Raw genomic sequence first — 61,768 nt, 5'->3', positions numbered from 1 at the left:
TATTATATTTAAAATGTCGACGTTTAATTAGGTTATATAGCTATATAACTATGCATTAGTACTGGGTATAAACTCCTGTCTTATCCAATCCATCAAATCTTGATAAATTTAAATCTATTACTCCGTTTCTTTTATCTTAGTGAGAAGATCAGACAAATCCTCTATAGGAATTCAGCTTCATGTCTTTACAAAGTAGAGATAATTTATGGATAACAACTTGAATATTTTCTGTTAAGGCGACGTTTCGGTGTAGATCCTTATGCCGTTGTCAAGCAAGTTGTTATCCATAAATTGTCTCTAACTTGTCATCCGTCAACTTCTTAGTAATGCCTATCAAACAATTCATGTCTTTACCAACTCAATTCGAACATTTCCATCTTAACCAAAGAAAACCGACCCAGAACAGAACTATTCGCTTGTACACACTTTCGGTTACAAATGTAGTGGCGCTAAGAAAAGAGAAAGTATTTGTAAACATCCACAGCAACATGAAAGCCTGGCCTTTTATGTCTTCCTTTAAAAACTACCAGTTTGACGTAATTACGAGAAAATTAAACTGCAGAAACGCTGTAGTTAACAGATAGCTATGCAATTACAATGAGATACATATATTACTTTTTAATTATGCGATAGCAAAGTCGTAATTACGAAAACTGAAGTCGTATTTACGGGTGAGCTACTTTGACTTTAAAATAGATATTTACAAATGGAATTTCCCGGCTACGCTGCATCACATATGTTGCTGATATATATAGTATTACCCTATATTGATGGGATGTATACCTTATGACCATGGAATATTCTGGAGGGGGCGGCGGCGGGGCTGGGATTTTGTCTGGATATTAGATACGTTTTTCAGCTAGAGCTTTAAAACCAGATATTTTTTTAATTAAAACTGTGAACCTGAATATTTTTTAAAAGAAGAACACCTTGCAACAATGTAACTTTTGTTGCAGACAATTTCATTTTTTTTCCGATAAAATCCCCATCCCCCTGCACAGAATATTAAATGGTCGGTCCCTTAAAAAAACATCTTGCAATGAAGACATTTTATTTTTAGCTGATGCAAATTCATGACTGTAGTACTATTTCGAAGACAAATATACTCTTTGGTGAAACGACGCTCATGTCACGCTACGTTGATCAGTTCAATGAAATATGTTCTTAAATTTTCAACGGAATACAAAACCTCATTTCCGCTTTCTAGAAACTATTGTCGGCAAATGTAAACACGTTCAAACCTTGACCTGAAAACTGTCAAGGTATATAAGTAACACGTAGCTATGGGAGGTTAGTCATTTGCAGTTTCAATGCGTTCGAAGATGATAATGGTAGTGTACACAATGTCATGTGTATACAATACCCTGCATGGGTGTATTTGAGTCCACTATAGCTGTATCCAGCCACTAATCAATTACATACAATGCAAGCTTACAGGTGGACACTCCTGCTGCATTAATCGGCGTATATATTGTCGTATATTGATCATTTTATCACAACCAAATTGTAAAACACAATGGCCATGATATTGAGCTTAATAGATCCTTCCATGTTCCGGACATATGAAGGTTCTTATGGGAGGCGGAAAATGGCCATGATATTGAGCTTAATAGATCCTTCCATGTTCCGGACATATGAAGGTTCTTATGGGAGGCGGAAGTTTTAACAAGTACAAAAACATTATGTTTTATGCAAATGCTGATGAGTCAAACTAAATAATAAATCTATATACATCACCCATATATACAATCAGGACATTGCAGCAATGCATTAGTGTTGGATCGATGTAGGTGTGCTAGATGGGATGATTATTGTTTTATGAAGGGTTCGCAAGAATATTGGATTTGAACTCATGATCATTGGAGCCTAACACGACAAACCGAGGCAAGTCTGTACCACGATTGGAGCATATTAAACCGGAGGCCACCTTCGAGACCCAGCCCATGCAAACAATGTCCATTGAGTTTATTATAGTTATTGACATTGCTTTAACACATCGTTGCAGGTTGCCGAGGTAACTTAGTGGTGAGTGAGTGAGTGAGTTATTTTGTTTATGCCGCGTTGAACCTTATTTCACTGATATTACGGCGTGTCACTCCGGAATGATGCAGGTCTCGGGGGTTTTCAACTTGGATGAAACCCACGAAGATGAGAAACATAATCAGAGCGAACTGGGATTCGAGCACACATAACGGGTGCAACGCTACACATTGAATTGCGCCGCCTCAGACGATTGACGATTATTATGGAATAATATCACACCATACCTTTCTACAACAGAAAGACAGTTCTATTGACTCGAGGTGAAATGGGGTTTAACGTTGCGTTCAAGATTACTTACATATGCACATGTTTGTGTGCGTGCGTGCGTGCGTGCGTGCGTGCATGCGTGCGTGTGTGTGTGTGTGTGTGTGTGTGTGTGTGTGTGTGTGTGTGTGTGTGCGTGCGTCTCTTGGTGTCACACGGTCGGGGATGGTAATTACAACACCTGGGTAGTAATTCTTAGATATATCACACCTTTACATCAAATTAGCTAGGCCCCATACTAGTATGTAAAGTAATCAGCCAAGAGCATTATGATATTTGCTTGCGAGGCGGCAGTGCGGCTCACAAAATCAATATGGTTTAGAAACATGAACGTGGTCATGAACAGGGTTCGACAAATACGCCGGCCAACTAGACAAATGCTAGTGAAACTTGATCTGGGCCAGTAATTTTATATTTATACTGGACCAGCTGGCTATTGAAATAATATGGTGTACCATTCGCTTTAAGACAGGTTAAAACTCACTCGATCTTTTATTCAGTCAACAAAAGCCGTACATCAACTTGTCTCTGCCAACTACCAATCTTAGTTACCTCCCTTACCGAGACCGTAACCAAGCTCCTCTCAGCGATAGCCCGTTCGGAGAGCTCTCAATACTATTGCTGCCACCAGTCAAAACTCCCCACTGTAATAGGTTGCCACAACCATGCTTGGAGTTGGACTCGCAACCGAATAACCGTTATGTCTACAAACAAGTAGTGACAGTCGTAACGCCGAATACACTTACCGCTTCTAAATTACTTTCTTTGTTTGTCAATGTGAATTTCTGTTTCATTAAAACTATCATGTCATTGACATAGTAAGAATGTAAGGGAGAAGTTGGTTAATTTTTCGTTAGTCTCGAATCTCGAACCAATCTGATTATACAAACAACAAAGTAAATTCATCTGGAAAACATGGTCATGATCAGTCGTAAACCTTTTCAAAATTAACAATGGTGGCATTTCCAAAGACATAAGCAAAAGTTACTACATTTGGGGTTAGAGGGCAAATTTCAAGATTCTTGTAATGGCCGCGCCCACACTGGTGGCAGCGATGTTACCAAGAGTGTAACGAAGGTGTCACGCGCTGGGAAGGAGCTTGGACCGTAACACGATGTATAAAATATCTGTAAACTGGCTATTTATGATCGTGTGGCATGCGCATTCTATGATAACAACTCTACATAGGAAAGTGAGAGACCAGTTGTTAATAACCAATAAATGCCATCGTAGCAAACAGGAAGTGATTAATGTGACCAATCAAATTAATGCTACTTTCTACGCTTCACATACCGGTATTCTGTAGGCTGTGTCTATTCGCACGATATCGTGTACATAAGGATAACAGACAATTTCTCACAATATGCACGACATCGTGTAAATATCAGAACTTTAACACGATATATCGTGTAAATAATGAAACATTTACCATAATATGCACGATATCGTGGGAATAACAGCACACGATACTCACACGTTATGTTATCACGGGTTATATTATTTGATCTATCAGCAGCGATTACGAACATTATATACAAGTACATGTTATCATTGGGGGGTTTCAGATTGTGATGAAAATGATATTTTTGTGAGTTATTTTGCAAAATGACTAAGAATACTGCTGCATTATTTTTGTAAAGAAGTTTTGTTATTTCATGCTACTGTATATTTTATTTGTTTTGGATGTGCGTTTTATGTTCTTTTAGCAAAGAACATAATTCTTGATCATCTTTATCATAACAAAGAAATGTTTTCAGTATGGGATCTTAGTATGTCAAATTATTACGTCGAATACGGCAGGAGGAATATCGGATTCAAACCAACAACCATAAGATCCTGGTAGGGCTGGGACTAGTCAATCGGAGATCGTCCATGTTGGACAAATGATGGACGTAATGTCCGAGATAGAGATTTAAAATCAACTGTCTGAAGCAGGTGGCTACAAATCATCTCTTATACGTTAGGTCTACTTATGCCTACAGTGACAAATGTCTGCAAGAGTTGTTGTTTTAGTGTACACACTGTTTCACTCAAGTGGTCTACTCTACTTAGTGTTCACTAATGCCATTTTTAATATATATGAAAACAATTAATTAAAAAAACATAAAGAACACTTTTGCCATGTAATATTACGACGATACGTTCATTGTTTATCAATAGATTGTAAGTTACGAACACAGCAGAAGCTATCTACCTCAGCAAACCTTTATATCTTCACAGATGTTTAGAGAAGAAATTACAATTTTAACAACAAGTAAAGAATTTTTATTATCTTTGATATATTTCTTTAGAAACGATGTCCGCACTATAGTGTAGCTGTAATGAAGCGTAGCGCAACTGAGACCGGGAACCAGCTTGTTGTGTAGGAAATTAATAGACCAATCAGCGTTCGCGTCTCACGGCGGAAAAGGGAACTTTCCAGTCGTGTATATTGCACGGCATTGGTCCACTATTTGCACGATATCTTGTATAGAGATGGTCCGTATTCTGTAATGGCCGTCATGGCCGGAACCGCTTCGTGGAATTTTTTAAAGCCACTGCGGCAAATTGAAAAGCCCTGTGAACCAACACAAAGTGCAACACAGAGGGGAAGGACATTCCAACAGTCGTGGAAGCTCAAATTTCCATGGTTAAAAGTGCATGAAACAAACAAAGTCAGCAAGATTTATTGCTGTGTGTCGTAAGTACGAGAAAGCAGGAGCTTGTATTACAGGTTGCAACAATTTTAAACTAGATACAATCAGAAAGCATGACAAGTCAAAATCACATATTAAATGGTTTCTAAAGAATGCTGCTAGGAAACAGAAACCTGGCACTTCACCAGCAGAAAAACCACTTCAGTCGTTAAGCTGCAAGGACTTATTTTGAGTTTTGTTACACTGTTACAAGTGTTTGAATATGTTACTAGTGACACCTCTGATTGTGCTGCTTTATTTGTGCAGGAGAAGAAGGCACATATGTCCTCATTCTGAATGCATTTTATTGCCTGGTTGACTGGTTGACTTTCTAGTTTTACTGAGATTTACTGAGTTGTGTCAACTCGTGAAGACAAGTGTTAAAATTTGTTTTATGGTTGATATCATACATGAATAAACTGACTTTAACTTTATTGACAAGTGTTTGCTCTCTTAAATTTCTGAATTTCTGTTGGACTTGTAACTTAATATATGGGCCAGTAGTTTTTATTTGTCACTGGATCAGTGGGCTAGTGTGTAGATAAGACATTTGTCAAACCCTGATGAAGTTCTTACATTGTCTTTGTAATGAATTATTTAGAATCATATCGGACAATGAACAAAAGCTTCCCCATGTGTAGCCCAACTGTTCCCGCTGCGTGTTGATCCAGATGGTATTTGTATTTATAGTTTTTGTAAGACATAGGGCGCTAGCCAATAGGATATGTTTGCATCGATTCAAGGAAGGTATCCCAAATAGGACATCTACAACATTCGCCCTGTCCAATGACATTTGGTGTAAAAATTGTCATGAAAAGGTTTAGCACGGTTTTCACGCTATTAGCCATCAACTCTGTTAAATGTAATGTCATTGGTAAATGTAGTATCTTATTGTCTGCAGTCTTGGTCCTTCGCAAAACCTCTGAATAAACAGTTGATTGTACGACAGCATCACCGCAGGAGTTAAAATATATAGAATACCACTTCTTTCCATAATCAAATTGGCATTTTGAAATGTGATGTCTATGTGTATTAATATGTTATAAAATGCAGCGAAGCGGTTTCTACAATATTCAAAGAATGTGTTGCAATACACTACTTTCCAATACTCGACTGTGACGGCAATCTCATAACACGATACTTAGGCCAAGAACTTTACCTTGAGCTTCAGATACATCGATGACCTGACAAATAAAGGTCAAATACCCAAACTCCTTCTGCTGCGTTGTCACCTTATCTAGAAATAAACGAGACCAGTGAAACCGCCTAATCTGTTTTATATTTAGATCTATGCATTAAGACTGTACTATGACAAGAGGGAGTTCATGTCGAGCAATGTTCCAGCAGCTCCAGCCTTTGGTGTCTGCATTTCACAACAAACGAGATACAATCAAATGCAAGCGTGCTCTGTCTACGAAGATTTCAAAGAGGCGCCTCTCCTCCTCGCCTGTGTGCAGCGTTCCGTCTCTTGGACACGCAAGAAATCCATGACTGTGGGTTCGAATCTCGGTTCGCTCCGATTATGTTTCCAGGGTTGTCAGTACCATACCCATGCTTGTGTGTTTCACCAAAGTGATAAACGTCTGAGACCTGCATCACCTCGGGTTTTCCTCCAACAATAACTGACATGCCATGACTGGAATACTGTTCAAAACGGCGTTAAACCAAACTCACTCACTCTTATGATTGTGGAAATTGTATTTGTTCCATTACTTTCCTGTTGCGGTCGAACTGCTGTGACTTGCACGTACAGTCTGATTTCAAATGAACACCTCGCACGTGTATTAGTATGTTTTATATCGCCAGTGGGACCTGGAGGAGTAGTAATTTATTATTTACACATACTTTATAACATATTGTCATGTACCTACTTCACAAGTGTACCTATGGGACCAGTTGAGGAACAAAGTTCAATGAAACAGTTAAGTTATTTTAGTTGCAGAAATACTTCGGACCTATTGGACCAGTTGAGGAACAAAGTTCAGTGAAACAGATTAGTTATTTTAGTTGCAGAAATACTTCGGACCTATTGGGCCAGTTGAGGAACAAAGTTCAATGAAACAGTTAAGTTATTTTAGTTGCAGAAATACTTCCGATCTTATAAATTCTATTTGCGAAATCAACACTTTCTCATTGTTTCTCTATTACATCATAACAAAGAGTATCATTCATATAAATATAATATTCAGTGTGAAGTTCACGTGACGACAGCTTTTTTACACTGGCCGAGAGGCTTGTCACTTGGCAGGTACAAGCGAAACAGATAGAACAATGTAGTAACAATAATATGCCGCTTTTAAATATCAGGACGCCTCCGTTGTTTTGTGGGCAGAAATCTCCATGGAGAATCGAAGGTTGGTGGTTCGACCAACAGACGTTAAAGAGCAGTGCGTGTTGTTACCCTGCCTGGGCACTCAGGGGATGAAGCAACGAGTGTTCGGCTTAGAGTCAGAAAATATGTCCGAGTCTTAGGCTGTCCATGACAAAATGCTCTCTCAGTGGGCTAGCACTATAAAACGGACAGGAATCCGGAGAGGCACACACGCATCCACACAACCACACACACACACACACACACCACCACCACCACCACCACCACCACACCACACCACACCACACACACACACACACACACACACACACACACACACACACATGCATGTCGCTTAATAAGTGCAATAATGATGAAGGTGATGTCAAACCTTATTTCACCTCACCGTCGATATGGCTCAGCACATCAACACCTCGAACATATTAGGGTGCCACACTGTCCGTGTGATGATGCTACACGTCTTATCAAAAGAAGTTTACTCGGAATGATTGATCAAGATTTGAGATTTTACGTACGCTACAATTGGATGGTGGCATCACAACTGAGATGGGTTAAATCTTATGGTATATTCTATATGTAATACTTCCTTTACAACCTCTATTTGAAGCATATAACTTGCGCCTAATTTTCAAGAAGGTTTGTAACAAGTACCACCGGTCCGGCACGATACGTTCATGATCATGGGAAGTTCTTTTTCGCTTTTTCCAACTGGCGACACCTATTTTTTACTTCAGCCGACAAGACAGTCGCAGTTGCAGACAACAAGCTCCTTTCGGTACCATGGGACGAGACCGATGTTGATTGTTTAAAATAATATACTCAACAACAAAAGTCCCTATTACACCAATATTTTAGTGTATTTTAGAGTTTGGTTTTCAATATTGTAATACATGTATGGAATGAAGCCACAAAAACGCAACTGCTACAGAAAAGCATGCATTCCATGCAAAAATTGACTTTTATGCAAACCCCATGCATTTCACTACCCAAGAATGGGTATAAAATATGTATGTTAACGGGATTCCATATGCTTTGTTTAACATCGTGCTGACAACAACCACTCAGAAAAACAACAAAATTACGCAATTATTCAACATTACGAAATGCTACGCCTGTCCGAAAATGAGCGTCTGCGAGCCATTGGTGTGCTTGAAGCAGGATCGAGTCAACGTGATGTTGCAAGACAATTTAACGTCCACAGAAACACCATTTTGTGTTAATGGCAACGTTGGAAACAGACGAATACAGTCAGAGGCCATCCTCGGAGTGGCAGGCCACGCGTAACCAATAATCGACAAGACAACTGGATTCGAACAAGACACCTACGAAATCGATTCCAGCCAGCAACAGTGACTGCATGAAGCATCCCTGGCCTTCGACGAATATCTTCACAAACCGTACGTCGCCGCCTCAGATGTACAGGGATTGTCGCCAGAAGACCCGCCAGACGTCCCATTTTGACAGGAAACCACCGTCAAGCACGTCTACAGTGGTGCAGACAGCGTCTACGCTGGACGCCCATGCAGTGGGGACAAGTTCTATTCACTGACGAGTCTCGTTTTCACCTCAGCCACAGCGATGGACGGATTCGAGTGTACCGACGTAGAGGTGAACTTCACAATAATTCAGAATGTCGTATAATATTCGTGTGTCTTCACCAATAAAACGACAATTAGGGAGCCGGTTTGTGTCTTGCTAATTATTTCTGGGAGAACATGTTTATCATAAAGGCAACTGCTCCAGATACGATTTTATAGATAACGTTGAGTAAACTTACTGGACGCCATTTATTTCAAGGTAGGGTGTCATTCCTGAAATTTGTCCTCTTCAAAGAAAGTAGATTAATCTCTTTAAATCTTATTGATTTTGCCTATCATACAGTTTTGATTGACCTGATTTCATTTACTGTTTGTGTGCAAACAAGCGACGCGGCGTCTGCAATGTGTTGGGCGTTTATCGGCTATTGCCATGCCGGAAACTGGCAGAAGTCAGCGTGCAGTGGCCTCCATGTTCAATGTTTCACCGTCTGTGATGAGCAGACTATGGAATATGTACCAACAAACCCAAAATGTTGACTTTCGACCCTATTCGGGGCGTCCCATGCCAAACGGCACGAGTACAGGATCAATTGATCCCAAACCAGACTCTACGAAATCGAGCTCAAACGGCGAATCAAATTGCTGCACACTTTCATCCGACTACTGGAGTACGGAGTATGGGTCAGCTCATATCCATGCTCGACGGCCACGTGTTGTGTTACCACTTACAAATCGTCATATTGCCCACAGACATCCGTGGTGTACACAATGTCGAATTGGGGTAATCGTCGTTGGTCACGATTCACTCTGCACTTCCTTGATAGCAGTGGTCGTGTCTGGCAACGTCGAAATGAACGTCAGGCTAATGTCAACCTAAGACCTCATGACAGAATCGGCGGTGGATCGGTTATGGTGTGGGTGGCATCATTATGACTGACCGAACCCCACTATATATTGTGCATGGAATGGTCGACGGACAGTACTATCGGGACAACATACTGACATCCACCTTTTGCAAGGCGTGTGGGTTGACGTTTTGTCTTTCAGGACGTCAACGCCTGTGCTAACGTTGACTGTGTACGAATCGTCAATTCTTGGCTTAATTTTTTACATTCCTTGGGAAATGAATGCAATAACACGTGACCAATTCAGCTGATCAGAATGCAGGAATTTCAATGAACACAAAACAATTTCAATTATTACTAAATACTAATATCTCGTACAATTTTGGAAATATCCAAGTATCCCAAACATTTTTATAGATTATACATAAGAATACTAGGCTTATACGCGATTCTGGATTAGGGCCTAATTACATATTATATATCATTTAATATCATGTAAATTAGAAATTAACGTGTCCGATTTATGAAACACAAGTCAGAATACCTTGCCCGAAAGGGCTAGTCATAATTATACAAGTTTGACTAAAGGGTTACGAGTATTTAAAAATATAAAGTATTTATCTTATTTATTTCGTGATGCTATCCCAAACACACCACTCTGGCATTCCTCCGCGGTGTAGCCATCAACGTAAATGCAGGTGCAGAAGTTGACACCATCCACCTACCTGCCCTCATAATATTATGACAGGGAATTACAGAACACTCATCGATGTCTACAATGAAGAACCCCATACTCTTCACTGTTGGGTGGCAGTAGTTCATATGCGAATTTCGAAAAATACCATATTACATTAAAATTTGATGTGTGTTTATTGTGAGTGAGTGAGTGAGTGAGTATGGTTTTACGCCGCTTTTAGCAATATTCCAGCAATATCACGGCGGGGGACACCAGAAATGGGCTTCACACATTGTAGTGTTTATTGTGAAGTGAATAGTATTGGACCTTAAGTGCGCGTGACCTATCACCGTTTTTAACTATATTTAAGTTAAACTCTATATGACGATGTCTAATCAACTGAACTAATTATTTTACTCTCACATATAGTCTCCCAGAATGTGTGAGAAACCTGTCAGAAGCCTTCCTTTGTAAATGTTTCTTTGTAATTGTATAAAATGAGGACGGGAAATATCGTATTCATAGGTCAAGTCAATTGCAATCAATTATACATCTCTTTAAGTTACTATTGTTGTATACTTGGGATACACATGAGTAAATATCATGAAAATTGAATATAATTTCAGAGACAGAACCGTAATTCTATTTTATTAAGACCCGTGAAAATCCGGGGTAGAATATGTCTTCAGCAACCCATGCTTGCCGTAAAAGGTGACTATGCTTGTCGTAAGAGGCGACTCAAGAGATTGGGTGGTCAGGCTCGCTGACTTGGTTGATGCATGTCATTGATCCCAATTGCGTGGATCGATGCGCATGATTTCAATCACTGGATTGTCTGGTCCAGACTCGATTACCTACAGACCGCCGTCATATAGCTGTAACATTGCTAGATGCGGCGTTAAACAACAAACAAACAGATCTTGTCGTAAGAGGCGACTAACGGGGTCGGATGGTCAGGCTCGCTGACTTGGTTGATGCATGTCATCGTATCCAGATTGGATCGATGCTCATGATATCAAATTACTAGGATGTCTGGCCCCGACTCCATTATTAATAGCCGGAATATTGCTGAATGCGGCTTTAAACAAAACAAATATTTATTTAAAAACACAAACAACTGCGGCATTGAACGACAATTACTCACTCACTTCTTGAACTACTGCTATGGCTGTATATAAACACACACTCAAATCTATGTACTTACACAAACAATGGCTAGGGTAAAGTATTCAAATATTTATTAAATCACCACAAATTGATAGCGCTTACACAAACTATGGCTAGGGTAAAGTATTCAAATATTTATTAAATCACCACAAATTGATAGCGCTTACACAAACTATGGCTAGGGTAAAGTATTCAAATATTTATTAAATCACCACAAATTGATAGCGCTTACACAAACAATGGCTAGGGTAAAGTATTCAAATATTTATTAAATCACCACAAATTGATAGCGCTTACACAAACAATGGCTAGGGTAAAGTATTCAAATATTTATTAAATCACCACAAATTGATAGCGCTTACATAAACAATGGCTAGGGTAAAGTATTCAAATATTTATTAAATCACCACAAATTGGTAGAGCTTACACAAATAATGGCTAGGGTAAAGTATTCACATATTTATTTAATCACCACAAATTGATAGCGCTTACACAAACAATGGCTAGGGTAAAGTATTCAAATATTTATTTAATCACCACAAATTGATAGCGCTTACACAAACAATGGCTAGGGTAAAGTATTCAAATATTTATTAAATCACCACAAATTGATAGCGCTTACACAAACTATGGCTAGGGTAAAGTATTCAAATATTTATTTAATCACCACAAATTGATAGCACCTACACAAACAATGGCAAGGGTAAAGTAGTCAAATATTTATTAAATCACCACAAATTGATAGCACTTACACAAACAACGTTAAATAACAAAGAGTTACACATTATAAAGTAAAAAACAACATGACTTAAAAATGGTAATTTCAACGAAATTAAGAATAATGTACTTAGGAATACAATTTTAAAATCAAATATCAATATGGAATCTAAAATATGTGAAATCAAATACAGGGTGAATGATGGAACCAATCAGTACTGATTACAAAGAGACGTTTAACCTATATTTATCAAAGTCGTGAACGCACAAAACTAAGACGGGTATATTCTATGTGCACAACAAATATAGGATCATATAACATAAATGTGAATCTTGAAAGGTATTAAATGGACACAATCAAAGGTTGTACATTAAACATAAATATAAACAATAACAATAAAAACAAGTAATGTGTTGCACATTATCATGCAGATTAAAACTGTGTATATACAGCAAACACTATCGCATCCATATCTCAATATCATATCTCAGTCCCACTACCTCCCGCGCTTACGTTCACCTTAAAACTTCCTTCCTATAAAAAGGTGATGCAACAATGCACCACAAATATGAATAATCTGTTCAAACGTATATTGATTCATAAAACAGTTAGGGAGATGATGTTTGTCCAGAATACAGTACAACAATACAATATATACAACTTAATATTGAATAGTTACTCTTACAGGAATAACGGACGTGCAAGACAAACACTTAAATACACGTATAACAGTTCGGTTTTAAATTTAAAGCAATAGTTTCCTTTGTCAATAAGTATTTACTCGCTAATAGTTGGATTTGAGGTACTAGTATGTATGTCGATACTTTCCTCAGTGTATCAGCCAGTAAAGCGACAGTTTCTTTCATGAAACGGCTGATGTAATACTAGCCAAAATACATAAACAATGTGGGGAAAGCTTCTCATTAATTAGATGAGTGGCCTCGAAAAATAGAAAGCCTTTACAAAGATCGAAAGGTTAGAAATCAGTCTTTATCATGAACTGATTTGTGTGTAGGAGAGGATGACATGCAAAGTTATTTGGGTTTTTTTATTTTGTCCAATCGCACAAAAGTTTTTGTTTGGAAATGCTTGCACATTAGCCATACTGCTGAACAGTGCCATGCGTCTTGCATCCAGTTTCTCCATATTCACATGTACAGGTGTAATGAAATAAGAGTCAATGTTAAGACGATTTTCAATGTTATCAATGTACGTTCTGGTCCAACAAATCGGTTTGAAAGAAGACAGGAATTTATTATTTGTTTACACAGTCGTTTTAAATGACCTTTTTAACGTAGCTTTTACAGTCTACTTAAATAAACCAGAGTAAGTCACTGAAGTCGAACGCATTTCCCCGAACCGGACACTGTGTAGAGCACAGCCGAACAGAGAACGTCCTGTTTGCATAGGACAAGGCAGTCTTCCAGGTACTCAAGCTCATCGGTCATGTACCGAGCGGCCGAAACTGTCCCACGCCAAAACCGCGTCTCTCCATGAGCTGGAAACAAAATTAGTTGATGTTAAGTTATTAGTTAAGTTTAATGCTATCAACCGTTCATGCTCACACTCGTTTTTGTTTGGTGAATGCTTGTATGCATATCGGTATCTGTGACAAAGAGAACAAATTCAGAATAAACCTGCACAGTTGACATAGACATTAGCTATTTAAGCAAGTCAGCACTTGGCTGCCCACCATCCCGGAGGCCTATCTGGCGACAGAATATCAATCTGGACATCTCTAGTGGGGCAGGCAACACTTGCGTTGACCACCGTTGGTGGTTTTTCAGAGAAATAAAACTGAAACTGAAACTGAAACTGACAAAACGGTGGTCGGAAAAGCACTTCGTCACTGTTGAGGACTCGTGTCCACAGGCGTCTAGGTGAACGTTATGTCACTCCGTACGTTCTTGGTAGCTTTTGAGGTTATGGCATTAGGATCTGGGGTGCCATAACGGCTACAAGAAGAACTCAAATCATAGTGACCTCTCGAGCAGTTCTGACCCATTCCGTTAGTTATCCCTCGGGCACGCCAGAAACCTGTTTGTTGGTTCGAATCCCGGCCCTCTCCGATTATGTTTTGTCAGCACCATACTGGTGCTCGTGAATTTCACCATAGTGGTAACAGTATGATACCTGAATCACTTCGGGCTTTTTCCCACATTGAGCCCTAGTCACCATGATTAAACTGAAATACTTTTAAAAGCGGCGTGAAACCCAACTCACTCACAACTCGCATGCTCTATCCAACAGACCATGATCCCTAGTATGGCGGCCTAACTTTGGTTGGTGGTGGTCTCTAACCCATTTTTATTTGTATTGTTATGAATAGTTCAATGTTAATGGTGACATGCTAGTTTTAAACCTACGTCTGTAATGATCTAGTTCTTTGACTGTCCTTCTTCGACAGGTTTTATAGTTCATTTTTATGTATCATTAATACATAACCTTGATTTAGTCACGATATGGCTGAAATATTGCCGGTGTGACTATAAACCTTGACTCACTCACTCACTCACTCACTCACTCACTCTACCCAACAGAACGCCAAGAGAACTCACCCACCCACTCACCCACTCACCCACTCACCCACACACTCTTCACACAATAACATTTGCCTGTGGGTACACTTCAGAGCAGGAACAGTTTGTTCACATTTCATGGAACGACACGTTTTGCTTACAACTAATCTTTTCAATTTATGTTTCACCATCAAAGTAAAAAGCTTAGGACATTGAGAAGAATGTACTTAATACACGTCGCTTGTGCACATGCTGCACGATGCTTCGACCTTCACATGTAGTTTTCACGCATCCTTATTCGATGGCCCTGTATGTAATAAACATAATGTGGTTGGTGGATGCTACATGTAACGAACAATCGCCATTTTGACTTGTCCGTACGATATATTGACACGTTGCACTAAATAACACTGATCATGTTTACACTCCCAATGTTCGCATGTAAATTTATAAAACGTCAACGCCAGAAAAACAACAGTCTCGATTATGCCAAAACCGATTTCATTGAGCCTAAAAGGAAAAGAGTTATGAAAATTAAACTAAGCGGCAAAAGAAAGTATAGGTTGGCAATTTGTATTTTCCTAAAAAAAGCGATAACAAGTGGAAAATGGGTATTTGGAATATGACTGCCCAGGAACAGGTACCGAAAAACACCTCAACCGAACGCGCCACCTTTGACGGCGCTCGTGCGGTCAAAAGGCACAAAAGGCTGGAGCTGCTGCAATATTGCGCGACATGAAGGGCATGTTGACTGTTGGAAAGTTGAAGTCATCCCTCTTGCCCATACAGTCTCATGGAAAGATTTTCGTCACTTTGAATCTTTATGCATAGATCTAAAGGTGCAACAGACAAGGCGGTCTCACTGGTCTTCTATATTTCTGGTCCGGTTGGGTAAATCAGTGGAAGGGAATTGGCTATTTGGAGGTTTTTTAACAATATTAGATCCTCGATATACCTGAAGCTTAACTTAAACCTTATTACCTCTTTTCGCCTTGTTTTCACTTGACCAGTCGGATGAGTCCGATTCATAGGCATAAACGAACAGATCAGCAAGAAGGGGAGCACAATTGATGCCACGTGCCATATGTAAACCAGCAATTGTTATTGTAGGAAAGTCTGTTCTGTTCTCTTTTACATCAAATCATGTTTTTGTCAACAGCTACAAAATTTTGATTTTGTTACAATTCGAAATATTTTATATAACTTGGATATATGCAATCTCAGGTTGTAGTATGCTATTTATCATCATAATCCAGATTACTTACAAACGTTCTCCGCCTGTTTATAGAATGCCTCGATGTTTGCCGGAAGGACAGTGTCGGGGGTTGTTTGTCGGATGTAAGTATCTAAAAGAAATACGTCAATGATATTTCAAGAAAGTGCCACGCCACAGTATTGCCACAATGATCCATTATCTCTCTAGTAAACCATTGAATGGCCAACACACATCTCCCAAAGCATCATTCACCAGCTCTACACTTTCCACGTCATGGTTGCCATGGACACTCCTGATTGCTTCTTTACCAAACTACCTACCTACCTACCTACCTACCTGCCTACCCACCTACCTACCTACCTACCTACCTGCACCTGCATGTTCTGGAACCTGTATTCCACCTCAATAGATCTTGGCGATCCTTGGTACTCAAATATAGTCTGTGTCTGATATTCTATGACATCTAAAAACGGCATGTAAAGTGTTTCCACTGCGAGGAAATTGTTACAGAGGCCATCTTCTTGAAAGTATTAATCCCATGGACAGAATCACCTCAAAAAAGGATTATTATCATGTATTCTTTCTGGACTATGACAGTGTTTGGGACACTTTAGCCTTTCCTCTCACAATGATATGTCAGGCCCTTTGAAGACTGACATAATGGCATTAAGAAAACATATTAACTCAAACATTAACATCTTCACAAAAAGGGAACTAATTCTAACGGGACTGCACCTGTCTGACAGGTTTGACCCACAAAACCCAGCGGACAGGAGCAGTTGAAGCCAACAGACGTCTGTGTGCACGTGGCATTGTTCTGGCAGGGAATGGCAGCACATGGATCACCTCCTTAGAAACAGAGATTGTGAAACAATGAAAAAATATGGTTTATGTTGCCACCTAAGGAAATGTAGATACTGATCATATGCTACAAAAACGTAATATATGATTATTTAATTAAATACAATTTTATTACTCTGGTGACATGTTAATACCCAGTGATATACGTACTTTTCACACAAAAAGTAAACCTTTTTAATGGTTGTTCTATTATGTTATTGTTATTATTTTACCACGATCACATGTTGTACAGACATTATAATTACTGTTACTTCCACAACATGTAAAGATAATACTTCAATGACGGGACACTACAAACTTTAAATACAGTTATTTCAGACCAAACCCAGAATTAACTTATTCTATAAACATCTATAAAAAATAACATAATTATGTCCAATGTAATAGAAATCAATCTCAAATAATACATACCTGTCTGAAATATTACAAAGCTATCCACGTGTTACCATGCAATCGATATCTATTTTTAATTATCAATTTCACTTATGCATTCAGTTATCGAAATTATGACCTAGGATGATAATGAATTTACCTATTTCACAGATAGTTCCGCTGATACCAACGGGGCAACTGCAGATGAACCCATTTACCCCGTCTACACAGGTACCGCTGTTGACGCATGGATTGCTGGCACACTCGTCGATATCTTCAAAACAGTCAGTGGTAAATATAAACAGTTTACCAACCATATGAGACATAAAGTAATTTCGATTTTGACCTAGTTAAATATCCTTATTCAGTAAAAATGCATATACAGCAGCAAATAATATCGATATGAATTTGCCACCTAACTTTCAACCACACACACGTTAAGTGTAGCATCCAACTTGTGTCTCGACTAAACGAGTGAATGCTGTATCAGATTAATGTGGTGGGACTGTTGGTTACAAGCCAGGGATTATAAACGTAGCCATTCCGGGATTGGATCCAATCGGATTGTGGCAGCGATAACGGACACAACCGTGAGTCATACAAATCAAAACAATTCTAGAATATAAACAACATATATCATATAATGGGTACATTTTTCGGCAGGATAAAGCCAGCGGATACAAACGGTATCCGTGGGGGTCGTATACGGATAAAGATGCAAATATGAAAGGTCAGGAATGTATTTCTATTAACATTTTCAAATGGCGTCGACCTTGTCAATCGACGATCGAGTCAATTATCTGGAAAAACTACAGGGATAATTGTTATCACTATCATTATCATTATTAAAACAATAGTCAAAGATACTCGGTCAGTGTCTAACTTGGACGTAACTGAGGCATTTTAGAAGTTTTGGAAACTTTGGAGATATATTTGGTTGATTTTTATACATCTTACTGCACTTCGTAACGTTATGGCAGGGCAGGCAGACTCCACACAATCGTGACGTCTTATAGACTGAGGTAAAAGACTTTGATAAAGGGCAGTTACTCTAGCAGGCGGACCGATGGATTGCCGCGAAAGGCAAGGATGTTACGGGACCCGAATGTTACGGGACTCACCATACTGTCGAGAGTGCTTGGCCGACCTCTCTGGACCTTTCCCGATCCGTAGGACTCTGTTACAAACGTATGCGACTGCGTTCAGACAATGATATGCATAAATGAGGACAGTTATCCGACTTTTTCACTTTTTCGCTGCCTGATCTCAAAACGGGAGCCATAATCGGCACTGTGTGAACCTGGCCTTTATGCGCCGATCCCCGTGAACCTTGAATTCGAAGACAGAATTTAAGAATGACAATGTATGATAATGCTTGTCATTTTCGGGATAAACACTATGTGCCAAGGTAGCAATCGCGGCTCTACATCTCATCGGCACTGATTGGATAAGTGTACGAATTCTGTCCTGCGGAATTCTGCTTATAACGCGTTGGGATTGTGGGATTGTCTGCGGCGTGTTCTGAGGTTGACGTACACGTCGATCGAGTTCATCTCAGAGGTGTTCCATTGGGTTGAGATCTCAAGATCTCGTCGGCCAGGGTAAGTCAATGATGTTGACATTATGAAGGTAGTCTACCGTGACACGAGCTGTGTGCGGTGGAGTGTTGTCCTGTTGAAACAGCTCCCTCTGGCGGTCAATGATTGGAAGAAGGTGAGGTTGAAGAATTTGATTCATGTAGCGATTTGCTGTCAAATTTCCCTGAACCACAACCAAGTCAGATCTCATGGTGTAGGATATGGCCCCCCACACCGAAATTGTCGAAATCACGTACACAATGTGGGGCAAATCGCTCATTTCGACGACGATGTCTTCCATCCCGCCGGTGAAGAAGAAATCGTGATTCATCGCTTAACCACACTCAAATTCCAAGGCTGTAAAGTATGGCACCAAAGCAAGCGTCGCTGTCGATGGATCGATGATAACTGGTCTTCTGGGTCGGATTCCAGCCTCGCGAAGATGGTTCCTGACAGTCTGGTCCGATATCCTCCTCAAACCAGGGATGCGTCCTGCAGTCTCCGTAGCTGTGGCATTGCGATGACGTAGGTGGAACAGTCGAAAGTAGCGATCCTGTGCAGGGGTGGTAACTCTTGGTCGGCAGGTTCTTGGACGGTCTGCAGTGGAATTGAACTGTGTGTATCGGTCACAAAGGGGGCAGATGGTGCTGTGGAAGACGTTGAATTGACCGATTCCCCTCTTTGGATACGTCATATGGCGATGTTCCGATCGGCAGCGCTGAGTCTCGGCATTTGCAAACTTGAAAAATGTTGGCAATTGAATGACAAATTATTGGCTTATGCTTGCCTTTTTATAGTCACTATCACGAGTTACGAATGTCATAACTTGCACGTGCATTTTGCTTTACTGTTTTCCTCCATGACATTTTTTAACAAGTGTGAAAACAATGCCGTTTAAGACATTGCAAATCGGCAATGGCTGCGTTTTGACGCACCGTTTGTCGAATATCAGGCTACCAATATTTTCATCTAACATATATCCAATATATATACCGGATTTTCAGGTTCCAAGAACTATATACTACCTGTGCGTTTCTTTTTTTTGAAGAGCGTATGTATTTCCTAAAACAAGATTTTTTACCATCTCAAAACACACTCGCTTAATAACTACCCTAAAATGTACGTAAGTTACATAACTCTATCCCCATCATGAATATGAAAATCAATATGTTTATAAAAATTATGAAACACCCAATCCCCAGACGATTATGAACATGTGATCATTCAAGTTATTACAATTAGGTTCGGCACATGATATGACATTTTAAAAAACAATTACTTTATTTTTGTAGTGTTCATTGTCATTCCTGCATTCTGATCAGCTGAACTGGTCACACTCAAATAAGCCACGCCTCTGATTGGAAACAGATGCAGTTCTTTTCTCCTCTTGCCTTCATTGACAGATCGTATGAACTTTGTTTGACGTTACTCCTTGTTAAATTACACAATCACCTGATAGATGTCACGTCTAAGTATGAATTCCTACGCTTTGAAAATAAATCAATATCGTCATATTTGTCTGCTTTGATTTATATCACTCTTTTTTTTATTTATAAGTGGTGACTTCAACATTCCAATTGTCAACTTCCCGTGCAATATTCCAGCAGCTTCATGCTATTGTGTTTACATTTCACAACTTTTGAGATACAACCGAGCATGCTCTTTCTTCAAAGATTTCAAAGAGCGTCATACGACTCGTGCTCAGAAGTTGTTTGATCAAGGTTTCAACATTCAAGGCCTCAGTGAAGCTTTCAAAAAGAGTGAGTGAGTTTGGTTTTACGCCGCTTTAAGCAATATTCCAGCAATATCACGGCGGGGGACACCAGAAACTTTCAAAAAGATTTATGATAGACATGTGGAGGACATGTACATTTCCAAATTTGACGCATCAGTGACAAAATGATGTCCGATGCAATTCCCTATTTTGACTTGTACCATATTTTCCCGTGTGTTACTTTCAGGTGAACAATTGAATTTGTCTTTGCATGTGATTGTAACGGGTGTCACCGGTGGGGCAGGCTCATCGCGAACACCTGGTATCATCACTATTTGGAAGTGATTCATAAACACATGCTCATGATATAATCGGAATCGTACAATCGGCACTATGACGTCATGTTATATGTCATGTTGTATGGTCATATCAGCGCGTGGCTGCACACGGCACACGGCAACACACACCCCCACGCCCCCACACAAATAAGACTTCTATTAACACAACCCAGGTCGTAGAGGTTTACAACTTCTGTTAAGGCACCAAATTAAACATGGTATCGGCAGAAAGAATCATAAAGTCATGATGAATCGGAAATTATACTACTAACGACCATCGGACACTAGCACGGTTCAGTGACGCAATTCCACACGGAAAATGTATACGTATGTCGAAGGTGATATTTTAATCCCAAATACTCACTGAACAAGATATTTTATTGAAAGCATTTGAGATAAAAATCATTATTACTGGCAATTAAAAGCAACTTAAAGGGAGATACCTCTAAAACATTTGGATAGGTTATTCAGGTCATCGGCACGAGTTGTCCTTTCCTGTCTAACTTTTAAAGCGAGCTACACGTGGGTAACATTCTCCCACCCTCCCAATGTATGGTATTGTGCTGTAAATGCATATTTTAAGCAATTCATTATTACATTTTGCTCAATTTAATGTCATGTATGTTTAAGACCATATGTTCACATGTATGCTGATTTTCTCTTACTTTACTTTTCAGCACTACCAGCAATTGGCCATCCCCTACAAAGCATGAGACATCGACAAGTGGAGCAGGTCAATCAGTTTGGTCTTTTGCATCCACACGCTGGTAGGGCTGGATACAAGGTCAGATAGCCGCTAAATAACCTTTACGGACACATCAGGCAGCATTTTCAACTAACTTACATGCAACATTACATATAAGTGTATCCGGTTTTTTCCTTTAGTGCAGTGCTGTATTATATGTGGGGTCCTGGGGGATATCTTTCTTTGAATAACGCTAGGTAGCTGGGGGCAATGTTTGTTGATGAGTTACCCTAACAAGCATCCCTTTGCTATGTGTTTATGGCTATGGTTTGGGGTTGGTCCAGCGGCCTGCTGGAGGGGATGTTCCGAGTCGGTGTTCCTGTCTGCACTGTCCTGCGTTGCAGTTTGACAACTGTTGTTGCGTTGGGTACCGCAGTTTAGCTGTATTCTCCAAGTTAAATTTCAATAATAATTTCATTCTGTTAATTCATCCTTATGGTTGTAAGTACAGATGGGAGTTGTTTCTTTACATTTAGAATGTTTCTATGTACACATGTTCTGAAACATAGCATGTGATTGAAGTAAGTGCTAATTAATACAATTTGGATAGTTGTATACGTAACAAGGATTTGTTTCCATTTGCAGCTTTCTGAACCTCATCATCAGCGGCCGTCTTAATTAGTATCCAACGATACAGTGTTAATACTGCAATAATGCTCAACGCTACATCTTTTGTGCAAACGAAAAATTGAAATAAACTGTGTATGACGTGATTCTGGCAAAAACATTGGTTATATTTATATGTTAATAAGATTTTGTTTAGTTAGTCGACAAGACAAGGAGAGCAGATGACTGATGAATCAAGGGAGATAACGCTGCCTTTATGCTGTAATCATCATGTTGTGGGAAGATCCAGATTCTTAAGTCGATGTGTTCAGAACTGACATAAAATACTCGATATCAGGAGACCGTTCAAGGCATGTTCTAAGAGACTAAGTTATGCCAAATGATGGATGTGCCAATTTAAGGATGGTGCTCACAGATTGTTTCCCTTAATATGATTGTGCCATGGATTGCACTTATTCAGTTGAGGGACACTTTGGCATGTAGTTTTACATTGATTGTTTCATGTAAAGGTTGTAATTTTAGTATTAAGTATTAAGAACATTGTCATCTGTCTTGTCTTTTGTCCGGAGAATGACGAGATCTCGCGATTTCGCGAAAATTTAAAATACTAAGGGCTGGAGACTCCGCAAAGTGGATGAAAATAACCCTGTGGGTATCTGACAGACCAATAGTGGCATTGGACTCTCTCAAAGTGCAGCATTCACCCCAATTAAATGTGGGGGGAAATTGGATCCGGGGACCTTAGTCAGCGCCTTCTAGGATCTAAGGAGATGCAACTCAGACTAGGAGTAGAGTTTGGGAGTCCATTTGAACTGATAATATACTACTGTGTAGCTGTATGTATCAATGCAACAATTATTCAACCAAAACCCTGACACAATTCATCATTGATATCTGATGTTGATTCAACGTCGATATTACAGCTTTCAAATCCAACCAAAAATCAATGTCATTTCTCTATTGTAGCACAACATTGTGTCAAAAAGTGATATCTGATGTTGATTCAACGTCGACATTTCAACGTCATCACAACTTTCATACCCAGCCAAAAATCAATGTCACGTCAATGTTGAAGCATTACCTTGAACACTGACTGCCAGTGAACAGAACTATGCACGGCGGAAAAAGAAGCCCTGTCTATCATATTTGACAACTAGAAGTTTCACAACTACATATATGGACGAAACTTCATATTGATTACAGATCACACGCCTCTCACAACACTACTAGGGCCGAAGACCGGAATAACTACACCAGCTGCCACATGGTTACAGAAATGGGCACTAGTCTTAATGGCAACCAGTATGAAAGCAGGTATCAGAAATCAGGGGATCATGCTTGTGCGGACGCCTTATCCAGCTAACCCACCACAAAAGGCAAGAAATCGCTTGAGGCAAACATTAACTACTTCACCAACACGAACAACCTATCCGTGTTGGCAGAAGAAATTGTCCAAAGTGCTGGACCTGACAGCAATCGGATTGTCAAATCATGTACCAGATGACAATCTTCAAATATTCTTCCGGCGAAGAACTCAGCTTTCTGTTGGCGAAGGTTGTGTACACTGGCATGTACGTGTCATTATACCACAGAAGTACAGAGACTATGTCTCAGAAGAATTGGACGCAGAACACATGGGATATTGGGAATTAGCAGCACATGCTTACGCCGCCATATCTCCCAGCATCAAATGGAGCTACAGAGAGATCCCATCAAGAACGTAAAAACTGCAAGAAACACTTCATCGAATCCAAGAATGGAAGATATGAGTCTGTCAATAATAAATTGGCAAACCTTATAATTACTGGTTTACTTGACGACTCCTCACTCAGGAGCAGGGCTATGTTATCTCCGCTGAAACTGGACCTTTGGAACAAAATTTGAAAGAGGCTCAACTGTATCAGAGATATTAAACGATGATCGTTCCTGAAAATCAGTACGCCAGTTGAATACCAACACTCCTGTTTTGTTTACAAATTCCAGAGAAGGCACAAAACGATGAGAATCGTGACGAATTATCACGAAATGTAGTCTCTACGTTATTTGGTAGAAGTTTGAGAGCGAAGCAGATACGTTCGTCAGGACCCAGGAAGGTGAGACAACCAAAATGATAACATTGACAGGTCCTACGAACTTTGTGTTACGTTAAACAATCACCTAAGTCACGCCACAGTATGAATTCCTACGCCTTGAATGTTTATCCATTTTGTCATGTTTGTTAGCCTTGATTAATATAATTGTGTTTGATAAAATTGTTGTGTTTGTGCATACTCCATTAATAGTTGGGGTGTTCCTCAGCTCTGGATAGTTCCTGCGGTCAGTCCTGTACCCCGGATCTGACGTAATGTTATGATGTCATATTGTGTGGTCATCTCAGCGCTCGGCTGCTGACGGTAACACCAAAAATGCTGTTAAAACGTAGTTAGTCCTTCCTGCTGTCGTTTGACTTTCATGGGTCCCAAGACGAAGAACATGACATGAACTGTTTTGTGTTAATTTTATTATAAGGATATATTGACCGTTTATTTGTTTCGGTTCATTGAGGTATGAATCGAAAAGCTGATGTGCAAACATTTGTAGGAATCACCAAGCTTCATGGTACACAACCGTCGATTGGAATATATCGTCGATAGCTGGTGTATTTGACAGAAATATACCTATACAATAAAACTTAGATTTTAGTTTTGAAAATCAGTTTTAAAATTTACTATAATATTGGACTGGCTATTTTAATGACGCTTGACATCATTCTTACAAATTACAGCTTAGAACAATAATTTATATTTCTCGCCACGAATAGCTGCAAGATTGCTGAGGCGTCTTTGAGCAATAATTACTCACTCACTCATCCATTTGACATACACAGCTCATATACTGGTCATAAACATGTCCAGTCCTGTTTATATAATTTATACATGTAAATATCTCTTGTAAACGAAATATTTCATGAAGCATTTAAGCATTTTAAAAATATTTTTTAGGCTGATATTGTTTAACAAAGCTTACTTTTTTGACATTCTTCCCCTGTGTATCCAGTAACGCACGTGCAGGTATATGAGTTGATGGCATCAGCACACGTGCCGTTATTCTGACAGGGGCTCCCGGAACAGTCATCGATGTCTACAATGAAATTTCACATTCGTCAAACATCATTGCCAATAGTTTCAACACCATGATCTGTGCTGTCAAAAAGAGAATTTAAAGAGATTGTATTGTTCAGTTCCTGAGATAAATAATGAAAGGTTTCAGAGCGTGTGGAACATACATTTGGGAAATAAGACTTATTTCAAAACGACTCAGGTCGTAGATATTTACAACTTCCAATATGAGTAAGTTATTAACAAAAACAGATCATACTTAAGTTGAACCGGAGATTTTACTCGCAACGACTGTCGAACACTAGCATGGTTTAGTGACGCAACTCAACATGGACAATTTATGCATAATGAATGGAAGGTGATATCTTAATTCAAATAACCATGAATTAATAACACACAATTAGTGAAATTATAGTATTATATCTATTATTTTCTGAAGTTTTGTGATCATATCTCTCACTAATTTCATTTACGCAAAGACGTGGCTTTCATAGAATTAAGTTGAGACATCACTGACTGATCTAAAATGACCAATATTCCTGCAATGCACCATTACGACTCAGGTTCTAGTAACGTTATATAGAATTCATAGAATGGCAACTGACATTTCCCAACTTTATGACGTGAATTATTATGGGTAGTCAGTTTGAATTCGCTAGAACTCAATTTCCCTTATTATGCTGGCATGGGTTGCAGACCGTAGTCCTTGGGATTCATAAGCAAATATTTAATATGTCATTTTGTGTCAGCATTCTACCTTTCGACACGAAACTACTTTAAGTCAGTTAATAGTTTCAAGGCCTTGAGAGACACTCGTGTCGGTATTGCGTTATATCAAGTATATACAAGTTTTCGCTAAGTATTTCCAGCAAAGGGATTCCAGTGAATAAGATATGCCTAATGTATTTGCTTAGCTTAATTGCCGATCTCGACTGGTTACTATATATCATTGTACAAGGTGAAACGTTGCTCGTCCTATCAACTACCGTTATTTCATAATCAGAAAAGAGATGGGCAAGGAGAAGTTAGCAAGCGAAACAAAATCAGTCAAAAGTGTCACTAATTGTCAAATAAGATGTTAATTTTATTAAAAATAGGGAAACATGATCTGCAAAGGCAAAGAAACTTTTATTCGTCACTGCCTACAAGGACTGTAATTGGGGATAAATAGAGGCAGTATAAGTATGGCACCTGTCAGAAATGAAGTCTTCGAACCAGGGAGGCCAACCGATAATTGGCGCTGTGAGGAGCTTACCAAAAGACACATTTTAATGGAAGCCAAAACTTCACAGTAAAAGCCGTCTTTCACTGTCACGGTTCACGGTAGTCCTTGTCTACCAACATCAACTGGGGACAAAGAAAACTACAAGAAGTCATTGACATCAGAAGACACCAGCCAGCCATCAACCGTGACCAGGGAACCTATCTGCCCATTGCTTGGGATTTATTGCTTTGAGCTTTAATCTTTGTCAGAGCTAGTTATCTAGCTGGCTTCCATTTGTCCATCGTTATTTCCATTCTATTACATGTCAGTGCTAATTATCCCCCAGCCTCCCGTTTGCCCATTGTCCATTACCTATTACCAATCAGTGGTAATATAGTCCTGGCTTCCATTTGCCCATCATAATCATCTATCAGCGCGATTGATTTTCACCGTTTTGATCCATATTTTGGTTGAACTGTATAGACGAAATTGATTTAAACAATATGTATTTCCAAGAAAAAGGAATGGGATTGGTGAACAGGTTCAACCTATTTAAACAACTCTCCCCACAAAGGGATAGACGGAATTCATGTTTTATCTCACATGTAAGTCTCTCCAAAATGCAGACTTTGTTATAAATCTAAGCCTTCCTTTGTAAGTATTTCATTGTCTTGGTATTAAATGAGGAATGGAAATAGCGACTGTACAGGTTAGCTCAATTATCAGCATGTAGGCTTGCAATAAAATCGACATCTTTTATAATTAATGAGTGCTGGTGATACAAAGCATAACGAACTTTGAACACTGAACAACGACCAAACCTTTATTAAACCGTCGGTAATGAGCAAACGTAGACGTCTGTCAGCACAACATAACGCCCGGAGATGTATTAATGACAGGAGTGAATTGTTTCAACGCCATATTCGATATTTGTCTGCTATCCACAAAGAACAGGAAAGTAAATAAAATCAGACAAATACTTATCAATTTATGCTGTCACATATAGCAGCATCAATAGAAAAGAGTTATGCAACACAAATACGTAAGTACGTAGAACGATCAGCACATTATGTCCTCTTGAATATGTTGTGCCAATTACAGAATGTACAACATGTTCACCAATACAATGTGTTCTGGTAACAAGGTATTGCTGTAGAAAAGAGATGAACTAAACGTATAGACAGATGATAAATATTATTTATGAAAATAAAAAGCTTATCCGGTTAATTTTGTTTTTAATGTGCATTCGGTACGGGGCGTTTGGTGCCAAATATCATTTTGTACCTAGCTCTTCATCCATTCACAGTAACATTATTATCTCTATTTATACCATGGCAAAATGAAACGCGAAGTCTTGTTGGCGAATATACGGAGTGAAACAACAAGGGTTTAAATATAGGAAAGAAATTAAAGAGATGCTGACAATAGCTTTTGAACCATGGCGCTGTAACACTAAACATATTTTCCCAGTTTTATACTCTACACTTTATATACTTTCCTTGCTTTACTATATGTACACTTTCCGCGAACTGAAACTGTTTGGCAAACCTTACTGTGTACATCGAGAACCAGCATGAAGAAAATGCGCACAATTTCAAGCTAAAACATGAAGTCATTTTGTTAATATCGTCTGCATAATCGTGAAAGTGAACTTGAATTTCAGTGTACGACCAATCTGATGTCCCCAGGTGGAATTTAGCGTTACATAGCATATGCTCCTCATTGAAAGTAGGTCACAGGGACCGAAACAAATAAACATAACCTTCTCGTTACCCAAGTTTTCAAATGATATACATGCATGCAATTATAAAAAATAAATTTGCAGAAATAAACATTTCAGTTAAAATGGCAACCACACTTAGGCACGACCTTCACCGTAAGTTGACATATATGGTCACTCGCGCAACCTTTTTAGACTTGGGGCCCCGTCCCAGATGACATGTATCAAGTTTCAGTGACCTGGAGGATGACACTGATCCGAGATACGACATATCAATGTGCAAAAATGACTTCCAAAGGCTATTATAGAGTTATACATGATACGATTTTATGTTACACCCAATCTGTGCAACTGCCCATTGCGTGCATTGGGTAGGCCGTTTACCCGGTGCGTGCAAGAAGGAAATACAATTTTGTGAGTAGATATAATTCTACACTTGGTCAGAAGTATTATTTACTAGCCGTATATTATTTGTGTTTTACAGTGGCTAAGAAACCATATAATTAGTAATGTTTGATTCAATGTTGATGCATCAGTGAGTGAAAACAATTCAGTGAACTGATCTTTGTAAATAGCTCGGTGAATAGATCCTTATAAAATAACCTTGTCCTTTTGCTTCTGTGAATAAGATTTTAAAACTCATACGAGTCACTGTCCATTGCATGCTGGGCACTTGCAGAGATTGAAAGTAACCTATGTAGGTTACTTTCAATCTTTTCAGATCGCAGCCCCGTCCCAATATTAACGTGTACCAAATTTCATTGGCATACATTAAATGCTTCTTCAGTTACAATTGAAACCGTACGAAGTATATATGAATATAATGTATGCTCTTTATACATCATGGATTGACAGGTTTAACGTTGTCAAGAAATAATTTATTCATCAGAGCATGTTGCGATAATGAGTTAAACAGAGGTGATTTTATGATGTAAAACAGACATACTTTCGTCACAGTTGACCCCTTTATATCCAGGTGTGCAGGTACAATTGTACTTGTTGGGCAGATCACTGCAGATGCCATTCACGCACGGGTTACTGGAACACTCGTCCATGTCTAAAGCAATCAAAAATAGAAATACTATAAGTTCGCAGCCAATGGTGTGAACATTAAAAAATATTAGCAATATACATTATTAATAATATACAAGGCATTTATGTATACTCTCCCAAGAAGAAGGTGATATTGGAAACTTCCAGACGACTACAGAAATAATCGTATCGAGTGATAGTAATGGATGGATAAGAAAATGGAGGGACTAGTTGTAACATGACAGTCCACAGAACCTGTAGGGGTTTGTACTAAAACATGAACGTTTAAAATGAAATGATCAATAATGGTTCATGCCCACACGCTTGGTCAAACATTCGTTTACACGGCGTGGCACGGTTCGAATGAATCTCACGATGACAATTTGAGGGAATCTTGTCCACTACTCTTGCAGCGCCTGTTCCAGTTTGGCTAACGTAACGGGTGGCCTTTGACATCTCCAGATTATGTCCCAAACGTACACTACGGGAAAAGGGTCAGGACTCACGGCTGGCCACTGAATTCTGGTGATGTTTGATGTTTGTCAGTTGCGCTACGTACACGTAAAACACAAAACGTGGACCAGCATGACGTGCAACGGCCCAAGTAATTGCGCCAGTATGATGTCACAGCAGTACTCACCAGTGACCCTTCCTTGGACAATATGCCGTGTGGTTCGAGCAGTCACAGTGATCCCACCGCCATATCATTACAGACCTACCCACAAATCTGCTGTTACTTTACATTGATGTTTGCATGACATTCGTTAGAACGCCTCCAGACACGTTCATGCTTATCCAGAAAGTCAAAAGTGAATCTCCGAAACCGTTCTATCACTGGTAGTCATATTGCAAAGCTACTCCTTCTTCTGAGGACCGATGATAACTCTTCATGATCCCCTACTTTATTTGGAGAGTATAAAAGTCGTAAATTATATAGCTGTGTCATTGTTGTAGTATGTTAATACCTAAATATCTGGGAAGGTAGATAAGATACATCTTCAATGCATCGTCCAAAACTACGTCCATGTCATATTGATCTGTAAGGATAAATGGTACATTGGACAGCTGTATTGTGGTGCATTTGGCAATTAATCATCACATCTACTCTAACACATTATTTCTCGATATCTAAAGGTGCTATGCTATTTATAATGTAAACATAATGAGAAATACCTGTTTCACACAGTAATCCGATGAATCCAGGGGTACATGAGCAGTTGAAATAATTGACGAAGTCGTGACAAATGCCACTGTTTTGGCAAGGTCCGGTCACACAATCATCAATGTCTGAAAGGAATATGTATGTGTACGATGACAATATCATTCATTTATGAACAATACTTTAATATTTCTTCAAGCTTACTTGGTACTGAATTTGAAATCTTTTGCCATAAAATCAAATCAACATATGTGTCACCCTTAGAACAATCCAGGTCTGTGTATCCGGGTTCACAGATGCATGTGTAGTTGTTAATTCCATCCACGCAGGTTCCGTGAACACAAGGACCATGTGCACATTCGTTTTTGTCTGACAAAGAAAATAGAAACAATGAAAATATGTCAATAACCAGTTCTATCGGGTAAAGGTAAACAGCATAAAAATGTAGTGCAAAGAACATTAGACTTTGCAACTGAAGTACAAAAAGTAGCTTTTCTCTGACAATCTAATTTCTTTTACAAATGTTGCCACCCATGCTTGTCGTAAGATCTAGATCGGGTCGTCAGACTCAGTGACTTGGTCGATGCATGTCATCATATCACAATTGCATAGATCGATGCTCATGATGTCAATCACTGGATTGTCTGATTCTGACTCGTCGACGAAGGCGTGGCTAGATCATCCCTCACACACTACATTACATCATGACCAGCTTTCGTGTGAAGATCACATATCACACGGATGATCTGCCTGGTCCCGTCTCGGAAGTTTGACCACTGTTGCCGCGTTTTGTTTTTGATACTGATCACTGTCATCATATTATATACTGCCATTGAATATTGTACTACCGCTCTATTGTGTACTGCAATTGTAATTGCTGTGCAGTAATTGGTATTGATATGTAAACCTAGTGAATTCTGAAATACATTTGTTGATTTTAAACCATTTGTTGGATGTATTTTTTATTTTCACACTAAATTCGTTTAGGTACAGATTTCTGGGTTAACATGTTTCAATTGGGGAAACGACACGTAACACATTTGTACGACAGATATGCAGAGCTCAACTTAAGGAACTTGATTTAACTTGCACCAGATGCATGTTGACATGAAAACCTGTTGCACCTGACATAACCATGCTTCACTCTGGTCCCATAGATTTATCCAAGATGAAACATAGATGCATGGGTAACACATAACACGACAATTAGTGATGTACATGTAGTATTGCAAATAAACCACAGAGGTATTGGTTGTGTTCAAAGATCGTTGTTGTGTGCACAAGTTAGGGTTAGTCAGACACACCTTTGATTCCTTTTACGTGCACTTGATGCATGCAGACATAAATGCTAGATTGCATTTTCCAATATAAGGTTGCACTGGTTCAAGTTATATATAGCTAAATCGAGCCCTGATATGACATATAATATACAAAAACCTTAAACGTATCAATTCGAAACAAACATCGTATTTACTAAATATGTGAATGGTTATGTCATTACTGGTACAATACTTACTAGTTTCACAGAACACGCCAGTAAAGCCATCTGTGCAGTTACAGGAGAACGCCCCAATTTCATCCACACACGTGCCATTTACGCACGTATTGTTCTCACAACGGTTGTTAATGTCTGGATGAAAGAAGAGGACTGACTTTAGTGAAGCTGCATCATCACCACACTCTGATTACAGTCAACACTCGAGTATAATTCGGATATAGAAAGGTCGCATGGAACCACATTATACAGCCAGTAATTATTATATACACATGCACAAAAGTTAAGCGCCACCCACCATATTTGTGAGCTGTTACTTTTGGCACTTAATGATGACTATTATAACGAGATGTACGATTGATATAAGCCGTATATGTAAACCTCAAAAGTTGTCCCAAAGCAAGTTTATCTTGTGTTCCAAAAGAATATGAGCAGAAAGGAATTTTAACCGAAGACCAGAAATTGAAGGATTAGAAAACATTGAAAAACTTTTTTTGTATGTAACTGTCATGATATAAGCAGACCATGTCAGGTGTCACCCGAGGGAGTGCAGAGTCTATTGCAAGACAGAAACGTCAGTTACGTGTGTATGATCCACGGACATTGACCACAGCTTCAACCCTACGCCTCATACTCATTACAAGTCGTTGAATGCTTCTTTGAGGCAAACGGATCCATTCTTCATGAAGTGCGGCTTCAAGTCCAGCGAGATTTTGAACTGGGGGATCAAGATGTCTGATTTTCCGGCCAAGAATGTTCCAGAGATGCTCAATCGGATTAAGATCCGGACTACAGGCCGGCCAAGGAAGAGTGGCAATAGCTTCTTGGCGCAAATAAGCCAAAACTGCCCGAGATCTATGTGGTCTAGCATTGTCGTCCATGTAAACAGGTCTTGTCTGAAGAGGATGGTTGTCAAAATGAGGGACTACCAATGGACGAACGGCATCTTGGTATTGTTGGCCATTCAGGTTTCCACGAATTGTCACCAGCGGAAGTTTGCAGTCGAAGGAAACACAACCCCATATCATGACAGACACCACACACAACCCCCCCCCCCCCCCCCCCCCCCCCCCACACACACACACACACACCCACCCCCACCCCCAACCTTAAATCTGCAGTGGCAAATGGATTTCGTCTGACTATCCTGAAAAGAAGCATATCCTCTCTGTTAGAGGTCTTTCTTGGCCTACCAGACCTATGCCTGTCATTGACATCATTGGTTTGACCATGTTTGACAATAAAACGAGTGATAACACTGTGATGACGACCCTTTTGTCTTGCAATGGCCCTGCATGACATGCCAGCATTTTTCATGCCTATCACTTGCCATCTTTCAGCGATCGTTAACTTTCTCTTCACCATGGCTGATTTTCAACCTCTACTGGGAGGGGAATCTCACACAGGAGCAAAATGCAACCACGTGTCTGAAACTTGAATTTCACTATTTATAGGGTAGGGGAACTGCAGCAACACGTAAAGCACGCTTTCCTTGTGGTATCTTGACAAATTTGGGTTCATGAAACTATGGAAGCCTAATTCAGTCATACATCATCATATTTCGTATTTCTGATTCCCACACGTGAAATCAAGAGACTATGAATATGGTGGCGCTTAACTTTTGTGCATGTGTATATATATATTTGTCTTCCAACTCACTCAGTCACGAACTATGAAGCCTGGAAAGGAGACATAAGTAATTAACAGCCACAAAACTCTTTCCATATTCACAAGACATCTCCAAAAGCAGAGTCGATTGGTTTTTCGGACGATGACACATGAGCAGGTGTTTATGAACTCGTATCAAAGAATGTTGATGCATATGTTCCCGAAAAGGTGTGGGTATCCTATCCCAGGAGTGGCAGCCGTTTCCCATATCTTCTCATTCTACCCCATTTACAGGATCCATAAGCATTACATCCAAGTTCATATGATGTAGGCGTTCACGTTTGCATGGCGCCCTTTCACCTTACACGAGTACATACAAAACTGGTTTCAATTATTATCTTATTAAGTATTTAATCTTTATTGATCGTATCCCGAATACGTATAAAACGTTCTGTAATATTGTTAATTATATAGGACGTTTTATTGTAGATGTAATTATATGACAATAATACATAAATAATATAAAACAAATGCTGTATTATTTCAAAAGAAGGGTGACAGAAATCACACGAATCATCTGTTTTTCGTTTCATCATTTTCAGATATGTATTTGTTGCAATAATTCTCCATTATATTCTCAACGGAACCCACCTTAATTTGTTATTTTTGTACATTCAAATGATAGCAAGTGTCAGTCATTCCATCCTTTTGTTGTAAACTGTGTTCCTAATACTTCATCCCTTTTTTCGTCACATTTTGTCCTGCTATGCATTGTATATGTGTTCAATGAATTTATCACAAAACGTTTTACAACCAATTTCATTTTCCGTCAAGACAAAACATAATGGTTTCAGCGGACCCGTTCCTTTCTGGGGGTACTGTTATTACATATTTTTTTTCACACATCTCAACAGGCCATTGTATTGCTAAAAGTTAGCCTTCGTTTTATATGTTGTTTTTTTATCCATAAACAATAGATATTCGTCTTGTTCTTTCGGTATATCATCAATATTTCTTATTTTCTGAGAATACAAATGTTTATCAAATAGAGTTTTACATCAAGTTTCATTTGATCATTTCACTATAGACATTCGGATACTAAACCACATTTGTCATTGTACCTTACACAATTTTAAAATTTTGCCTATGCTAAGAGAACATCTGCCCAAAAGGTTTTTCCTATTATTTGCAAACAAGCGTATGTTCTCACATCCATATTCCAAAAATCACATAGTTAACAGACTGTATCTCATGTTCGCAATATTGATTTGTTATTCATAAATATATTTAGATATCTTAAAGAACGTGTAATTTTAGTTATTTCTTGCAATTTGTCCATTATTAATTTCTATGGGACCATATTTGATAAACCAAACCTGCAAAGGATGTTGTTTTGGTTTTTAAGTGATTACAAACGATTTATTTATATATATCCAATTAATTGGAAACTTTTCAACGCATCTTCTGCCATAAGTGTCACATTTTAGCTCCATCAACCCATCGGTTTCAGTGGAAGGGTTCTTTACAGATCAAGGTGAAATTTATTGATAGACTTTTCTCTAAATGAAACGATGCCTCAGTTTTCAATTCGACAGATTAATTAAATAGAAAGAAATCCCATCATAGACAATATAAATTAACTTGTAGCAGGATCACTCGGGGTACATGTGCTTTTTTGCGTCCCGCGTTAGGTTTTATACCACTAGCGATGAACCTGACGTGGGACGCAAACAAACACATGTACCCCGAGTGATCCTGCTACAACGAATTTATCTTAACGACATGTTTTAATGTGACATTAATGTTTTAATGTAAAAGAATTAACACAAATTCAAAATTGATAGATAACAGCTGTTCGATTGAGCTGAGGTCAACTTGTGCTTTGGCACGTGACTTCCATTGACTCGGGGAGGGAGTGCGGCTTGTTGCTTTGACGCGGGGTATAAGGGTTATATTCTGTCTCTCAGAAATCCTCTTGCAGCCTGTATTGCTCGTGGCGGGTGTTAGGGATTTATTCCCCCGCTGAAAAATTTATTACTCTTCAAGGAGGGTTATACAGTGTTTTATCATGATCACGTGGACCAATCAGATCTCACCATTCTGAAATGGAGGTATGGTAATGTTATATACCCTTGATACAGACCGGCTTGCATCCTCAATGACTTTGTATCATAGACACCAGGTACTCACCAAACTCGCAGTGCGCTCCTCCCGATCCAGTGACACAGTCACATTGGTAGAGATTTGTCAGGTCAGTGCAGGCACTGGAGTACTGGCACGGGTCCACGGTGCAGCCGCCTGAAGCTTGACACAAGGAAGACAATTGCATCAGTACCAGAAATACACAACTATGTACAAACACGAACGTGACTTGGTGATATCAAGTGGGCACCAGGGATATATTTCGTAAAATTGACAATGGCAAATATTATATCACACCAAAAAGCACAAACGATCTATTTTACCGTGAACACATTACACAGCACATCACGTAGTATTACACGTGTCTCACAATGTGTTGGGTTTAGTAAGTATTAACTGATTAGTAACTGTCAAAATATTGTAGTTCAATCTGGACATCACAAGGTTAATAGTGTCATCTCTAGATTTGATGTTGTAACATTACCTCCAGATAGTTGAATAAAAAACTGAATACATCCTCAGTGTCGAAGTGAAAACACTTACTGTCATTACATTGGTATTCAAAGTATCCTGAAGAACACGAGCAAGGATATGGAGTACCATCCGAACACACTGTCGAGGCGGGACACGTGGTTTTATCTTGTAACCAAAGAATACAACATTAAACATACATATACGCAATGCCCCTTATATATACAATATATATAACACATCAACACCGGAGAATAACAAGTCTCGATCATCCGACGAAATAGAGGCGTGAAAGGCAAAATCAGTTGTGACACCAGGTGTTCGCGAAAAGAATACGCAAGTCCCGCTCTACCGGTAGTACCCGCAACTTGTTTTTCTGACACCGCAAAGCAGTACCCCTGTCATGCGACGGAGGCATGTAAACAACCTAGACAATCACGAGACGAACCAGAAATCCACGAAATCACACGATTGCGCATTTACTGATTTTGTTAAAACTGAAAACAATAACTATGTTAACAACGAGATATTTTGATATATATTTTAGAGTTTAGTGTCAGAAAATATGGTCAACAATACATAACATAAACTGATATTAGCCATTATAGGTCACTTGGTATGATTTGTTTGTTTGCTTGTTGTTTAACGCCGCACTCAGCAATATTCCAGCTGTATGGCGGCAATTGGTATGACAACCTATGTTGCATTTGTATTGTAACTGTCCATCATTCGAAAACGTATAATTCGTTAATTGTAATATCACCCGATAAACATGTTCTAAACATATGCACATTCACACGCTATACGTGGGCTTCAAGTTTTTGTTTCTTGTACATGTACTTACCGACAACATTTGTCAGATTCAGTCCGGCCGGATGCGTAAACACAGACTGACTGTCTACAAACGGAAACACGTACATCATGGCTCCAAATGGAACATCATCTTCGTGGGTCAGGCGGTAGAATCCTGGTGATGTCAACTCCACTGATGCCTCTGAGAAACAGCTGCCTTTAATTACTTTGAATTGGGGAAATATCTGTGGTCGTATTCCGAGAACCTTGTCAGTCGGAACAATGACTGTTATGAGCACCTTCTTCAGGTCAAATGTCGCATGAAGAACAGGTTTTCCAATGTCATAAGAGCTGGAGTATAAACTTGTTGGTGGAACTATTGCCAGTGATGGCGTTTTTATAGCTATTTGAACAACCATGACAGGTTTATCGGCTTCAATGTAAACTGGACCTGTGGTAGAGTCAACAGTTATGTCATGAGACTCCCGAGCACCAAGGGAGAAAGATATACCACTGACGTACGGGGAGCGTACAGAGGTCGACGCAGTTGATCCCACAACTCTGTATATTGCCCCACCAGTAATAGATGGCGGTTCTGGCAAGTAAAAACTTCTCCCAAATGACTTCACAGGCAGTAACATTTCTTGCATGCCGTCTTTAACGCTTGTAGTATACTTCATGTTATGCCCACTAATCACAGCCACGGGTTTGTCACTGCTAATCAGTGTTCCAGTAATATCTTCGGCACAGTAGGCGCCAACTGTCTGATACTTGTTGAGTGTAAATGTTCTACTCTCCCCATTGAAGAATGTCCCATTGCCACACCCACCTGCCATAAGGAGTCCTTGTATCTTAAGACTGATGTCCACCTGGGTATTGTCCTCCGTAGCGATGATGAGGAAAGCAGTCTGTGTGGTCTTTGTGTAGGGTAGTTCAGCCTCAACAGCTGAACTTGTGTGATTATCAATGTGTGTCACTACAATGTATTCCGTGGATAAGGTCTCAATCGGCAAGGCAAGGTATCCGTCTCCACGATTGACAAGTACATGGTAACAGAACAAGGTTATTTCCTCAGTGGATGTAAAGTAGAATGACATGTCAGTCACCTGTAGGTTGGCTTGGTAATAAAAACTTTCATCAACTTTGTACTTGTAGTCTACCATGCCTTGGATGTGTAAATCTTCTGAAATACCGAATCCACTCTCAACGTGAACAGTGGCATTGAACTCAGATAGAATCACAAAGAACATGTTTGGAAGGCTTGCAGCTTGGTATAATTGTTCAAAGAACGCTACAACGAATCGTCGTCCCTTAGGCATGGCTGAAGCATCTGAAGACAAACGTGTAAAACGGATTTTTTTTAAAAGTGAAACGGTTCGACCAGTTAAGACAAACGTTAACATTTGATGCATGAACAACACAGTTATGTAATAGAGTCAGCTGAGTCAGCTTTCATAGTTGAAATTTATAGAATGTACAGGCTCAAAATAATACCGTAAATGTGTCATTCATTGTCAGACATATATATTGGACTACTACCCGCGTCATTGGAGCCCAGAACACGACAAGAACCAACAAGCTTTCGAGTATCATTTTTTGGCGGCTCCAATTTATGACAAGCATGGGTTCCCTTGTGCAATTTGTTGTTAAAAGAATATGTAGGAAGTTAAGTAAATGTATTGATCAAGTTTATTCTCTGTTTCATTTTAAATTGAGTGAGACGCTGCTTTTTTCAATTCTTGAAAAACATTAAATAGCTCATCTGATAGACCAAGACACCAGAAACCATAGTATACACATCTTGTCCGACAAATGTCGTTGTCAAATGCGTTATGGGCATAATTGAGGACTATATCTTCCTCTAACCCCATTTCAATAGATCAGTCCCGTTAGCATATGTCCCAGCCATGGGATGTGAAGTCTGGGGATGCCGGGGGAGAATATCCATCCAATGGACCATGCCTGTCGTAATATTCGCCAGGTTGGTTGGTTGGTTGATTTGTTGTTTAACGCCGCACTCTGTAAATAATCGAGTCTGGACCAGACAATCCAGTGATTAATGTCATGAGCATCGATCCACGCAATTGGGATCGATGACATGCATCAACCAAGTCAGCGAACCTGACCACCCGATCCCGTTAGTCACCTCTTACGACAAGCATAGTCACCTTTTACGGCAAGCATGGGTTGCTGAAGACCTATTCTACCCCGGAATCTTCACGGGTCCGGTCGCCAGGCTCTGTTACACACTGACTGCATGTACAAATGCCTTGTTGTATGGATGGTTGATCATCTCTGGGCCAGACTCGACCAGTTTCAATCCGTGATGCACAATAAGAATATTTCTGACTATTATGTTTCAGAATGTTAACTCTTCCCATCACTGTTGACTGACACTTTTCATCATTATGGATCATTACTTACTGAAACTCGTGAATTGTATTTTCTCACTTTCACGATTCAAGGTGCATCATGGGACAAATTTATTATTAGCAACATGAAATTTGTCCAACGCTATTTCAGTGTAAGTATGAGCGACAAAACTCATAACATAATCATGCGAAATATTTGTTTAAATAATGTTTGCACTCATTTTGCCTCTTTAACTCAAATCACTGAGCTTTTGCGCCATAAGAATCCTCTAACATCAGCTTTACGGTAATAAAAAAATCAATCATAGCTTTAATGATAGATCTAGACCACATTTAGGGAACCTGCCCTCTTCTATAACAATGATTCAACAGTGGATTTTCATTGTTCAACAATATCATAGGGACCTGTAAATAAAGTGACCAGAACATTTACATAAATATAAGAAATCTCTACTAAAAGACCAGCAGGGTCGACTGTATCATAAGTATGTGTGTATAAATCCCTATCAAATAGTGATGACACCAGGCGTTCGAGAAAAGGTGAGTGTATCCTGATCCACTGGTCGCACCTGTCACAAACACATGCAGAGGCAAGTTAATTCTTCACTTGAAAAACACTGGGATATATAGTGCAAGTCAAAATCAGTTTTTTCACTGATGATTTTGGACCCAGGCAGAGTTCAGAATGTTCCAACAACTGGGAATGCAGGCGTTGCACTATTTGAAGGAAGGGCCGTGCAAAATCGTAAGAAAACTCGGACCGCCTCCTTGGGCTAGCGGTAGAGCGTCTGCCCCGTGATCGGAAGGTCCGGGATTCAATTCTCGGCCGCGTCACACCAAAAGACGTTAAAATATTGTACGTGTTGTTACCCTGCCTGGTGCTCAGCATTAAGTGGCTAAAACAAGGACTGATCGACTGGGAGTCAAAACACTGCGTATACCGGTATTCGTGTTAAACTGCGGATTGGTATCCCAGGGCTAGCAGTATAGAATCGGATCCAGGGTAGAATAGGTCTTCAGCACCCATGCGGAGGCGACTAACGGGATCGGGTGGTCGGGCTCGCTGACTTGGTTGATGCATGTCATCATATCCCTTTATATAAGTGCAACCCTATTTCACCTGACAGTAAGAAAACTACTCATGACGCAGACAGTCATGTTTCGCCACGCTGCGAGAAAAAGCACCCGGTGACACAGTTTCAACTCTCTGCCAATACATCCAGTCAACATGGTTGGATACTTGAGACGTGGGACGTGGAAACCTGGCTCGGCTGTCTTCAGGAAGACCATCAACAATGGCGCACACGTACAGGGGTGGCAGAAGCGCTTCAACAATGCGTTGTCCGTCTTTATTCCGCCCTCACTGAAAGAGGCCCAGCTTGTGTCCCACAGCAAACCGAAGTGATACCAACGGAGACAGTACAGCCACCTTCAGGGACACATCCTTCAGCCCTTGGATGAGTATAGTTCCGAAACATAAATAGAAAGCCAGCTTATCCGATAGGTGAAGAGTAGTTAAATGATAATCATGCAGAACTCACGTCCTAACCCACCCGCTGCCGTCATTCTCTAAAAATGAACTTTTCGATTAGAAAGTAACGCGTGTGCATGCTCAGTGCTTGCGTACAGTAAGGTTGTTATTGACATTAGTAGTTCCAAACAGTGACCGAGCATAACTTTCTGTGATTGTGTACATTTCGCTGGCTGAACTCTGCTCCTGTTGGTTTGAGGACTCTGTCTTTCTCAAGTCGCAATCTTTCGATTGTGTAAAAATATGGCCAGATTGAGAGAACATTTGTGACTGAGTTACTTCATTATAAAAGGGGGTTATTTTTGTGGAATTTGATGCTTAAAGGAGTTAAGTATACATGTTTTGGGCCTCAATTAAGGACAACAGACGCCGGTAAGTCGTAGCGAGGGTGCCATTATACTAATGGCTTACAATGTTCAGTATAACATATCCATACATGAACTAGCCACGACGTGCATACACCACCCTGAGCTGTAGACGAGGAAATACACCAGCATACAGTGATACCTCGTTATCCGTATTGTGACCGGTTAAACTGGTCCAGATTAACAGATTAGTCTGCCGAACAAACCACTGAGTTGTGACCTTGAGATAGACGACTGGTGGATAAGTCGCTGAGACGACTTGCGTCCCTTTGGTGAGCCAACATCCTATGATTTTTGGATCCTGTATACAGTATTCGGATGCTAAATTCTTGCTGATTATGAATCTAGGGTTTAACTCAGGTGATAGAATGTCTAAGACCTTCACCCCCCCCCCCCCCCACGTCAAGTTGACACACAGTGAAATAAGATCGAAAGTTTACTTACATGTGTTGAACGTTCCTTAATGCTGTTCAAATGGTTACCAAACTGAAATCCGATACAAATCGCTAGTTTGACTTGTGCCGCATGTTCCCGTTTTTTCAGGTGAACAGTTGTCTGTGTTTGTGACGGTGCAAACGGTGAGGCAGGATACGACCACCTTTTCGTGAATACCTGGTTTCATCACTGTTTGATAGTAATTCATAAACATGTTTTTTGTCGCTTTTGAATCGTTCGGACTTCGCAGTATGGATGTAATGTGGTATTCTATGAACCTTTCTACATATATAACTGTTGCTCCTACACGAACAGACCCGTGAAGTTCCAGGGAAGAATAGGTCTTCAGCAACCCATGCTAGCCGTAAAATACGACGATGCTTGTCGTAATAGGCGATTAACGGGATCGGGTGGTCAGGCTCGCTGACTTGGTTGATGCATGTCATCGTATCCCCATTGCGTGGACTGATGCTCATGTTGCCAATCACTGTATTGTCTGGTACAGACTTGATTATTTACAGACCGCCGTCATATAGCGGGAATATTGCTGAATGCGGCGTTAAACAAAAAACAAACCAACAAATCCTACACGTGTCTTAAAGGACATTGGCTTAAACGGAGTTCCTCTAAATCATTAAACAAAAGGCTGGTAAGTGGTTATTGGGAAGACCCTGGCTCAACTCCTGTGATGGGTACAATCTGTGAAGTCCGCTATTACTGTAGCAGCCATGATTATAATACCAATACTAACCCGTACCAGTAGTTGTATCTGTTAAGAGTTATTTTCGTGATTTACTCAAGCATCGTTTCTACAAGTAGGTATGGTTTTAATTTTAATTATACCGTCTTCACAAACACATCGGTATCTTCCCTCAGTTGTTTAAGATCCTTCCAGCAGAAAATAGCGGTGCACATAGAGAGACTCGCAAGCTGTAACGTTGTATAACATGCACCTATTGCCATAAGGTGATCTAACTATGTGTTGGATGAGTAGGTGAAGAAAAGAAACATGTTTTATCGCATTTTAACTTCAGTTTGAAATGCAACTAGGATCGACATTGATAAAGGGATGATGTATGCAAGTGCTATCAAATTCAACCTGCTCCGCTGTTGTGCAGGTGATGATATTGATTTCAAGTGCAATATTCTTGAACACGACGTTACCTCCACTTCACCTCACCTGGTGCGTTTTACTAAAGTGGTACATTCAGCGACCTGCATCATTTCTGGCTTTCCTCCCAGATTAAACTGACACGCTGTTCTAACTGGAATGCTGTTCAAAACGGCCTTAACCAAATTCACTCACTCACTCAAGTTGTTCTCCCGCTGTATACGAGCTCCCAGCAATATGGTTACTGTGGATAACGGCCAAACGTATCAGTATATGAACCCACATGTCTCTATTCGGAATAAAAGGTCTGTATTTCGCTTTCTTATCTTCAGCAACCATTGCTCTCGCTGAGATGATTGGAAGTAAAACAAAAAATGCCACAAAAGGTTAAGCTGAAAAGTGTTAAACCAAACTCACTCACTCACTACCTGTAATAGTAAACCTATCTGTTACTGTTATGTTTTCGTACAATTTTGCCATGAGCTAAGGGAGAACCTAATCAACCTAGGTCTGAAGATAACGTGTGAACATCCTTTCAGTTAACGTTTGGATCATGTTGAAATGCAGCAGTATCAGCAAACGCGCACGTGATGCACTTGTAATAATTATCAATGTGAAGAGAAGCGCTAATTATCACCTTAATACAGAACTACACACGAATTACATATTTTAATACACTGGATGCATATCTATGCATTGTAAACTCTTGGTGCACCTATCTACTGAACAAAGGCCGCTTGTCACGGCAAAAGCAGATTGAATAATATTGGGGTTTCCACATTGGAACCATGTGGGTAGTCAAACCTGCGTCTTCGGGTGGCGAGTCCACCATTAAACCATTATGTATCTCCTGCCGTCTTATTGTTGGAATACTGCTAAAAGCGGTGTTCACGTACACCTCGCTCATATTTCTTCTGTCCCCGCCGTAACTAACGGGCGCTATTGCAAGAATAATAGTATCGCCTCATAGGTACAGTGATAATATATTTGACAAAACCCTTCCCATATTCATAAGAAATCTCTGCTAAATGTAGAGACCATAGTTAGTGACTCCCCTCTTGTTGTCACCACTACTGGAGGATTGGTAAACGATACGTGAAACGATAACCTACATGGAAATACACAGAGAATGAGAATGATTATCTGCTGGAACAGATTCCATTTGGCATAAAAGGCAAAATAGTGATGAAAATTATATAAATGGATCGCTCAAATAAACTCACTCACTCACTCTTGGTGGCCCTCGGAATGGTATTAGTGAATTATGAAAAGAGGCCATTCTTGGTAGTTGTCAAGTTTCTAGCTACGGTCTAACATATTCCTACGAGGTGCGATGTTGTGATATGGCGACATCATTATCCCATTATAGATCACATGGTTGTAGTCCACTGACTGACTGACTGAGTATGGTCTTACGCCGCTTTTAGCAATATTCCAGCAATATCACGGCAGGGGACACCAGAAATGGGCTTCACACATTGTACCCATGTCGGGAATCGAACCCGGGTCTTCGGCGTGACGAGCGAACGCTTTAACCACTAGGCTACCCGACCGCCCCTGTGTGGACTCCAGCAAAAGTTATGTTATGTATAGCAACAGTAGAGACATGTCATGAACTCTCGGGAAACCTTTCACTTATGCATTCATGGTTATCGTGGTCGATGGGCTTTTTGCTTTACACTCTTCAAAAAAAAGAAACACACAGGTAGTTTTTAGGAAATGTATTGTACCTAATAAAGTAGATATATTTAATTTCATATCATAGATACAAATATGAAATTTTGGAGCTCGACAGTCACATGTTGTCGTTGTACAAAGGCATTGACAACTGTTCATTGCCATGTAGCATTAATTAAGTCCACAAGGTTGCGCTGAACTCAGTATGTCGTGTGACCGCTCCAGCCGGCAATCCCGTCTCTGCATGTCCTCGGCACTGACTGGATAAGGGTACGAATTCTGTCCTGCGGACGTACACGTCGATCGAGTTCATCTCAGAGGTGTTCGATTGGGTTGAGATCTGGAGATCTCGAGGGCCAGGACAAGGTGGTGACGTGAGGTGAAATTGGGGTTAACGTCGCGTCCAGGAGTATTGCACTTATATAGCGACGTGCGTGTGTGCGGGTGTGTGTGTGTGTGTGTGTGTGTGTGTGTGTGTGTGTGTGTGTGTGTGTGTGTTTGTGTGGCTGCTTGTACTAGTCCGGATTGATGCCGATTTATAGTGCTAGCACACTGAGATACCATGCCGCAGTTTAACATAAATACCCCACTCATCCTGGCTCCGAGCCGACCAGTCCTAGTTTTAGCCCCTTAAAGCCGAGCGCCAGACAGGGTAACAACAAGTACCATCTTTTAACGTCTTTTGGTCAGGGATCGAACCCCGGACCTTCCGCTCTCCAGGCGGACGCTCTACCACTAGACCACGGAGGCGGTCTGCCAGGACAAAGCGTTGATGTTGGCATTATGAAGGTAGTCTACCGTGACACGAGCTGTGTGTGATGGAGCGTTGTCCTGTTGAAACAGCTCCCTCTGGCGGGCAATGATTGGAAGAAGGTGAGGTTGAAGAATTTGATTCATGTAGCGATTTGCTGTCAAACTTCCCTGAAACACAACCAATTCAAGTCACCAAGTGACACGACCAAGTGACACTACCGCCACCGAATTTGTCGAATTCGCGTACACAATGTGGGGTAAAACGATCATTTCGACGACGATAAACACGTTGTCTTCCATCTCGCAGGTAAACCACACTCGTCTCCAGTTAAAAAAATTCCAAAGCTGTAAGGTATGGCACAAACGCAAGCGTCGCTGTCGATGGATCTGTTGTAAAACAGGGACGATAACTGGTCTTCCGGGTCGGATTCCAGCCTCGCGAAGATGGTTCCTGACAGTCTGGACCGATATCCTCCTCAAACCAGGGATGCGTCCTGCAGTTTCCGTAGCTGTGGCATTGCGATGACGTAGGTGGAACAGTCGACTGTCACGATCCTGTGCAAGGATGGCAACTCTTGGTCGGCCGGTTCTCGGACGGTCAGCAGTAGAATTGAACTGTGTGTATCCGTCACAAAGACGGCAAATGGTGCTGTGGTGGACGTTGAAGTGGCGTGCAACAGAAGACTCCGATTCCCCTCTTTGGATACGTCCTATGGCGATGTTTCGATCGGCAGCTCTGAGTCTCAGCATTTTCGAACTTGAAAAATGTTGACAATTGAATGACAATTTTTTGGCTTATGATTGCCTTTTCATAGCCACTACCACGAGTTACGAATGCCATAACTTGCACGTGCATTTTGCTTTACTGTTTTCCTCCATGAAATGTTGGTGAAAACAATGCCGTTTAAGACATTGCAAATCGACAATGGCTGCGTTTTGACGCAGCGTTTGTTGAATATCAGACCACCAACAATTTTCCCCAATAACATATATCACATTTATATACCGGATTTTATGTGTAGCCAGGTTCAATGAACTACTTCGCGGAAGTGCTTCAACGGTGTACATTATACGTTGTCCAGCGGTCTCGAGGGGAACATCGGTTGATGTACCCTCGATGTCAGTTTATATTCTCTGACCCCGAAGGACCGGTGGACAACGAATTGTGTTCTTACCGCACACCTATCTATATTGCAGACACGTCTTGTGCATGCAAGCTTTCGTAAGAATCGGTACGAATACCACAGTTAGGCATTTACAGCAGATATCGTAAATATTCGGAGGCTGGAGTCTTACATAATTGATACGAGAAATTAAATTGCTGTTCATATGTTGCAAATGTAATGCCAACAGTTCCGCAATTCGATAACTGAACACACAAAATGTACCTTACATGTTAGCGGGATTCATTGAAAATAATAGAACGGTTCTTAGCCAGTCAGAGTAAGTGAGTGAGTTAAGATTTTAAGTCACATCGGCAATATTTCAGCCATATCGTGACTTTAAAAGTTATATATAATTCTTAGCCGGTCAGAATGAGACGTTCATATTCAAGGTAAGATAAGCACGTTTATTCCATGTATCCAGTATTGTTGCGGACACTCATAAACTAAAAGACAAAGACGTTTCATGACAAAGGAACTCAAGAGTCCCACATGCTGCCTATTGGTTGCGGCACGACATGAGTTGCTTCCAGTGTTTAACTATGTGGTGGTCATTGGGTAATGTTAAACGTTAGACATTGATCAAAATACATAAATAGTCATGATAGACGTTGGTGAGTATATAAGGAAATGTAATAATGTATGAATAACAGTTTCTGGCTTATTGCATATTTCGATGTAGATCCTTACACCCTTATCACTCCAGCTGGACAACGGTGTAAGTATCTACATCGAAACGTCGCTACATGCAATAAACCAGAAGTTGTTATCCATAAAAATGTACGTCTGCTTATTTGTATTCATTTGATGAAATATGAACACACTGAAATTGACATGATGTTTCATCCACATGTTGTCAACACACAAATACTGTAAAGAATTAAAGTACATGAGAACTGTGCATCACACAGTGAACGGGTCGATTATAAGACTTTAAGATGCTTATGGGCTTTAAGATGCATTGTTCCTCTATACAGGCGTTTCAGACGTGATGGTACTTGTCGAACATTAAAAAGTGAACGCGCGTTTGTAGATTGATTACAAAGTACTTCAACATCACAGAAACAATTGGAGTTTCAACGGATGAGTTGCACTGACACTTACTGGCGCGGCGTCTCAGCTCAGATATGTACATGCACACACACAGACAGCAGTCACCTGGTACAGTGGTCCTGGTCATTTTCCCTCAAACTTTACTGCTGTTTTTTCAGGCCAAATATTCTTCCAATAGTATTGTATTCCTAATATTTCTTGAAAATGGATCAAAGTGATGATTACTGTTTTTTTAATATTTGAAATACAGACATATATTTCAGCAGCCAGGATGATGTACTCATTAAATCGTAGTCAGTGTTACTTCACAGCAATATTTCAAAGTCCGCGAGAGTAATGTCTATATCAGGTTGTGTCTTAACATATACTGCCAACATTTTCATTGTTTATATAAATTGTCCAGTACCCACTTTGCCATCGTAACAGTGATGGAAGCGTGTCGATTAAGAATCCTTCCTTTGTGCATACAAACTAATGGGTCTTCATATAATTCCGTTAAATACACACACACAGTATACATGTCAGTATACTTGTCAGCACACCTGTCAGTACACCTGTCAGTACACTAGTCCGTGCACGTGTCAGTAAACATGTCAGTACATGTGTCAGTACAGGTGTCAGTACACGTGTCAGTACACATGTCAGTACACGTGACGTACGCGTGTCTGTACACGCGTCAGTAAACATGTCAGTACACGTGACGTACACGTGTCAGATCACGTGTCAGTACACGTGTCAGCACACTTGTCTGTACACGTGTCAGTACACGTGTCAGCACACGTGTCAGTACACGTGTCAGTACATGTGGCAGTACACGTGACAGTACACGTGTCAGCACACGTGTCAGTACACGTGTCAGTACATGTGGCAGTACACGTGTCAGTAAACATGTCAGTACACGTGGCAGTACACGTGGCAGTAAACATGTCAGTACAGGTGTCAGTACACTTGTCAGTACATGTGTCAGTACACTTGTCAGTACACGTGTCAGTACACGTGTCAGTAAACATGTCAGTACACGTGTCAGTACACTTGTCAGTACACTTGTTTGTACGTGTATCAGATCACGTGTCAGTACACATGTCAGTACACGTTTCAGTACACGTGTCAGTACACGTGTCAGATCACGTGTAAGTTCACGTGTCAGTACACGTGTCAGTACATGTGTCAGTACACGTGTCAGGAAACATGTCAGTACACGTGTCAGTACATATGTCAGTACACGTGTCAGTACACGTGTCAGTACATGTGGCAGTACACTTGTAAGTACGCGTGTCAGTACATGTGTCAGATCACGTGTCAGTACACGTGTCAGATCACGTGTCAGTACACGTGTCAGTACACGTGTCAGATCACGTGTCAGTACACGTGTCAGTACACGTGTCAGTACATGTGGCAGTACACGTGTCGGTACACGTGTCAGTACATGTGTCAGTACACGTGTCAGATAACATGTCAGTAAACGTGTCAGTGCACGTGTCAGTACATGTGGCAGTACACTTGTCAGTACGCGTGGCAGTACACGTGTCAGATCACGTGTCAGTACACGTGTCAGTACACGTGTCAGATCACGTGTCAGTACACGTGTCAGTACACGTGTCAGATCACGTGTCAGTACACGTGTCAGTACAAGTGTCAGTACACGTGTCAGTACACGTGTCATTACATGTGGCAGTACACGTGTCAGTACACTTGTAAGTGCACGCGTCAGTAAACACGTCAGTACACGTGTCAGTAAACATGTCAGTAAACGTGTCAGTTAAAATGTCAGTACACGTGTCAGTACACGTGGCAGTACACGTGGCAGTACCCATGGCAGTAAACATGTCAGTACACGTGTCAGTACACTTGTAAGTAAACATGTCAGTACACGTGTCAGTACACGTGTTTGAACGCGTGTCAGATCACGTGTCAGTACACGTGTCAGTACATGTGTCAGTACACGTGTCAGTACACGTATCAGTACACGTGTCAGATCACGTCTCAGTACACGTGTCAGATCACGTGTCTGTACATATGTCAGTACACGTGTCAGTGCACGTGTCAGTACATGTGGCAGTACACTTGTCAGTACGCGTGTCAGTACACGTTTCAGATCACGTGTCAGACCACGTGTCAGTACACGTGTCAGTACACGTGTCAGGTCACGTGTCAGTACACGCGTCAGTACACGTGTCATTTCACGTGTCAGATCACGTGTCAGTACACGTGTCAGTACACATGTCAGATCACGTGTCAGTAAACTTGTCAGTACATGTGTCAGATCACGTGTCAGTACATGTGTCAGTATACGTGTCAGTACACTTGTCAGTACACGTGTCAGTACACGTGTCAGTACATGTGGCAGTACACTTGTCAGTACGCGTGTCAGTACACGTGTCAGATCACGTGTCAGTACACGTGTCAGTACACGTGGCAGTACACGTGTCAGATCACGTGTCAGTACACTTGTCAGTACACGTGTCGGTACATGTGTCAGTACACGTGTCAGTACACGTGTCAGTACACGTGTCAGTAAACGTGTCAGTACACGTGCCAGTACACTGGTCAGTACACTTGTTTGTACGCGTGTCAGATCACGTGTCAGTACACGTGTCCATACATGTGTCAGTACACGTGTCAGTACACGTGTCAGTACATGTGGCAGTACACTTGTCAGTATGCGTGTCAGATCACGTGTCAGTACACGTGTCAGTACATGTGTCAGTACACGTGTCAGTAAACGTGTCAGTACACGTGCCAGTACACTGGTCAGTACACATGTGGCAGTACACTTGTCAGTACGCGTGTCAGATCACGTGTCAGTACACGTGTCAGATCACGTGTCAGATCACGTGTCAGTACACGTGTCAGTACACTTGTCAGTACACGTGTCAGTATACGTGTCAGTACACGTGTCAGTATATGTGTCAGTACACTTGTCAGTACACGTGTCAGTACACGTGTCAGTACATGTGGCAGTACACTTGTCAGTACGTGTGTCAGTACACGTGTCAGATCACGTGTCAGATCACGTGTCAATACACGTGTCAGTACACGTGTCAGTACACATGTCAGCACACGTGTCAGTACATGTGGCAGTACACGTGTCAGTACACTTGTCAGTGCACGTGTCAGTAAACACGTCAGTACACGTGTCAGTAAACATGTCAGTAAACATGTCAGTAAACATGTCAGTACATGTGTCAGTACACGTGTCAGTACACGTGTCAGTACACGTGTCAGTAAACGTGTCAGTACACGTGTCAGTACACTTGTCAGTACACTTGTTTGTACGCGTGTCAGGAAACATGTCAGTAAACGTGTCAGTAAACCTGTCAGTACATGTGTCAGTACACGTGTCAGTACACGTGTCAGTACACGTGTCAGTACATGTGTCAGTACACGTGTCAGTACACGTGTCAGATCACGTCTCAGTACACGTGTCAGATCACGTGTCAGTACATGTGGCTGTACACGAGTCAGTACACGTGTCAGTACATGTGTCAGTACACGTGTCAGGAAACATGTCAGTACACGTGTCAGTACACATATCAGTACACGTGTCAGTGCACGTGTCAGTACATGTGGCAGTACACTTGTCAGTACGCGTGTCAGTACACGTGTCAGATCACGTGTCAGTATACGTGTCAGTACACGTGTCAGATCACGTGTCAGTACACGTGTCAGATCACGTGTCAGCAAACATGTCAGTGTTTGTGCCTGCCCGCTGATCAATACTCAGGTCCGTACACTCGTACTGACACTGGTCAGTACACTGGTCAGTACTCAGTACAAACAATCTTTTAATTTAAAACTCACACATCCAATCCATTGAAAACGCTTATTGCATGGGAACCGACATATGGACATACATAAATCAAATATTACAATAATATCACTAAATAAACTTAGTTTTAAGGAACAAAATATTGGCAACAGTCAAGCAATGGACTCCCCCGCTGCAACACATGTTTTATATGTTCTTGATATATAGAAATATGACAGTATCCTTATTGACAAGTGTATACTTGCGGTATAATAATTGCAGTGTAAATACTTTGTGCGGATAATGGATCAATCTCGTTATCTATCAAATTAATCCGAAGTTCCAGATAAGCGGAATTGTCGCAACCACTCCTCACAACCACAGAATTTCAAGCGTGTAGTATTGAAAATAGTGACAGCTTTGTTTTAAAGATAGTTCATGTGTATTGTATCATTGTTAAGTAGGTAAGACTGAATGTGTTATCTTGTCAGTTAGAACCCCATACATATATCCATTTTTACTTTTAGTGAGTGAGTGAGTTCGGTTTAACGCCGCTTTTAACAGTATTCCAGTTATATCGCGGCGTGTCAGCTTAATGTGGGAGGAAAGCCCGAAGCGATGCAGGTCTCAGACGTTTACCACTTCGGTGAAACCCACGAGCACGGGTATGGTGCTGACAAACCTAGAAACATAATTGGGGAGAACCGGGATTCGAACCCACAATCATAGGTTTCTGGCGTGCCCAAGGGACGCAACTCTGCACAGGCCACCCGTGCCCCCTTTTACTTTTATCTCGATAAATGCCTAAAACGTCATATTTACAATAACAGCTACATTTTATCATTAAAATGCTCTTTGAAGTTGGTCTTTGTAGATATGTTTGAGATCACAGCCAACATAATCGTCATCTCCGTCATTCTGTGTGAAAAGGCTTTTATAGCATTTCTCATCCACTAATTATAACGGTAATGTCTTGTCAAAATGCATGCCTGCAATAAGTAAATTCAAGTTGAAGGTCTAAAAAGGTGGTCATTTACATAAAGAGATTCTAATTTTGCCAGAGTTTGTTTATTCTCTAGTCGCATTTAGAGGCTAGAGGTTTTGATGATGCTAATGTGGGAGTGGAGGGATTCATTTAAAATATGAACTGTGTGTAGGGTAAAAGGTTTGCCAACTGACATATTCCTGTATGTACGTCATTGAGCATTTAAGTGAATGTTCTTATCTTAAGATTCCTTATAGTCCTTTTGTTGTTAACAGCGAGTTGAATACCTGTGTAAGTTAAAAAAATAGTTTTTAAATTGAAAACTATTTAAAAGGTTTCGAATGACATAATTGTCCGATATTATCTGGAAGATCATTGATGAAACGTATCCCTTTAACAAACGATTCTTTATGAACATACTGGTATTTCCTTTTTTATGTTCTCGCTATGCCATATATATTGTGCTATTATACCTCTGTCATTTATACGCTCGATGTGGGTGTTTTCTAAGAATTTGCACCTGAAACTGGAACCATTGTAGCTTAGTTATGTTCGTGCACCTAAACGGGATAGAATTGATCCTCTTGTTCTTCAATATTGTGTCCACGTTGGCACTCCCATTTGGCATAACGATTATTTCTCTCACATATATTTTTGATAAATAATAGTTTTGAGTATAGTGTCGAATAATAGATTTTAACTTCTTTTAGTTTATCATCTTGTTATTCAATCTTTCTGCCATCTTCGTGTTTTATTCTATTTATGGATTTATTTGGATTGTTTCTTGATTCAAAACTTAAGAATTTTTTGTTGGTTTTCCCCTTGCTACCGCTTCCGTGGCCTAGTGGTAGAGCGTCCGCCAGGAGAGCGGAAGGTCCGGGGCTCGATCCCTGGCAGCGCCATACCAAAAGACGGTACTTGTTGTTACCCTGTCTAGCGATTAACATAAAGGGGATAAAACAAGGACAGGTCGGCTCGGAGTCAGTATACTGTGTCTGAATGGGGTATTCATGTTAAACTGCGACATGGTATCTCAGTGGGCTAGCACTATAAATCGGCATCAGTCCGGACTAGTACAAGCAGCCACACACACTGAAACACACGTGCATGCACGTCGCTATATAAGTGCAATAATTTTGGAGGGGACGTTTAACCCCTGTTACGACGTAAATTGTAATAAAAAGGTAAATTGTAATACTTGCAGCAAATTGTAATAATTTTGACGTAAATTGTAATAACAACGTAAATTGTAATAATATTTGACGTAAATTGTAATAATCTCTACTTGCGGTAAAATGTAGTAAATTCTTACGTAAATTGTAATAACCTTACTACCGTAGTGTCCAAGACGTCATATGACTAGACATGATCTTTGTCAGTTGAGCTTGTGTTTCACATGTACGATTCGAGAAATACTGTGTATGATGACAAACGTACAAAACTGTTAAGTTAGGGATGGTTGGTATAGGCTTTATCGTACAATCGTCATTAAAGGGTGGTATCAACATAGTGAAATACATTTATTGGAAGTGATGTGATGTTTGTGGCATGCTATCATCTACGTAGAAGATACTACCATCTGCGTAGAAAATACTATCATCTACGTAGAAGATACTCTCATCTACGTAGAAGATACTTTCATCTACGTATATGATAGTATCTTCTACGTAGATGATAGTATGCCATCTAGATACTATCGTCCACTTACATACTTTCATCTACGTACATGATACTGTCATCTAGAGTATGTAGAAGTGCAGTCATATATGTGATACCAATGACATAGAGCTCACATTTTCTGTCATTACATACACACCTACATGCGCGCACACACACACACACACACACACACACACACACACATACATACATACATTATTATGTACCGCATTATACGTGAGGTACCAAATTTGGCATCAAGGTTGCTTGGCGCAATCAATCAACGATTGTCGAGTTTAATGATCTTAGAGTACTCTTCGTATAAGGTCAAAGAGAATATTTACGTTAGTGACAAAACCCTTTTCATTATAGATTTTCCATCCTTTCAAATTTGATCAAAACAAATATATTTCACCAATAATTGATTGCAACAAATTTTATTATACATTCTGATGCTCTTTGAAACTCAACAAGACATGCCCGAAGATACCGGATATTATTTTTGTATGCTTTGAATTATGATTTCGTGCCGTTATCATGATGGATTCTGTTTTTGTTGTTGGGGCAAGGAGTTATTATCCCAGCAAAAGTTGTTAGTAAGTTGTTGTTAGTTCTTCATGACATATGGAAGGAATCCAGACAGTTACATTTATTCATTTATTTCATTAAATATACTTCTTGTTATGAAAGGAAATATTTTATGCTATATTAATTATCCATATGTTAATCATATATTGCTACAAATATTGCATAAGTTAACATGGTTTGCATTTATTTATTATTATTTCTTTATCTGTAAGAAGTTCACAGAGATCGAGAATACACAATATATAATAGTATATGCAATGTAGGTAAAAAATATCCACGCCCCTCTTGTGATATTAATAAAAACATTGTATATAATGTTATGTATTAAGTATTCTCCTTTCCCATGCAAGGGAAATCTATGCTGCATTTGCTGACGACTGTTTTTTTTCATTTGACATTGCACAGGAGATTTGTCACTCATTTGATGTATTTGAATTCTTCGTCAAAATATAATACAAAACACACAGAGTATTTCTCAAATAAATAAGAAAACTAAGTTCATTCTAGTAATTAATCCTCTTCTGGACAACCACAGAAATGAAATTCCAATGCGTTTATATATACATATAATTATACAACAATTCACGATAACGACCTCAATCCTCCCCCACACCCATACTTTAATGACAATTGTACGATAAACCCTGTACCAACCCTGACAAGGATCGGTTCTAGTCATTTAACGCCTTTGACACTAAACTTATAAGGTTATTACAATTTACGTAAAAAGTTATTACATTTTACCGCAAGTTGAGATTATTACAATTTACGTCAATTTTTATTACAATTTGCGTATTACGATTTACGTCAAATTTTATTACAATTGACGTTGTTATTACAATTTACGTCAAAATTATTACAATTTGCTGCAAGTATTATAATTTACCTTTTTATTACAATTTACGTCGTAACAACCCCATTTCACCTCACCTTGCCCCTTGCCCAATCCACTGTGCCTTTGTCCGTACCATTAACCCTTTTGTTTTATGCTTTATAATTTCTTCTAATTCTGTATTGGCTATCATAATCTCTGCCAGAATTTCCTCTTTCACTGTGTGCTCCCTTTGAAGCTTGATACAGCAGTGGATTTCCAGTTCTGAAGGAATTGAGATCTATATATTTTTTCAACCGTTGAGGCAAGCCATGGCGTGGAACATACCAGTGGGTTTGGGTATGAAAGTTATCTCATATATTGTCAATAAATTTTAACCATAGGGCATTTTCAACTTCAATGTGATTAGTATATCTGTATTTGTAAAGTATTTGGGACGGTTTATGATACACTTCTGTAGACGTAAGCTTATACCAAGACGAAATAAGACGTTTATAAACTTAAATACTAAGTGGTTCCCTGCCCAATTCGCCATACAACATACACTCCGGAGTTGTGTTTTTCCGTCCAGTAGCCAATTTAAGGAATTTTAGATGAACCCTTTCTAAAGTAGTTATATTCTCGTATCCCCAGATCTCGACACCATATAACAGTATGGGGGCGACTACTGCAAAAAATGCAGATGAGATCAAATAGCAAAGTTTTTATGATAACATGCTAGTTTTAAATCTATATCTGTGATAGACTAGTGCTTTTACTGTCCTTTGTCGACAGATTTTAATATCTATGTGAATGTATTATTACTGTATAACTTGATTTAGTCACTATATGGCTGAAATATTGCCGATGTGACTTTAAATCTAAACTCACTCACTCACGCAAATAGCAAAGTAACTAAAAGGGGCTGTACATGGCCTTAGTTGCGTTTTCAGACACAGATTTTACTGCTTGTATACATCGTCTATTCCTGTGTAGTTTTAGGCCAAGGTAGTTATATGAATGTACGATGACGACAGGGTAGGACCCAATAGTGAAACATAAATATATGCAGGTCCGCCACCAAAGAGAACACAACTTTTGTTTTGTAAGATTAAGATATAATTTCCATAAAGCTCAGTAGTCGGAAAACTCATTTACAAATTTTTGTGGGTCTTTAGGATTATGACTTATTATAACGGTATCATCAGCAGATAGCAGTATTAAGAGCTGAAAAAAATAGTTAGGTTAGTTTCGATCAGGTTTTTAATGTTCACACCATTACATTCACTGTTCAGTAGATATTGTTCAAGATCAAATGAAGATAGGAGAGGGGAAACGCTGTCACCCTGTTGTACACCATCATGTCAAATGAAACCATCAGAGAACTGGTAAATAATGCTAATTTTAGATTTCATGTTGTGGTACATTTTCTTAACCAGGGTGAAAAACATTTTTAAGTTTATCGCAAAAAAGTTATCATAAGTCAAAAGCCCTTTTCTAAAACTTACTTGCGCAGGATTTAAAATATTATTATCAACAAATTTATATTAGTAACCGGGTTAAAAGTTTGCCAAAGTAACTATAAGCCTGTGTGAATTAGGGTCTAGGCGATTGCCCTTGCCTTTTCAGGTTCACAATCCCCGTAAGCCATGTATCTGGCAACAACCCAGACATATTTGAACGAATGGGACAAGGGTGTCTATTGCATCTATAAAGTAATTATTATCTAAAAAAATCATGTTACGTACATGTACCTCTATTCCTCTTCAGACCTTTAATTCCAAACGTTAGACAATTTCAGACTGTCATTCATGAAATAATAATATAAATGTCTGCGTGCATTGAGCGCGTCTATTTATTCAAACTATTGATTTTATCTTTTAAAGAAGATTGAAATAGGACTAGCATTGACCCTAGTATAGTTAGTTAGTGGACACTACCAGGGCCATAATCTTAAAGTTCCAACGACGGACAAACAACAGTTCATACAGTCACATGGACCAATAAGAGATTGTGGTTTCGTTCTACGCGAGGTGCAGCCATGCAGCCATGTAAATTGTCTCAGTCAGTGTACACGCTATGTACACAAAGATGCTTCGCTAAAATAACGAAGGCGCCGACTGTGCTTTATCGCTTTTGTAATTGCTGTGAATCAATACTCGATTGGTGGAATAGTTTCTTTCTGGGAAGAAAGATGGCAACATGAAATCAACCATCTGTCACGCCGCTGGATTATCCCAACATATTTAAGCCACTGTGTCCATGCCACATCAACCATAAAGTTGCCGGTGCCGGTGTCACGAAATATATTCGCCCCCAGAATAAAACCTCGCGATTGTCCACTTCCAGAAAACATCCTGTGTTGGTTTAACGTGAATTAGTAAAGGTTAATTAGGGATGCCCAACACGTTAATTAATGAAAGACGAGTAGTCAAACACTGTCATTTCCTGCCCAGGACCTCACACCCCTACACGCTAAGGTCGGTGAGAAACATTCTCATCAAAGAAAACACAGAGTCAAGACTGTAGATTCCCGTCGTCTAGCTACAAATCCTGTAATGTATTAAAGGTTGAAGAATTTTGAACTGAACTGTCCGAAAGTTTATATCTAAAATTTTGGAATTGGATACAGTGATAAAGTCTTATATCAATATGTAGACTCATAAATATTGGTTTTATGTTTCAACGGAGATATTTTCTTATGAAATATCGCGTATTAGTGTAATTTGCATGCTTTACCATTCATTGTACCATTCTAAACCATGTGAATGTTGTAATATCAGTCAATCGGTTGGAAAACAGCCCAATCTTAGCCCTATAAGGAACTATGTCAATCATTTTGCAAGTTGAAATGACCCCTGATACTTTATGAATACTTTATGACAGTTTATGGAGTCAAAATCAATGCTGATTATTCATAAACTTAATGCTTCGTACTATAGGCCTGTGGCCTCTTCAGTGCTGAATAAGGATTGAAATTACATCAGTCAATCAAAGATGAAGGTAACTTTATACATCAGAGTTCTTGAGAATTAGTTTATGATTTGTTCTTAGACAAACATTTCAAACATCGATTGTGTTCACATTTAGACTCAAACTGGTATATTAAAAAAATGTATACAGACAACAACAACTGTATTAGAAACAATAAACTCTGTATAGACTCTTGTCTCCCTTCCTTTGTTTGGTATGATTATGTCTAATATTTATTTTAGGATGGAAGGTACAGTTACCAAATAAAAAATGCTGAAATATCAATTCATTATGACCATATTTCATAATCTATTTTTTAGAGTAACCCTCCTTACATTAAAGATAACTATTTAAAGAATATAGTACTTAAAGACATTGCAACAAACCAAATAATCAGGGGGGAGACTTTATACTGAGGGGGGCGCGAAATATATCCGCCTGGGGGAGATTTTATTTCAGAACAGGGAGAGAATCTGTACCGGTATAAAATCTCCGGGGGGAGAATTTGTACGGGGGAGAGTTTATACCGGGACACCGGCGTTGGTGCCCTAGGAATTAAGTAAGTCTCAACGTACACCACAACTCAAACGTTTGATATCGTGTTCGGCACTAAAACAGCCAATAATTTGCGAATTAAATGCAAATAAATTGCGAATAATTTGCAAAAAAAATACAAATAATTTGCAAAAATATTGCGAATAATTTGCAAAAGAAATGCGAATAAATTGCAAAAAAATTGCGAATAATTTGCAAAAGAATTCGAAAAAATTGCAAATAATCCACGGATTTCTGCGAAAGCTACTTTATTGTTTTACGGCACTAATTAGGTGTTTTGTGGCACTCTCACACCATCAACGCTTTGCGGGCCATCGCAATACCATCCATACATACATGTACACTGTATACTATGATGCTACACTGAATGAATTGAAGGTACACCAGTTTGAAATATATTCCTACTATTGTAATGCTGTCGTTGAATATTACATGAATATTTGACTAATGATCAACTTGCATTGCCTCATGTCTTGTACAAATCTACATGTACATGTATTTGCATATACTTATGTCCGGGGTAGAATAGGTTTTCAGCAACCCATGCTTGCTGTAAAAGGCGACTATGCTTGTCATAAGAGGCGACTAACGGGATCTGGTGGCCAGGCTCGCTGACTTGGTTGATGCATGTCAACGATCTCCATTGCGTGGATCGATGCTTATGATGCATACTCGATTATTTACAGACCGCCGTCATATAGCTGGAATATTGTGTGCGGCGTTCAACATTAAACAAACAAATATATTTTGACAGGATTATAGGTGCATTATCATGTCTAATCCCTGATATATGTGCTGATAATTATCCGACAAGAAACAAATAACTTACCCGCACATAGCAAGAGAACCAGCAACACAGACCTCATCTGGAAGAAGAAAATGTCTTCAACCAAACATGAAGTCAAAATGTATATTCCAACCCTAATCCTAAAAACTCCCAATTAACAAGTGTTACAGTCCCCAAAACCAATCTAGTAATTGAGTAATGTTATGGTTAGTTGGTTGGTTTGTTGTTTTACGCCGCACTCAGCAATATTCCAGCTATATGACGGCGGTCTGTTAATAATCGAGTCTGGACCAGATAATCCAGTTATCGATATCATGAGCATGTTTCAACCAAGTCAGCGAGAGCCTGACCACCCGATCCCGTTAGTCGCCTCTCACGACAAGCATAGTCGCCTTTTACGACAAGCATGGGTTGCTGAAGACCTATTCTACCGCGGATTTTCACGGGTCGAGTAATGGAATGACCCATGTGTTCAATTGCGTGGATCGATGCTCATGATGTCAATCACTGGATTGTCTGGTCCAGACTCGATTATTTTACAGACCGCCGTCATATAGCTGGAATATTGCTTAGTGCGGCGTTAAACAACAAACAAACAAACAAAACAAACCCATGTGTTCCACATAATGATAAAATATGTCCTTACCTTGGCAGAGACTAACGAGTGACTACACTTCACAACACTGTAGGCTCAGAGAGTGCCTGGTTCAAATCGATGGATCCCGTCTTCTATTTCTCACAGGCTGAAACCTTGTTAGAATCGTATATAAGACGCATGTCACAATTTAACACCGAGGGGATAATGACCAATCAGCTTATACGTACCAACCGTCGTCATTCAGACAGTATTTGCATATCTTGATTGACATCCTGATTGACATTCAGGAGGCTGGAATCAACATATGAAACTGAGATGCATATTTCCAACAATAATGGTGGACGCAAACCTACAATTGTGGTATGCTAGCTTTCTTGTTTGTTTGTTGTTTAACGCCGCACTCAGAAATATTTCAGCTGTATGACGGCGGTCTGAATATAATCGAGTCTGGACCAGACAATCCAGTCATTGATGTCACGAGCATCGATCAACTCAATTGGGATCGATGACATGCTTCAACCAAGTCAGCGAGCCTTGACCACCCAATCCCGTTAGTCGCCTTTTACGACAAGCATAGATGCCTAACTCTCATCAGTATTGTAATCGCTTAACTTAAACGTTTCTCATTCAAGCAGATACTTATTTAATGTTTACTTTTAATGATACATGAATTTATCATTCGAGAGATACATAGATAACTTTGAAATAATTATGAAAACAAACTTTTTTCGCATCACAAACATGTATCATTGACAGAAACCGCAGGTATCTGGTAAAAAAATTATTTTATTTTGAATGGTTGTTTTAAGAGGAGCTTTCTATACTCATAATTGTCATTTTATTTAATATAGACAAGGATGCCGGAGACAAATACATCTTTTGATTTAAAGGGACCAGTCGTAATACACACTTTACATTTAGAAGAGCGTTAATTATAACAAAAACATAATTGTCATTATTTTGGACAATAATTGAGTTGTCATACATTCCCTTTCTTAGTGAGTGAGTTAAAAGTGCATCGGCATTATTTCAGCCATATAGCGACGAGACAAAGTTAATATATTTACAATTTAGTCATTAATGCAAAGTTTTATTTAAAAACAAGTTGTAAAACATATTTGAGCATAATATATTTAGAAACAATTTATGAAACATATTTGAGCATAACAATATTATATATACAGTTTTAAAACACGGGCAAAAGGCCACCAGTAAAAACCAAAGCGAGGCCACTTGCTGGGGATCATGGGGACTTACAGTACCTCTGCTTCCAGTACCATTACTTCAGCCACTGGTGGTTGTGCACAATGCTAGCCAATATTAAAAAATACTCATCAATGAGTTGGCTTAAAAATACTGGTTGATGATAGTTACATTGATTATGATAGGATTACGTGTCACACAGGGGGGCAATATTTTTACGGTACTTTAACCTCCTGGACAGAACCTTCAATAACGTCAGTTAGTAGTAGCATCACACCAAATTTAAAAACAAGCATTTAATTATTCACATACATATTTGAAATGTATTATACAGACCAATTTCTTTCAAGTAATTTATGATGAGATGCCCGCTGACACGGGAAAAGAGATCCTTTAGATTTACACTTTGATAATGTGAATCCCTTGCGATTGCAAAGTCCACACAGTCTAGCAATATATGCTTGAAGGTGAACCTTTCATCACAAGGGATACAGTTAGGAGGTTAGTCCTCAT

The 61,768-nt window shown here is 39.7% G+C and overlaps 1 protein-coding gene across 1 annotated transcript; it reads right to left on the bottom strand.

The window, feature by feature from the left end:
- Positions 1-11,596: 11,596 nt before the first annotated feature.
- LOC124148134 lies at positions 11,597-59,529 on the bottom strand. The gene is made up of 13 exons (XM_046519096.2): positions 59,497-59,529; positions 36,941-38,218; positions 36,169-36,264; positions 35,674-35,787; positions 31,897-32,010; positions 30,639-30,749; positions 30,395-30,508; positions 29,136-29,246; positions 25,174-25,287; positions 17,387-17,500; positions 16,729-16,842; positions 16,043-16,123; positions 11,597-13,756 (listed from the first exon to the last, which is right to left on the bottom strand). The coding sequence occupies exons 2-13, from the start codon at positions 38,205-38,207 to the stop codon at positions 13,590-13,592; spliced, it is 2,517 nt and encodes an 838-aa protein (XP_046375052.2). The 5' UTR covers positions 38,208-38,218; positions 59,497-59,529; the 3' UTR covers positions 11,597-13,589.
- Between the last annotated feature and the right edge of the window lie 2,239 nt (positions 59,530-61,768).

The sequence above is a fragment of the Haliotis rufescens genome, unplaced genomic scaffold (assembly GCF_023055435.1).
Source record: "Haliotis rufescens isolate VD_foot unplaced genomic scaffold, xgHalRufe1.0.p SCAF_7, whole genome shotgun sequence".
Lineage (NCBI taxonomy): Eukaryota > Metazoa > Mollusca > Gastropoda > Lepetellida > Haliotidae > Haliotis > Haliotis rufescens.
Note: the sequence above shows the minus strand (reverse complement) of the source record. Positions and strands in the feature narration are given on the sequence as shown.

Bases quoted from the DNA above. Each gene is read 5' to 3' on its own strand.
- LOC124148134 (XM_046519096.2), bottom strand. From the start codon at position 38,207: ATGCCTAAGGGACGACGATTCGTTGTAGCGTTCTTTGAACAATTATAC. The intron at 17,501-25,173 runs GTAAGCTTTGTT...ACTGTTTTGAAG, and splicing joins AGGGGAAGAATGTCAAAAAA to ATATCGACGAGTGTGCCAGC. The intron at 16,124-16,728 runs GTGCAGTCCCGT...TATTTCTTTTAG, and splicing joins GGGTCAAACCTGTCAGACAG to ATACTTACATCCGACAAACA.